Source organism: Cetorhinus maximus, chromosome 26, assembly GCF_964194155.1.
Source record: "Cetorhinus maximus chromosome 26, sCetMax3.hap1.1, whole genome shotgun sequence".
NCBI classification, from domain to species: Eukaryota; Metazoa; Chordata; class Chondrichthyes; order Lamniformes; family Cetorhinidae; genus Cetorhinus; species Cetorhinus maximus.
Window position 1 is genome coordinate 36952232 of NC_135904.1, and position 72089 is coordinate 37024320.

At 45.5% G+C, this 72089-nt stretch overlaps 1 protein-coding gene across 2 annotated transcripts; it reads right to left on the reverse strand.

Moving 5' to 3' along the window:
• Positions 1 to 15271: 15271 nt before the first annotated feature.
• Positions 15272 to 60026, reverse strand: lins1 (lines homolog 1). 2 transcript variants are annotated; one of them, XM_078530490.1, is made up of 7 exons: positions 59958 to 60026; positions 57061 to 57506; positions 49524 to 49613; positions 43381 to 43522; positions 21738 to 22337; positions 19378 to 19570; positions 15272 to 16841 (listed from the first exon to the last, which is right to left on the reverse strand). In XM_078530490.1, exons 2-7 carry the CDS (start codon positions 57457 to 57459, stop codon positions 15962 to 15964), a joined length of 2304 nt encoding a protein of 767 aa, XP_078386616.1. In that variant the 5' UTR covers positions 57460 to 57506; positions 59958 to 60026; the 3' UTR covers positions 15272 to 15961. The 2 variants fall into 2 exon arrangements, with proteins under 2 accessions (XP_078386616.1, XP_078386617.1); XM_078530491.1 differs by lacking the exon at positions 49524 to 49613.
• Positions 60027 to 72089: the final 12063 nt, after the last annotated feature.

Consider the following 72089-nt stretch of genomic DNA (forward strand, 5'->3'; position numbering starts at 1 on the left):
TGAGGCTGGGAACATGGGATTCCTGGAGCTGAGACTGGGAACACGGGATTCCTGGAGCTGAGACTGGGAACACAGGATTCCTGGAGCTGAGACTGGGAACACGGGATTCTTGGGATTGAGAACAACGGATTTTTGGGACTGAGGCGAGGAACACGGGATTCCTGGAGCTGAGACTGGGAACACGGGATTCCTGGAGCTGAGACTGGGAACACGGGATTCCTGGAACTGAGACTGGGAACACAGGTATTTCTGGGACTGAGCCTGGGCGCACGGGATTCCCGGGACTGAATCTGGGAACACGGGATTCCTGGAGCTGAGGCTGATGGGATTCCTGGAGCTGAGACTGGGAACACGGGATTCCTGGGACTGAGACTAGGAACACGTGGTTCCTGGGACTGAGCCTGGGTACACAGGATTCCTGGGACTGAATCTGGGAACACGGGATTCCTGAAGCTGAGACTGGGAACACGGGATTCCTGAAGCTGAGACTGGGAACACGGGATTCCTGGAACTGATCTGGGATCATGGGATTCCTGGAGCTGAGACTGGGAACACGGGATTCCTGGGTCTGAGACTGGGAACACGGGATTCCTGGGTCTGAGTCTGGGAACACGGGGTTCCTGGGACTGAGACTGGGAACACGGGGTTCCTGGGACTGAGACTGGGAACACGGGGTTCCTGGGACTGAGACTGGGAACACGGGGTTCCTGGGACTGAGACTGGGAACACGGGGTTCCTGGGACTGAGACTGGGAACACGGGGTTCCTGGGACTGAGACTGGGAACACGGGGTTCCTGGGACTGAGACTGGGAACACGGGGTTCCTGGGACTGAGACTGGGAACACGTGTTTCCTGGGACTGAGCCTGGGTACACAGGATTCCTGGGACTGAATCTGGGAACACGGAATTCCTGGAGCTAAGACTGGGAACACGGGATTCCTGGAACTGATCTGGGATCATGGGATTCCTGGAGCTGAGACTGGGAATACGGGATTCCTGGGTCTGAGTCTGGGAACACGTGGTTCCTGGGACTGAGACTGGGAACACGTGGTTCCTGGGACTGAGACTGGGAACACGTGGTTCCTGGGACTGAGACTGGGAACACGGGGTTCCTGGGACTGAGACTGGGAACACGGGGTTCCTGGGACTGATCTGGGATCATGGGATTCCTGGAGCTGAGACTGGGAACACGGGATTCCTGAGACTGGGAACACAGGCATTTCTGGGACTTAGCCTGGGAACATGGGATTTTTGGGACTGAGACTGGGAACATGGGATTCGTGGGACTGAGACTGGGAACCCGGGATTCCTGGGATTGAGCCTGGGAACACAGGATTCCTGGGACTGGAAAGACAGGATTTTTGGGACTGAAACTGGAAACACAAGCATCTGAGTCGTTTCATTTTGAAGAAGTTATATTGATTCAATGTTACCTGACCGATGCTGCCAGACCTGCTGAGATTTTCCAGTTCTTTGTTTTTTTTTCAGATTTCCAGCATCTGCAGTGTTTTGCTTTTTACTCTTATCTTTGACTTTGTTGTCCTTGTCTTTGCTTATCTGTGTTGTGGCTGCTATTTCCCAATTCTTCTACTTTCACAATAGTCATTGATCCAAAAACTAAATGAAGCATTGCTTATTCCCCATTTCAACTAAAGACTCGTTTGGAACCAGTTCTAGATGTATTCTAAAAACCTCATTTATTACCTCTATAGCAAGAACATCTTTCCTCAGATTAGTAGATCAAAACTGCACACTTCTAGGTGTGGTCTCACCAAGGTCCTGTGTAATTGCAGCAAGACATCCCTGCTCCTGTACTCGAATCCTCTGGCTATGAAGGCCAACATACCATTTGCCTTATTTACCGCCTGCTGCACCTGCATGCTTACCTTCAGCGACTGGTGTACAAGGACGCCCAGGTCTCGTTGCACATTCCCCTCTCTCAATTTATAGTCATTCAGATAATAATCTGCATTCCTGTTTTTGCTACTAAAGTGGATAACCTCACATTTATCCACATTATACTGCATCTGCTATGCATTTGCCCACTCACTCAGCTTGCCCAAATCACACTGAAGCATCTCTGCATCCTCCTCACAGCTCACTCTCCCACCCAGCTTTGTGTCATCTGCAAATTTGGAGATATTACATTTAGTTCCCTCATCTTAATTATTAATATATATTGTGAATAACTGGGGTCCCAGCACCGATTCCTGCGGTACCCCACTAGTCACTGCCTGCCGTTCGGAAAAAGACCCGTTTATTCCTACTCTTTGTTTCCTGTCTGCCAACCAGTTTTCTATCCTTCTGAATACACTACCCCCAATCCCATGCGCTTTAGAACATAAGAACACAAGAACTAGGAGCAGGACTAGGCCATTCAACCCCTCGAGCCTGCCCCACCATTCAATACAATCATGGCTGATCTCATTTTGGCCTCAACTCAATTTCCCGCCCTCTCCCCATATCCTTTCAACCCGTTACTAATTAAAAATCTGTCTATCTCCTCCTTAAATTTATTCAGCGTCCCGGCATCCACTGCACTCTGAGGTAGTGAATTCCACAGATTCATGACCCTTTGAGAAAAGTAATTCCTCCTCATCTCCGATTTTAATCTACCACCCCTTAGCCTAAAACTATGGCCTCTCGTTCTAGAATGCCCCAGAAGGGGAGACATCTGCTCCATGTCTACTTTATCTATCCCCTTTAGCATCTTACATACCTCAATTAGATCTCCTCTCATCCTTCTAAACTCTAGCGAGTATAGGCCTAAACTGCTCAATCTCTCCTCGTAAGACAAGCCCCGCATCTCTGGAATCAATCTAGTGAACCTCCTCTGAACCGCCTCCAATGCAACTACATCCTTCCTCAAGTAAGGGGACCAAAACTGTGCACAGTACTCCAGGTGCGGTCTCACCAATGCCTTGTACAGTTGCAACACTTCTCTATTTTTATACTCTTCCTTCAGCAAAAAATGCCAAAATTCCATTTGCCTTCCTTATTACCTGCTGTACCTGTACACTAGCTTTCAGCGATTCATGCACGAGGACACCCAGATCCCTCTGCACTGAAGCATTCTGAAGTTTCTCTCCATTTAAATAATAAGTCGCCTTTTTATTCTTCCGACCAAAATGGATAACCTCACACTTATCCACGTTAAATTCCATCTGCCAAATTTTGGCCCATTCACCTAACCTGTCCATATCCATTTGTAAATTTCTTATTCCTTCATTGCAACTTACTTTCCCACCTATTTTGGTGTCATCTGCAAATTTAGCTATAGTACCTTCTATCCCTGAATCCAAGTCACTAATATAGATTGTAAATAGTTGGGGTCCAAGGACCGAACCCTGTGGCACCCCACTAGTTACAGCTTTCCATCCAGAAAAAGACCCATTTATCCCGACTCTCTGCTTTCTGTTGGTTGGCCAATCCTCTATCCAAGCTAATATATTACCCCTAACTCCGTGTGATCTTATCTTGTGTATTAATCTTCTTTGTGGCACCTTATCAAAGGCCTTCTGGAAGTCCAGATATACTACAACTACAGGATCTCCCTTATCCACTTTGCCTGTCACATCTTCAAAGAACTCTAGCAAATTAGTCAAACACGATTTACTCTTCATAAAAACATGCTGACTCTGATGGATTGCATTTTGACTTTCCAAATACCTCATTACTACTTCCTTAATAATGGATTCCAACAATTTTCCAACGACAGATGTTAAACTAACTGGTCTATAGTTTCCAACATTCTGCCTTCCCGCCTTATTGAATAAGGGCGTTATATTCGCATTTTTCCAATCCACTGGAACCTTTCCAGAATCCAGGGAATCTTGAAATATTATTACCAATGCATCCACTATCTCCGATGCCACTTTCTTTAAGACCCTGGGATGTGGGCCATCAGGTCCTGGGGACTTGTCACCCTTTAATCCCAATAGTTTGCTCAGTACTTTTTCTCTAGTGATGGTGATTGTTCTAAGTTCCTCCTTCTCTATACCCTCTGCTCTACCTAACACTATTGGGGTGGTACTACAGTCATCCACCGTGAAAACAGGCAAAATATTGATTAAGCATCTCTGCCATTTCTGCGTTCCCCATTATTAACTCGCCAGTCACATCCTCCAAGGGACCAACATTCACTTTAGCTACTCTCTTTCCTTTTATATACTTGTAGAAGCTTTTGCTATCAGTTTTTACATTTTGCGCTAGTTTTCTTTCATAATTTACCTTTGCTCTTTTTATTATTTTTTTAGTAACCCTTTGTTGATCTTTAAAAGTTTCTCAATCTTCCAGCCTGCCACTGACCTTTGCAATTTGGTATGCCTTAGTTTTTGCCTTTATGTTATCTTTAACTTCCTTGCTTTGCCATGGATGCTTTTTCCCCCTATCATCATCTTTCTTCCTTTTTGGAATATATTTTACTTAGGAGGAATTGAATATCTCCTTAAATATCCGCCACTGTTCATCAACTGTCCTACTTGTACTTTTCCTGCCCACTAGGGCCAAATCTGCCCTCATGCCTTTGTTTAACTCCAGAACACTAGTGTGGGACTCAAGTTTCTCGCTCTCAAACTGAACTTGAAATTCTAGCATGCTATGATCACTCTTCCCTAGGGAATCCTTTACTTTGAGATCATTAATTAATCTCATCTCATTACAGCAAAACCAAATCCAGAATAGCCTGCTCCCTGGTTGGTTCCACAACATATTGCTCCAAGAAACAATCTCTAATACACTCTATGAACTCTCCCTTGAGGCTACCCTTGCCAATTTGATTAGTCCAGTCTACGTGCATATTAAAATCACCCATGATTATTGCCGTGCCTTTCTTACATGCTCCCAGGATTTCCTGGTTTATACTGTGCCCTACTGTTGAACTACTGTTTGGGGACCTATAGATTACTCCCACCAAGGACTCCTTTCCCCTGCTATTTCTTATTTCTACCCAGACTGACTCTACGTCTTGATCTCTAGTGCCTATATAATTCCTCACTATAGCACTGATCTCTTCCTTTACTAACAAAGCTACACCAACTCCTTTTCCTTTCTGCCTATCCTTCCGAAACACTGAGTACCCTTGGATATTCAACTCCCAGACCTGTTCTCCCTGTAACTACGTCCCAGTAATCGCCACCAGCACATACCTATTTATCTCTAGTTGCGCTGTTAACTCATTTGTTTTATTCCGAATGCTATGCACATTCAGATACAAAGACTTTAAGTTTGCTCTATTGTCAATTTTCCCTACTCTCATATGATACTTTGGTGCAATATGGCGTTCACGCACTCTGTCCCTTCCTTTCACTTTTTGGTAACAATCAGCCTCGTCACTAACCTGCACTCTTACCCTCTCCTTAAACTTTGATTTTTTATATTTCTGTGTAACTGAACGCTCCCCCCCACTATTTAGTTTAAAGCCCGATCTACAACCCTAGTTATGGGATTCACCAGGACACTGGTCCCAGCCTGATTTAAGTGGAGCCCGTCCGAACGGAATAGCTCCCTCTTTCCCCAGTACTGGTGCCAATGTCCCATTAATTCAAACCCATTTCTCTCAAACCAATCTTCCTCTTTAATCTTATTGACCCTGTGCCAATTAGCTGGTGGTTCAGGTAGTAATCCGGAGATTATTACCTTTTTAGTTCTGCTTTTTAATTTAGCTCCTAGCTGCTCGTATTCCCTCAGCAAAACCTCTTTCCTCATTCTAGCTGTGTCGTTGGTACCTACACGGACGACGACAACTGGATCTTTCCCCTCCCACTCCAAGTTCCTCTGCAGCCCAGATGAAATATCCTTGACCCTGGCACCAGGTAGGCAACACAGCCTTCGGGACTCTTGATCTTGGCTACAGAAAACAATATCTATTCCCCTGTGCTATCCCCGATTACAACTACATTTCTCTTTTCTCCCCCCACTTGAATGGCTCCCTGTGCCACGGTGCTATGGTCAGTTTGCTCATCCTCCCTCCATTCCCCGCTCTCGTCCACATAGGGATAAGAATCTCGAACCTATTGGATAACGGCAAGGGCTGAGGCTCCAGCAGTGCTACTTCCTGGATCCCTCTACCTGCCTCACTCATAGTCACACCCTCCTGTCTCTGACCACTGGCCGAATTTAAGGTGGTTAATCTAAGAGGTGCGACTGTCTTCTGAAACACAGCGTCCACATAACTCTCCCCCTCCCTGATGTGTTGCAGTGTCCGAAGCTCAGAGTCTAGCTCATCAACTCTGAGCCGGAGTTCCTCGAGCAACCAACATTTGCTACAGATGTGGTCACTAGGAACCACAATTGGGTCCATCAGCTCCCACATCATGCAGCTTCAACACATAGCCAGGCCCTGCATCTCAATTTTATTTAATTAGTTTTTCAATTTGTTTTTAAATTTCCTACTGGTCTTTATCAATCTGTAAAATATTTCTCCTATTTACCTTTAATCTGAAAGCAAGTTAGAATAGAGATTCAAAATATACTTTTAAAAAATCAACTGGAACTCGCTGTCTCTGCTGAGTTGAAGCTGAAGTGTTAGGCCTCTGATCCTGGGCTCCAGTAGTCACCTTTAATCTGAAATCAACTTAGAATTGGTTGTTCAAGCTAGCAGTTACTTAGCAACCAATGAATTTACAGTTTTCCTGTGATGTCACTCTGCGTTTTTTTTTGTAAAAATATACTTTATTCATAAAAAATCTTCAATCACATTCAAAACCATTTCAAAAACAACATTACAAGGGTACAATCCAGGTTAAACTTTTACAAAATGTATCACCAGGTGCATCAGTACAAACAATATTACAATCATTTACAGCCTTTCATTTTGATCTGTACAGCCCGAGGGGCTCTAAACAGTTCCCAGTCTCTCGGTGCGCTGTGGTAGAAAGGTCTTAGACAGCGACCCTTCCCCATTGCGCCTTTGCGGCAGCTGCCCCAAGCTTTAGTGCGTCCCTCAGCACGTAGTCCTGGACTTTGGATTGTGCCAGTCCGCAACAATCGGTCGGGGACAACTCTTTGTGCTGGAAGACCAACAAGTTTCGGGCAGACCAAAGCGCGTCTTTCACCGAGTTGATGATCCTCCAGCTGCAGTCGATGTTTGTCTCGGTGTGTGTCCCTGGGAACAGCCCGTAGAGCACAGAGTCCTGTGTCACAGAACTGCTCGGGATGAACCTCGACAGCAACCACTGCATCTCTCTCCAGACTTTCTTTGCAAAGGCACAATCCACAAGGAGGTGAACAACGGTCTCTTCCCCACCACAGCCACCTCGAGGGCAACGTGCAGAGGGGGTGAGACTCCTGGCGTGTAGGAAGGATCTGACGGGGAGGGCCTTTCTCACCACCAGCCAAGCTACGTCTTGGTGCTTGTTGGAAAGTTCTGGCGATGAGGCATTCTGCCAAATGACTTTGACAGTCTGCTCGGGGAACCATCCCACAGGGTCCACCCTCTCCTTTTCCCTCAGGGCCTCTAGGACGTTACGTGCTGACCACTGCCTGATGGACTTGTGGTCAAAGGTGTTTTTCTGCATAAATTTTTCCACCAGGGACAGGTGGTACGGCACGGTCCAACTACTTGGAGCGTTCCGCGGCAGCGTGGCCAGACCCATCCTTCGCAACACCGGGGACAGGTAGAACCTCAGCACGTAGTGACACTTGGTGTTTGCGTACTGAGGGTCTACGCACCGCTTGATGCAGCCACACACAAAGGTGGCCATCAGTATGAGGGCGATGTTGGGCACGTTTTTTCCCCCTTTATCTAGAGGCTTGTACATCGCGTCCCTGCAGACACGATCCATTTTCGACCTCCAGATAAAGCGGAAGATGGCTCGAGTGATCGCCATCGCGCAGGAGTGTGGAATGGGCCAGACCTGCGCCACGTACAGCAACAGCGAGAGTACCTCACACCTGATGACCAGGTTCTTACCCGCAATGGAGAGGGAGCGTCGCTCCCACATGCCCAGTTTCCTTTTCACCATAGCCACTCGCTCCTTCCAGTTTCTAACGCATGCCCCGGTCCCTCCGAACCATATCCCCAGCAGCTTCAGGCCGTCAGCCCTGACAGTGAAGGGGACAAAGGATCGGTCAGCCCAGTTCCCAAAGAACATGGCCTCGCTCTTCCCACGATTTACCTTGGCTCCCGAGGCCAGTTCGAACTGGTCGCAGACGTGCATCAGTCTGCGCACCGACAGCGGATCCGAGCAGAAAACGGCGACGTCGTCCATGTACAGGGAGGCTTTTACCTGAGTGCCTCCACTGCCTGGGATCGTCACTCCTCTTATGCCCGGATCCTTCCTGATAGACTCGGCAAAGGGTTCTATGCAGCACACGAAAAGGACAGGCGAGAGAGGACAGCCCTGCCTGACTCCAGATTTAATCGGAAAGCTATCTGTTTCCCACCCATTGATTGAGACTGCGCTACTGATGTTAGTGTAGAGCAGTTGGATCCAATTTCGAATTCCCTCCCCAAAGCCCATTTTGGAGAGCACATCCCCCATGTAGGTGTGCGATATTCTGTCAAAGGCCTTCTCCTGATCCAAGCTGATGAGGCAGGTATCCACACCCCTGTCCTGTACATAGGCAATCGTATCCCTGAGCAGCGCCAGGCTGTCAGAGATCTTCCTGCCTGGCACAGAGCAGGTCTGGTCAGGGTGAATCACCAATTCCAGAGCGGATTTGACCCGGTTGGCGATGACCTTGGACAGAATCTTATAGTCCACATTCAACAGTGAAATGGGTCGCCAATTTCTAATTTCCTCCCTTTCCCCCTTGTGCTTGTAGATGAGGGTGATGATGCCTTTCCTCATGGATTCTGACATGCTGCCGGCCAGGAGCATACTCTCGTACACTTCTAGCAGGTCTGGGCCGATCAAGTCCCACAGAGCCGAATACAACTCCGCCGGCAGGCCGTCGCTTCCGGGGGTTTTACTCTTCTCGAAGGACTCGAGGGCCTTAGTCAGTTCGTCAGGAGTTAGCGGTTTGTCTAGGCTCTCCCGCGTACTGTGGTCTAAGACCTCCGTGATAGAGGACAGGAAGGACTGGGAGGCCGTGCTGTCCGTGGGCTTCACGTCATACAGTCCGGCATAAAAGGATTTGCTGATCCTCAGAATGTCGGACCGTGATGACTTTACTGAGCCGTCTTCTTCCTTCAGGCTGCTGATCACAGAGCGTTCTCTGTGTACCTTTTGGAAGAAGAAACGTGAGCACGTCTCATCCTGCTCCACGGAGCGGACTCTGGAACGGAAGATGATCTTGGAGGCCTCCGAGGCAAAGTGCGAGGCTTGCTGGCCCTTCACCTCTTGGAGCTCCTCCTTGACATCGACCCCCATCGACTGCAGCCGGAGCAGATTCTGCATCTTTTCCTGGAGTCGGGACATTTCCCTCTGTTCCTTTCTAGCTTTCTGGGTGCCTTTGCGGATGAAAAACCTCTTGATGCTTCCCTTGATCACTTCCCACCAGTGTGTCAGGGACTCAAAGAGGGGTTTCACGGTTCTCCAACCTTTGTAATCCCTCTTGAGCTCCTCAATGTTCTCTGGGGTCAGCAGTTGCACATTTAGCTTCCATGCCCCCCTGCCCACCCTCAGGTCTTCCTCCAAGTGGCAGTCCGCCAGTAGGAGGCAGTGGTCAGAGAAGAACACCGGCTTGACCTCGGTGGATCTGACTGTGAATGCACGGGACACAAACAGGAAGTCTATCCTGGAACGAATGGACCCGTCTGGCCGCGACCAGGTGTATCTACGCTGCGCTCCGTCTGCAGGGTTGCTGAAGACGTCGTGCAGCTTGGCATCCTTAACTGTTTCCATCAGGGATCTGGACGTAGCGTCCAATCTGCTTCCGGCCCTGCCGGATCGTCCAGCCGCATCGATGATGCAGTTGAAGTCCCCGCCCAGAATGACCGGCCTGGAGGTCGCCAGCAGCAGTGGGAGCTGCTGAAAAACCTCCAGCCGCTCAGCCCCTTGTGCCGGGCCATACACGTTAATTAACCGGAGTGGAGCGTTCTTGTACATTACGTCTGCTACGAGGAGTCGCCCGCCCACCACCTCCTTGACCTCGGAGACGGTGAAGTTGCCTCCCCGCAGCAGAATACCCAGGCCGGAGGAACGAGAGTCGTTTCCGCCCGACCAGATCGATGGCCCGTGGGACCACCATCGTGACCATTGCCTGTAGGAGCTGAGGTGCGGTATCGCACACTCCTGCAGAAACAACAGGTCAGCTTTGACCTTGGCTAGGTAGTCCAAGGTCGCAACACATCGCGTAGTAGATTTAATGCTACGCACATTTATGGATACAATCTTTAAACCCATTTTAAAGCATTTATTCTCCTACCAAACCCACTGTCTCTGAGAGTCCCAGACCTTTAGTCTGCTCCTTCATACCCGTAGTGAGCTCAAATTCCTTCACTTTGGATGGGCTGAGGTAGATCTCCTTGGCCGTGTTCTGCTCCGGTGGCATCTGGAGGTTCACGTAGAGAGCGGGTTTTGAGATGACCTTTGCTGGAGAAGCTTCTCCAAAACTCACCCCCTCTGGGGTGTTGCTGTTCCCGGCTTCCTGGAGCTGGGGTGCGATGATTGCCTCACTGCTCCCAGATTCCAGGGGCTGTGGTGCACTGGCCTCCTCAGGTTGCAGGCAAAGTTGGGGTGCGCTGGTCTCCTTGTTGTCTCCAATTTTCTGGAGCTCGGGTGTCTCGTCCTCCAACGCCCTGGAGCTTTGCCGCCTCTTCTGTCGGTGCCGCTCTGGCACTTCATCATCCGAAGAGCTGCTGCCCTTGTCATCCGTGTCGGATGGGAGACGCCTCTTGCCGCTTCTCTGGGAAGCGCCTTTGCTTCTTCTTCGCTCCCTCTTACTTTTCTTGTTCTTCACCGTCCGCCACTCCCCCTGCTGCTTTTCCACTGCTGCCTCCTCCTCCATTGATTCCTGAGGACTGGGAGGTTCAGGGGGTAGTGCTGTTGATTGGCTCTCTGTTGCCTCAATCTCTTTCTCCACCTTGTCTCTCTCTGTGTCCTCCTTTGTCCCGTTGAGCTCCCTGGGGGCCTTGGTGGTTGGAGTGACACGGAACCTTTCTTCTGCTTCCCCCTGGTCGGCTTTGGCTGCCTGTGCGTAAGTACGGCAGCGTTTGGGGCAGGTCCTGTAGAGGTGACTTGCCTCGCCACACAGGTTGCAGCACTTGGCCTGTTTGCAGTCTTTTGTCTGGTGCCCTTCCTGTTTGCAGATCTTGCAGAGGGAGGCGCTGCAGTTGGCCGCCACATGACCAGCCTTGCCGCATGAGCGACAATGCTTGGGTTGCCCAGCGTAGACCAGGTAGCCCCGGTTTCCCCCGATAGCGAAACTGGAGGGAGGGTGGAAAATGGCTCCCTTACCATCGGTCTTTAGCGTGACCTTAAACAGGCGTTTGCCTGTCCAGATCCCCAAGTCGTCTCGAATCTCGGTGCCGCTCCCCACCTTATCGAAGTACCTGGTGAGGAAGGTGACCACGTCGGCGACAGGGACGAAGGGGTTGTACACATGCACCATCACCTCACGTTCCCGTTGCAACGGCAGAGAAAAGTGCGGCTCCGCCGTCAGGATCTTCATCTCCGGCAGGTCTCTCTTCTCCTCGAACACCCTCAGGAGCCGGACGCAGTCTGCCACTCGCTTGAACGTCACGTCGAAATAACCACCTTTGCGGGAGTCGTGCAGGGTGAAGATCTCCGTAGCTTGGAAGCCGCACGCCTTCAACAGGATCCTCCTGGTGAAGAAGCCCCGATCCATAGGTGATCCTCCTTCATCGCTGTGGTTCACCGTGACTCGGACGGTGATAGGTAACCCACGGTATGGATTTGGATTGCGATTGGTTATCGCCCTTCCATCCCGACCTTGCCTTGGCAGGACCATGGTGTCGCCCCTGCAACACTACACTTGATCTTAGCCAAAAGGCCGAGATTTCACTCGGCGACAGTGACTGCAGAGGACACTCTTCCCAGACTGCTTCCCAGCGATGGTGACTGCAGAGGGCACTCTTCCCAGACTGCTTCACAGTGACAGTGACTGCAAAGGGGACTCTTCCCAGATGCTTCACAGTGACAGTGACTGCAAAGGGGACTCTTCCCAGACTGCTTCACAGTGACAGTGACTGCAAAGGGGACTCTTCCCAGACATGCTAATCTCTTATGTGGGACTTTGTCGAAAGCCTTCTGAAAGTCCAAATAAACCACATCCTCTGGCACCCCCTCATCAACTCTACTAATTACATTCTCAAAAAATTCCAGTAGATTTTTCAAGCATGATTTTCCTTTTGTAAATCCATGCTGACTCTGTCTGATTCTGCCACTGTTTTCCAAGTGCTCAGCTATTAAATCTTTTATAATGGATTCTATAATTTTCCCCACTACCGATGTCAGGCTGACTGGTCCATAATTCCGTTTTCTCTCTACCTCCCTTTTTAAATAATGGGGTTACATTAGCTACCCTCCAATCAGTAGGAGCTGTTCCAGAGTCTACAGAATCTCGGAAGATGACCACCAACGCATTCACTATTTCTCGGGCCACTTCCTTAAGTACTCTGGGATGTAGATTATCGGGCCCCGGGGATTTATTGGCCTTCAATCCCATCAATTTCCCCAACACCATTTCCCTACTAATACTGATTTCTTTCAGTTCCTCCCTCTCTCTAAATCCTGTACTCCCCAACATTTCTGGTATGTTATTTGTGTCCTCCTTTGTGAAGACAGAACCAAAGTATGTACTTAGTTGGTCAACCATTTCTTTGTTCCCCATTATAAATTCCCCTGTTTCTGACTGTAAGGCATTTGAAGACATTTGTCTTCACCAATCTTTTTCTCTTCACATACCTATAGAAACTTTTACAATCAGTTTTCATGCTCCCCGCAAGCTTACTCTCGTACTCTATTTTCCCCTTCTTAATCAATCCCTTGGTCCTCCTTTGCTGAATTCTAAACTGCTCCCAGTCCTCAGGTCTGTTGTTTTTTCTGGCCAATTTGTATGCCTCTTCCTTGGATCAAATACTATCTCTAATTTCCCTTGTAAGCCATGGTTTGGCCACCTTTCCTGTTTTACTTTTGCGCCAGACAGGAATAAACAATTGTTGAAGTTCACCCATGCGCTCTTTGAATGTTTGCCATTGCCTATCCCTTTAAGTAACGTTTCTCAATCCATCATAGCCAACTCGTGCCTCATACCATTGTAGTTTCCTTTATTAAAATTCAGGACCCTAGTCTCAGAATCAACTACGTCACTCTCCATCTTGATGAAGAATTCTATCATATTATGGTCGTTCACCCCCAAGGGGCCTCGCACAGCTAGATTGCCAATTATTCCTTTCTCATTACACAATACCCAGTCGAGGATGGCCTGTTCTCTAGTTGGTTCCCCAATGTATTGGTCCAGAAAACCATCCCATATACACTCCAGAAATTCCTCCTCTATGGTATTGTTATTAATTTGATTTGCCCAATCTATATCCAGATTAAAGTCACCCATAATTACAGATGTTCCTTTATTGCATGCGTTTCTAATTTCCTGTTTAATGCCATTCCCAACATCACCACTAGTTTGGGGGTCTATATACAACCCCCGCTAACGTTTTTTGTCCCTTAGTGTTTCTCAGCTTCACCTATACAGATTCCACATTGTTGGAGCTAATATCTTTCCTCACTATTGTGTTAATTTCCTCTTTAACCAGCAATGCAACTCCATCGCCTTTTCCTTTTTGTCTGTCCTTCCTAAATACTGAATATCCCTGGATGTTCAGTTCCCATCCCTGGTCACCCTGCAGCCACGTCTCCATAATCCCGACTATATCATACCTGTTTACATCTATTTACGCGGTTAATTCATCCACTTTATTGCGAATGCTCCTCGCGTTAAGGCACAAAGTCTTAAGGCTTGTCTTTTTAACATTACTTGTCCCGTTCCCACTATTTTTCACTGAGGCCCTGTTTGATTCTTGCCCTTGATTTCTCTGCCTATCACTTTTCTTATTCTTTCTGTCTTTTGTTCTTATCCTTGATTTCCCCCTCCTCTGACTCCTTGCATAGGTTCCCATTCCCCTGTTATTTTAGTTTAAACCCTCCCCAACCACTCTAGCAAATAATCCCCCCAAGGACATCAGTCCCGGTCCTGCCCAGGTGTAACCCGTCCAGTTTGTACTGGTCCCATCTCCCGCAGAACCGGTCCCAATTGTTGCTGTTCCATTTACATTTTATGGATAATGAGACATTTAGGTTCAGATGAAGGTGGTACAGCTATCTCTTCTTCTAGAAATCTCTACAGTGCCCAACAAATGCAAATACTTTCCTCCTGCTCCAGCTCTGCATTAATCTTCCTTGGGGTCCTGTTTTCCAACTACATTAACTCCTTCTGCACCATCTCAAATGTGCTTCTATCTATATCATTACTCCTAGCTTGGACCCAGACTTTCAGTTGCTCTCACACCCGTTTCACCACGTGCTCAGCCTGGGACCAATAATACAGAAAATCATTACAAATAGGCCATGAATTAAACCACGTCACAAAATGGTCCAGTGCAACCAACACTAAATCAGAGAATAACTGCTGACGTTCGGTCATTCTCGGTGATTTGCTTTGTAACACGGGCTGACGAGGATTCTTGTGCTGTAGTTTTAAAAATTAATTCTCAGGATGTCAGCATCGCTGGCTGGGCCAACATTTATTGCCCATCCTTAGTTGCCCTTGAGAAGGTGGTGATGAGCTGCCTTCTTGAACCGCTGCAGTCCATGTGGTGTAGGTACATCCACTGTGTTGTTAGGAAGGGGGTTCCAGGATTTTGACCCAGCGACAGTGAAGGAACAGCGATATATTTCCAAGTCAGGATGATGAGTGACTTGGAGGGGATCTCCCAGGTGGTAGTGTTTCCATCTATCTGCTGCTCTTGTCCTTCTAGTGGTCGTGAGTTTGGAAAGTGCTGTCGAAGGAACCTTGGTGAATTCCTGCAGTGCATCTTGTAGATGGTACACACTGCTGCTGCTGTGCGTTGATGGCGGAGGGAGTAAATTTGGTGCCTATCAAGCAGGCTGCTTTGTCCTGGATGGTGTCAAGCTTCTTGTGAATTGTGGGAGCTGCACTCATTCAGGTAAGTGGGGAGTTAGGTGGTGAGTTACTTGTCACAGGATTCCTAGCCTCTGACCTACTCTTGTAGCCACAGTATTTGTATGGCTAGTCCAGTTGGTCAACGGTATTTAGCAAGTTTCTGGCCTCAATATCATTAGTTCCTTCTCTGATTTGCCTTTCAGTGTCACTAGGTCATTTCACACATTGCAGAAACAGGCCAAACAGTTCATCTCAATGTTTAATCTCCATGTGAGCAAATAATTTGAATCACAGCCACTATTCCCATCTCCCTTTATCCTTTCCTTCATCCAACTAGCCAGTCTAATATTGAATTTTGACATAGTTTCTGCCTCGACCACCAACTCTGTAAGTGAATTCCACAACCTCCTGACAGCGCAAAGTTTCTCCTGCTCTCTGTTCTAAATCACTGATTTTATCTTATATCTATGGGCCCTCATTCCTGACCCCTCAAATATTGTAACAGTTTGCTTCTATCTGCCTTGTTGTCCTGTCATCCGTGTTGTTCTAATAAGAAGACCCCAGTTTTTTCCAATTTCCATTCCTTTGTGATTTTTAAAAAATTCAACCAAATCCTAAAATGTTAGGATATAAATTATAACCATCCGTAACTTGCTCTGTGCCTCAGCCTCACTGTGACTCAGGTAGTTCACGGACTCGGTGTAATCTCTCTAATATTGATATATATACAAGTTTCAATTTGAAGAGATGTAGAATAAATTAAAGTATCTAATTTCACATCTTGTTTTTCATTCTGTTCATTGCAAACTTCATATTTTACCAAAGAAGTTAACTAACTTTTATTTACAAGAATGAATCATAAATCAATATAATAGAATTTTTGGAGAAACTCATTGTCTGAATTGTCAAAGGATCTATTCTTCACTGCCAGTTATGCAGGGTTTGAACTATCTTTTCTGCTGCGTGTTTCAATGTCTAACAGCAGTTTTAGCAGTGCCGTTGCATTATATGGAAAAAGACTTCTTCCCTGCAAACGGCTAATGGTTTTTCTCAATTCAGTCAAACACCTCATTGATTTCTTAAACATTCCTTCAAAGGACATTTTTGTGTCCTTTTCACAACTGTGTGAATTTGCATCTCTTGGGCCTTTTACAACGTTGATGCTTCCTATTTTTTCTGGAACATGGTTCACTGTTTCACCAGGTATTCCTGTGTTATTCATCTCTTCATTAGCCTGACTACCTTCCAGGCTGACGGTATTCAGGTAGGGAGCTTCCATTCCGTCACTATCTGAGTCCTCCGAGCTCTCGTAATCCACTAGGCTTTGGGGCTGCCCAAGTGGCCAAGGCCTATTACTGCTCACCAGAAGTGCAGAGTTGCTGCAGCTCACAGTGATTTCACTGTTTCTCAGCTCCCCCTTGGGTGCAAGGTGTGGTGCTGTGCGACTTACAACTGCTTCTTTTGAGCCTTCGGTGACAGTTTGATTGTTGGTCCTGTCTCGCTCTACACTAGCGGTGAGATTGAGATCATCACAGATATCATTACTTGCAGGTGAACAAAATGATTCAGCAGCAGCATCAAACTGAACACAAATGCAGTAGAAGGGGTGCCAGTCCTCTTGAAGAAGTCGCAGATATCTCACTAAATACTCCAGGAAGCAGGTTTCAGTGGAAATCAGGAAATCCAGCAGCACACAATGATCAAATGCTAAATTCTGTAGCATCAGGAGAAAGATACAATGGGGATTGAAGCAATGTTCATGTGTCCCAAGAGAGATGTTTGTCTTTCCCTGAGAGTAGCTATCCAACGATCTGTAGAGACAGATGAAATGATTATAAATATCCTGCAAATGAAATACAGCAATTCAAACTCACCAGTTCAAATCTCACGATATTCAAAACTCTCAATATTGCAAACAGTAGTGGACAGAGCTGATTGAAATCCCGGACTGGCTCATGGGATGGCTGAATAGATAAATGGGGGTCACACTACAAATCAGGAGTGTTCCAGATTCCAGCATGAGTTAGCCGATGAAATGGAATAGCAATACATTAATGAAATAGACTTCCACACACTCAGAGCCTGGAACAGGAAAACTCAGAGTACACTGCTGCCCAGTGACCCTGACTGGAGAGCAGAGTACACTGTTGCCCAGTGACCCTGACTGGAGAGCAGAGTACACTGCTGCCCAGTGACCCTGACTGGAGAGCAGAGTACACTGCTGCCCAGTGACCCTGACTGGAGAGCAGAGTACACTGCTGCCCAGTGACCCTGACTGGAGAGCAGAGTACACTGCTGCCCAGTGACCCTGACTGGAGAGCAGTCTCTCCGGTTGGGAGAGCAACCACATGCGGACAGGAGCTGAGAAGAGGATTTAATTTGATTATGATGCCTCTTGCAGTTATATCGTGGCACAGACTCACTGTCGGGGCTCACACAGGAATTGACAACCGTGTGACTTGTTGGGGTGGGGAGAGGGAGCCAGGAAGTGAGCAAGAGTTCGGGTTTCACAGATGCAAAGGTTCAGGGAGTAATGGTTCTAAAAGTGTGGTTTGTGGATCACCAGTGTTCCCGAGGGTCCTCCAGGTGGTCCATGGGCTGATCCATAATGCAAGTCACTGAAGCTGTTAGTTGGTGAGAAAAGTTTTACAAACTTTTGCCTGCATGTACGTTGAACGTTTCCTGGACTCACCGACATAGCGTGAAGCACCTGCTGCCATTCACAAAACATACAACTATCAGATTGGATATTCAAAACTTGTGGGGCTGAAAACAATAAGAAGAACCTGCTGAATGTGCAGCCTGACATGAGACCGAAACTGTCCAGCTTGGAACCAGACATCATCTCACTGGTGTCTCATCAAAAGAAGTTCCACTCTTCCCATTAATTCTGATGATTTTTTTGCTTTGATTATGTGGCTCAGTGTCATATTTGTTTTATAATGCTCCTCTGAAGCATCTTGGGTTGTTTCATTGCATTAAAAGCACTGTATAAGCATAAGTTGTTGTATTATTTGAGTGAAGAATTTTTTCCTCATCTCAATCCTAAATGGCTGACCCCTGATTCTGTGACTGTGACCATGTTCCAGATCAGTGCTTTGCTCTGACAAATGAAAGTGGGTGTGTAGGACCTGTAGGTGACCCATGGGGTCTTTCACCCTGCCTAAGTGACCTGCAGACAAAATAGTTTGAGAAGCACTGATCTAGATCACAGGGTCATAGTCTTAGAATAAGGAGTCAACCATTTAGGATTGAGAGAAGGAAACATTTCTTCACTCAAATAACACAACAACTTAGATCTGAATAGTGCCTTTAACACAATGAAACATTCCAAGACGCATCACTGGGGCATTATAAAACAAACATGGCACCAAGCCACATCGTCGTTGGCTGTCCCTCTATTCGAGGATGATGCCTACTCAGGTTCACGAGTTTCTGCCATGGGTTTTCATGACCGAGCCACATAAGGAACTATTTGGTTAATTGACCAAAAGCTTGGTCGAAGAGGTAGGTTTTAAGAAGTGTCTTAAAGGAGAAAAGCGAGATAGAGACAGACAGAGAGATGTAGGGAGGGAATTCCAGAGCTTGGGGTCTAGGCAACTGAAGGCATGGCCACCAATGGTGCAGCAATTATGATTGGGAATGCATAAGAGGCCAGAATTAGAGGAGCACGGAGATCTCAGAGAGTTGTGGGGTTGGAGGAGATTACAGAGATAGGGAGGGGTAGGTCATGGAGGCATTTGAAGACAAAGATGAGAATTTTAAAATCAAGAGGTTGCCTGGTTGGGAGCCAATGAACGTCAGCAAGCACAGGGGTGATGGGGGAACGAGTCTTGCTGCAAGTCAAGTCATGGGCAACAGAGTTTTGGATGGCCTCAACTTTTACAGCAGAGATGTGGGAGACTATCCATGAGTGCATTGGAATAGTCAAGTCCAATGGTAACAAAGGCAAGGATAAGGGTTTCAGCAGGGTTGTGAATCTTTGGAATTCTCTACCTCAAAAAGCTGCTGAAGCTCAGTCATTGAGGTCAATAAATTATTGGGAACTAAGGGAATTAATGGATATTGAGATAGAATGGGAGGAGGAGTTGAGTTAGAAGGTCAGCGATGATCTTGTTCAATGACAGAGCAGGCTCGAAGGACCAATTGGCCTACTTCTGCTCCTATTTCTTAAATGGTCTTAAAAGCAAAACCTCTGGACAAGAATCAACACTACAGAAGAGCTGGAACTAAGTTAAATAAATATATTTCATAACTGCAGATTTGCTACCAAGGGGAATATTAAATTGTAGACTCAGTTTGCATCACGTTTAAACAACCTGATCAAAATACAAAAGAGCTACCAACCTGTAGGAACGTTTATAGATGTTTAACAGCGCTCTGGCAGCCTCCACCATATCATCATCCTGCTCCCCGAAAACCAATGAAACCAAGGTGCATGGATGTGAGAGCAGCTGGGAACGTACAGGGCACTGGAAATGCATCCTCAGAAACGTCATCAGTTGGGACATCCAAGACTGGAGCTCAGCTCTCAGGCAGCCTAAATACATTGTGTAAAGTCAGTACCACCTCAAGGTCTGCTCTTACAGTCAGCTCTTAAATACATTAGAGAAACCTGTAAACATTAAATGTAGAATGATAAGGTGATAAGTAAGAGTTACGGAATGACAGGATAAGAAATTCCACATTCCTGAGGCGAAAGAGTAGAAGTGGATGTAGTTTCAACACAATGAAACTGTGCTCCTGTGTGGCTTGTAGGTCAGTCTACAATCTGTCAGTTTAGATGCCAGCCTTGCTTCAGTACAGAATCGCTTAGCCTCTCTGTTCATTAATACCCTCTGCATCTTTCCATTGATTGTCACTCCTTGTTCTTCCTTCCAAAATGAATTACCACACACTTTTCCACAATAAACTGCTTCATCTACCGCTTGCACTTTCCACTTGGTCTATGTCTTCCTGAAGTCTTTTACTGTCCTCCTGTTGTTTGCAAAATACTCTTATGTTTAGTTTCAAATTTCAATATCCTGCTCATGACGCCCAAATCTAAATCATCTAAATGCAGAGAGAAATCGTAGACCCAACATTGGCTCTTGAGGTACATCAGCTCCAACCCTTCACGAATCCAACCAACAATCCCAACCCTTTGTTAATGCCATATCAACTTCCTGTCCCTGCCACAGTAGCCCTCTCACAACTCCAGAACCAATGATCTCTTTTTAACTTTCATTACTTCTCTTTGCTGTAGCTAATGAAGACTCTGCTCTTTTATATTTCCCTTTTTATTCTTCTGAGGCTGAAAATACATCCAACAGGTGTATTCCTTCCTTCATCTTCATGGTGCTGAAATCAAGACCCATAGCACCAGACACTAATTCACCTCAAAATGTCTAACCTCCATTAGTCTCTCTCTGGCCTCATATAATCTCTAGATCTTTAAAAGCAAAGCCTGGAATCGCCTAATCATCACTCCTTGATTTACCTCATTGTCTCTTTGACTTTTTGCAAGCTTGGTGGTGCCATGTAAAATGCATTTCAGCAAGCTGATATTCCAATTAAAAATATCTGTCCTATTCAGTGAAATTTCTGTACTCAGTTCAGGGACTGTTCGCATTTAGTGGTGCAGTCACTGTTAGCAATGAATAAGTAATGTCTCAGGAACTACTGGAGTTTCTACCATCTCTGCACAGTCATTACGTGTAGATCGGACAGGCCAACAATTTTAATTGGGTACAGCTAAACAATTTATATTTTGTTAGTAATTTCAATATAAAAAATGCCCCAAAGAACTTTGGAAATAGAAAGGAGCAAATGCTGAGACTTTGAAAGAGGCTTAAAAGAACTGACCAACGGTTTGTTCAAAGGGATGTTTTTTGACAAGAGTTTTAAAGGTGTGAGGTAACAACAACTTGCATGTATAAAGCACCTTTAATGTTGGAAAAAAATCACTTCTTAGTAGCATCATCAAATCATATTCAATGCCAAGCCACACAAGAATATATTAAGAGAGGTACTTGGTCAAAGAAATAGGTTTTAACAAGCACCTTAAAGGAGGAGAGAGAAGTAGACTGGTGAACATAAGAAAAAGGAGGAATAGACCATACAGCCCCTCAAGCCTTCTGAACATTCAGTAAGTTCATGGTTGATCATCTACCTCATCTCACTTTCCTGTCAGGGGAGAGGTTTTGTGGGGGGGTGGCGGAGGGCGGCGGCAGTGGGGAGAATATGAGCTTAAGGCCCAGACAGCTGAAGGCATGGCTGCCAACGAGGTAGCGATGAAAACTGGGGTTGTGCAAGAGTCCAGAATTGGAGGAGTGCAGAGAGCTTGAAGAGTTGAAGGAGGTTGCAAAGATCGAGGGATTTGAAAATAAGGATGACAAGTGGCTGGAAGAATGGCACTTGAGCAGGGGAATACGAGGTCATTTTAAGTTTATGAATTTTGATTTAGAGCACTGATAGGCTATTGATTAGTGGCAGCTGAACATTCACTGGTTAGCAGTGCCAAGTGCTAGTAGATTGCTCAAGTATTATTTTCATCAGTAAAATTGTTTAAGGTGATCTTGAAGACTCCCATATCGTCTAGAAACTATAATTTTCTATCTCTACTTATTCTGTGGATATGTCAGACATCAACACAGTAGATAATTGTAAACAACCTTTACTACTTTAAGTTTTCATGTCAGGTAAAGAATAAAATGTTAAATTATTACCTTTTTCTTTGACTGCAAAGGTCATGTTTTGCACCTTAATTTCCATGGCTTTGATTAGAATTAGACTTACAGCCCTTAACGTCACCAGATCTGGTCCACAGTTCAAATCTTCAACACCAAATATCTCACTACCTCCAAAGAAAGATGGCTTGGGACTCACAGGAACTTGCCTTAACCAACCTGACACCAAAGCTTGTAACACTGCATTAGATACAGCCAGTAAATCATGGTGCATGTGGTTATCTTGCTGAGATATTGCACAACTGGAATCGGCATCATCTTCACCAGCTTGACAAAGGATACATTGTTTGAGCAGCAAAAGGAGCCTTTTTTTAACCAAATAATGAGCAGAGGAAATTACACAGTGCAGTATTTGTGAGGCACGCAGGTATAATATCCTCAGACAAGAGAAATTTAATTTCAGCTGGATTCTAACAGCAGCAAAAACTTCAAGCAAATCTATGAATGGAAGTTGGTTCTCAGTATCGGGTCTTGTTGTGGCTCCGCTTGTTCTGCAGTCACCAGAATACGAGGCAAACGTGACAGAGTAAAAACCATCGAATACAGAGTCCAACGGAATGAGGAGCTTCTGTATGGTCACTGCAAAATGGAAACATTTCCAAAGTTAAGTTAACTGAAGACGGTGAATGGTCATTGAGCACAATCATTCAAGTGTAAGAGAGCGGAGGCACACAGTTAGGTAGAACATACAAGCATATGAATTAGGAGCAAGAATCTGCCATTTGGCCCCTCAAACCCGCTCTGCCATTTAATAAAATAATAGCTGATTTAATTGTAACCTGAACTCCACATTCCTGCCTACCCCCAATAGCCTTTATTAAAAGTCTGTCTACCTCTGCCTTAAAAATATTTAAAGACTCCCCTTCCACCACCTTTTGAGGATGAGTCCAAAGACTCACAATCCTCGAAGAAAAAATTTCTCACCTCTGTCTTAAATGGGCGACCCCTTATTTTTAAACATGACCCCTTGTTCTCACAACACAGTGTTGAGTACCCCAGGAAGCAGTGAATGGGAACTATTTAAGGGATAATTGGAGAGATATTTGATGGAGGTTGCAATTAAAAGGGATTCAGTTTGGGACCAGCTGGATAGACAGCTGGGTCTTTTCTGGGCTCACACATGTCACTTTTTGACAAGCTCACTATTTATGGGTGACACCACAACAAATTCTGACAACTACACATCTAAATATCACAGCAACTGTTTAATTATAACACTAGATAAATAAAAGCTCAGCCAAACAAAATCTCCTCTGCAGGAACAAGGACTGCCACAGAGGAAAGACTCAGTTTACTTATCATCTCAAGACCTTTCATTGTATATTATTTTTGGGCGACACTGGAGGTAGTAATTAGTAATCAATACAGGGTTGGGATAGGCATCAAATTTGTTATATTAGCTAAATTACATATTTAATAAATAAAATGGAAAGATTAAACAAAAACGTACAGTGGTTCCTGTGGCAACAGCAGTGACTGTAGATGAGACTGAGGTCCTGAAAGCGGAGATTACGAAGGCGGTGGAACAGGATCAGGAAGCAAATCTTCATTTTGTTAGGTAGCTGGAGTGATATATAATGTGAGCTCCGATTCACACATGCGCAGCCAGCTAGTCTTAAAAGTGAGGGCAGAGTTCATAAACTCTCAGTGCCAACTATTGAGTTTCCTTTTGTACTTGGCACTGAAGAGTGACACGTGTAATCAGTAATTAAGTATATGTGAAAACATATAACCTGTCATGTACTTCAATACAATTCCATGTCAATTTAAAGTTGTATGAAAAGTCACGAGAGTGGGTGGTGGGCGCATTTTCTGTTGCAAAGCCCTCAATCTTGCAGGTTTTTCCTGACAACCTGCAGGACATAAGGTTAAGATGCTCAAAGTGGGTGGCAAACTGTTGATGTAGGTTGAGAAATTCAATGATTCATTGATTGGAGTATTGCTGGTTCTTGCAAAAGTAAATTCAACAGCTTTGCAAACCATGGCTGTGTTGGTCATCTCAGCACTATCATGAAGAAAATCAGCTTCATCCCTTTCAATTTTCTGAAAGTCTCTACTTATCTTACAAAATGGTGGAAATGCATTGAAAGAATAGCTTTACCCGGTGATTGAAAAGGCTTCTGTTGCCATGGCACCAGGGTCTGGTAACTAAGAAACATAGTTTTCTACCTGTGCATTTAAAAGTGATGCAAAAAGGTCAATATCTGGTTTTCCATACAAATTACCCAGCTATAGGAAAACAGTCCCATCTAGCTTCCGTTCAAACTAGTCACTGAATTTCCTTGATTTATTTGATTCGAGGCACCAAGCAAATGTTTAGCAGTGACCCAAATATCTCTAGATAAGCACCATTTTCAGAAAATCTTGACTAGTTCATTATGTGCCTGTGATTTTGTTCCTCCCATATTATTTATGTATGCCACTCCAGTTGTATTGTCTGGTTGCATAGCAACATTTATACGACTGTTATGTGTACAAAAAGCTTGCAAGGCAAAGGCGGCTGCCTTCAACTCAAAGCAATTTCATTTCTTTCTGCTCGTGCTGTTTCTTCAGCATTTCATCTTCCTCCAGTGTGTGTGGTACCATTGGATAACCCCATCCTAATCCTAAGGCATTGCTTGTGATGTGTATTGTTGGTGTTCACTTATCAATGTCATTGGCTGAGGCTGACACATTGTCAACCCACCAAGCGAGCTCATCACGAGCTGCAGGGGAAAGAATCATTTTTCTGTCAAATTGCCCTTTGTTTTCTTTCAAAATCCATGCTTTTTCCTTTTTAAGCTCTGTCATGCAATGGCCCATACACCAGGAAAAGCAGCCATTAATTTGCAAGTCACAGAGGAAACAAATCATACTGATGGTGAATGTGAGGCAAACAAACGTTTTTTATATTTCATATATTTTATATTTTTTATATAACATATTTCCTCTGACTTTGCTTCAGTGAGACTACTGACTTGCATTGTAGAGGTATGAATCCTAGAATTGTAATTTTTCTACTGTGTCAAGGACTGATCTGTGCGGTTGATGACAAAAACAAGGTCAGTTAGTATTTGGGCAGTTTCTCTGACTGCATCCATTGTTCTCCTTCATTCTGGCAACAAGGTGTCATCTCTATATGCCACCAGTGTGACCTTTGCTCCTCATGATTGCAAATGGTGGTTTTAACAACTTTGTGAAAACATGTGGTACTGAGCTCAGTCTACTTGGTAATACTTTAAACTGCCATTGTGTCCCTTTCCATCTGAACTTTAGATATTTCCTATGTTGTCTTGCAATTGGTACCATATAGCATGCATCTTTGAGGTCTATTGAGGCCATAAAACAGCCCCTGGTGAGAAATTGCACAGCAATGTCTAAAGTGTACATTTTGAAATGTGGTATATATGTTTGTTCAGGATAATAGATCCAGGATTGTGTGATATCCACCATCGTTTCTCTGTTGAGCAAAAATATTTAAAACATAGTCTCCATGCTCGGGTTTAGTCTTTTCAATCATGCCGTTGTATTGAAGTCTCAACAACAACTTTAATTTCTTCACTGTTCAATTTGTATGGTTGAGGTATAAAAACTTGCTTGGCTGGGCATAAAAAAAACAAATTCTAATTCGTACCCAGAACAATGTTCAAAATGGTTTGGCCCAATGTTATCATTGCCTAAGCATCTTTATAGCTGCTAAATCGACTTCCAATATGCTCAATTTCAGTTGAGACACGAAAATAAAGCTTCACACTTTCACTCACTTGAGATGCATTAGTACCGGCTGTTGAGGTTGAAAGGTTTCCTAATTCTGGCTTAGCTGGCGCCTGTCTGACAGCTGATGGGTGGTGGGCAGTTTCCTATGTTGTGTCTCAGTCTTTGTCCCGGTTAATGCCTGTTCTGCAGATAAGGTGGGTGGTTGAGGTGATGATTGACCCCAAAATAACGCTGAGGTACTTTCCTCTTGGATGGTAACCATCCTGCATCCTGGTATTTCTGACGAGGAAAAAGCCTGCTTGCACTGCCTGCCATAGGAATGCGATATGGGTTATAGCACATTCTCAACTGAGCGCAGCTTCTCATCACACCTGCTATCTTTTGTTCCTCATCTATTTCTTTCACAGTCTTATGGAGATCATCTCTGAACAACCACTGTGTTGTCTTTACACTCGGTTTGTATGGATGTGTGTATCTCAAGTTGAGATCAGGCTTTATTAGGTCTTCACTGAGCTGATTCAGCTCGAGACTAGCGTTGGCTTGCAAAGAAATAGCATCCTGTTGAGAGCACCGTCATTTGTAGATTTAAAGAGCACTGTGATCCCCTTCACTCGGGGCTTTTGGCACCTCTGAAGTTTCATGTCCAAACTGCAAACTGAGTGATTCAGATTTTCCCAGATCAAGGGATTCACCTTTGAGACTATCAAATTGTAGTTACCTGGCTTGAGGTACTTCTGGCATATTTCTGACATGTATTTCTCCTCAGGGGGACTTGTTCAAAAAAATAATTCACCTTTTCCAGATGTTCATCACTCAGCAGGTCCCCTCCTTGGGCAGAGGAGGGGGAGTGGAGGACACAAATCTGGATGCAAAACCAATCGATTGTTTTTCACGCTGGTTTGTACTTTTGTCACAAACAGCCAATTAGGTTCCCATGGATGGTCCATCTTTCATCAGCAGAGCACTAGATCTAGATCTATAAGTATCAGTGGTTCATACTCATCATCAGTGCTCCCATGAAGCTGTTCAGCATGGAGATCAAAGGGGATTGAGTCAGAAAATTGGTCATAATCAGCTAAGTCTTCATATAGGCAAGCTTGAGTGTGGTGACTTCTTCTCGTCTGATGTGACCGATTAGCACCACTTGCACTGCCACACCTACCACTGCTGGCACTGTTATTGGCACACAGAGCTTCAACTATAGTTTTCAGCTGCTTGCTTCCCTGTTCTGACACCAGGAACATCGCTTCCAAACATTCCACAGGAGAGTCAATAGTCCATTTGTCTCATAGACTTCTTGGGTCCAGCAGCATTGGCTTTAGTCTTCTTGCCTGACTTCGCGAAGCAGGCTGCTGCAGTCTTATTCTTCGGGGGCTGGTGCTTTGCACTACTCAGTGAGTTATTAGCTGGTGCCGTGAGGTTGGCCTTGCTCTGATTCAGTCAGAAAAACATCACTAAAACCCTTGGGCTCTGCTTTTTGATTTTCTTTCATATTCTTCTCGTTTCTCAAAACACAATATCCAAAACATTTTGCTAACTGCAATGTTTTCCTCAGAGATTTGAATAAATTCTCTTACATCTTTGTGTTTAGCACAATAAGGTTTGCAACATGGTGAACAAAATGACTGTGCATGTGCAAACGGAATCTCACATTATTTTGAACGAACACCATTATGAAATAAAATGGCCATGTATATTATTATATACAAACATTATATTGGCGCATTGACTATAACCCTTAGACCGCTGAGAATTCCAGGGAAATAATCACCTCTGGGCTGCCAATTTTCTCATACTGTTGAATTGTGATAAATATTAATATTACAGTAAAGAAACTACTTGAATGTGAGAAGTGTTTGTTTTTTAGCTCCAAGATTAAATCTAAACTACAAAAAATAACCACTGAAATCTCTAAGATTTAAACACTAATTCTTCTTATTTTGTCTCCTCTTTCTCCAGATTCCCTATCTCTTTTAACTAGTTTTTAAACCTGTTTTTACCCAATCTCTCCACTTTAATTTTCTTCCTTTAAAAATCATACTTTATCTGTTTTCTTCTTCCAGGATCATAAACCTCATTATTCAGATCAGAGAAACTTGACTGACCCAACTTAGGTTTGAATATGACTGCATTGTGTCAATCCAGGTCAATCCATGGAGTGCAAAATGAGTCAAAGCAGCAGACAGCCCTGACCAACTAACACTGACGAGCAGTCGTCAGAGCTCAGCTGCACCTAGATAAGCAATATTATGCCGGGTGCTGTGAGGGTTAATGCAGAATTTGTCTTATGGCATGTGAATAATAAAAACAAAGACAGGTCTTCAGACAATTAGGTAATTTTCCAACACGAGCATTTAAATTACAGACAATGAGATCAGGAAACTGAGATTTGATCTGATCTGTGCCGAGCTAGCTCATCTCTACAATTGACATAAGAGAATAAAATGACGCACGGCTGCTGTTCACTGTATCTAGTGACCTCTCCTGGGAAGTGTGTGTGGATGCATGTTCCACAAGTACAGGATTGGTCGCTGCCATTTCCCCTCTCTCTCTCTCTCTCGCCTATCAATAGTCAGCAGCCAGTGACTTGGTAGACATAAGAACGGTTCACTTGTGAATGATTTAAAGGATCACTGGCACATGGTCCTTTATGTTAATTCTATAAATTAAGGTTATGTGTCTAAAGTTGTGGGCCAATCATTGGATAATAACCTATGCACACTGTTAACTTAATTTGTTTATTAGTTCTTTTGTTTATTTGGTATCCTCAAAGGAGTATAAAGAGACACTTTGCCTGTAATTGTTGTAGCCTTCAAGAGTCAGTGTTCCACATTTATGCAGGTTATGCGAGGTTGTAGCCTCTTTTTTCATTTTTTGAGGGGGCTGCTCCTGATATTTGGCAACCTGTTCAGAGAACCAGATCAGAGGCTCTTCCTGGGCCTGGCTAAGGTGGGCACTAACAGGTCTGGGCAGTGGGTGGTTGAGGGGAGTCTTTCGACTCGACGGTCTGCCACTTTTCCGTGGTTATTATCCATGCCCGGGTGTCCCTGGTGTCTGCTGGTACACGCTTGAGGACTTCTGCCAATAGTGGGCATCGCCAGCCTCCAAAATACTATTTTGATAAGTTTCAATTGAAATTTTTGCTTTTAGTTACAATGCATCTTTAAGGGGCAGTTAATTTATTGATTTACTCAAGAGTACAAGAATGGTTCACTTGTGAATGATTTAATGGAGCACTGGCACATGGTTCTATATGTTAACTGCATAAATTAAGTATATGTGTCTACAGGTGCGGGCCACTCATTGGATAATAACCTGTGCACACTTAATTTGCTTATTAGTTCATTTGTTTATTTGGTATCCTCGAAAGAATATAAAGAGACACTTTGCCTTTCTGTGGCCTTAAGGAGTCCCTGTTCCACGTCTACCTAGGTTGTGGCTCCGTTCCAACTTTTTGAGGGGGCTGCCCTTAAGTTTTGTTTGCACTTCAGCCCCACGCTCCTGATCTTTGGCCTTCTGGTATGGAGGGAGGCGGGCAGGTGTAAGCCTGCTCCTGGGCCTGGCCAAGGTGTCCATTAACAGGTCCAGGCAGCAGAAGGTTAAGAGGGTTGTTTGTCCTGACTGTCTGTTCCTCTTCCGTGATTACATCCGCACAGGGGTGTCCTTGGAGAGGGAGCACACGGTATCCAGAGTATGCTTGAGGCCTTCCACAAGCAGTGGGTGCTGCAGGGACTGGAATGCATCATCTCCCCCCCAAAATTGTATTTGAATTTAAATTTGATGAATTTCCTTCAAAGGTTTGTTTTTAGTGCCACTTTAAAGGGATGCCAATTAGTTAGTTTATTTAATACTCAAATGAGTACAGTACAAAGAGAGACTTATAGAATCCGAGTGCCTCAATCTACTCGGTCTACTTGTCAGAAGGTCCAGGTTTCAAGACCTGCTCCAGGCTTGGGTGCAGCATTCATCTGGATTGAGTTTTTCTCAAAAGAGTATAAAGAAAATTCCCCACCTGCCAAGGTTGGATTTGAACTCATACCTCCATAACTTCTCGGTTACTAGTTCAGTAACACAGCCACTAGGCTACAGTAACCAGTGCCAAAATCAGCTAAGGCACGAATCGTAGTTTGTAATGTCTCAGTTTGTGAATAAATATAAAGAGACACTTGGCAGGCTTGAGGTTGCCAGATGGTGGATGTCCAGCTCGCAGCCAAAGCCATCCAGAGCTTTACAAACGTGGTGCTCAGCCCCGACTGCACTTGTGTGGAAACAGCTCAGGCGTGTGGAGCACTCCCGTCCAAACTGACCCCCAATTGGATGGAATTTCTCACTGGCCTGGGGTCCTGAAACCTCAGACCCACAATCTGAGCCGTCACACTGAAATCCCCTCCATGCCATTCCACTCTGCTCCACTTCCCTGCCCATGACAGCTGTCTGGACATGCTGTGCGTTCCATCCTGCTGTCATGAGGTGGAGGGGAGGTTCCCAGTGGAGGGCTCTCTATTGCGGGAATCCTTCCTTTCTCCGCTGGGGATTTGGAATGGAGGGTGCTGTGTGCAGCAGCCTGGCAAAGGTGGCTATAAACAGGTCCAGGCAGCCGGCAGTTGAGGGGGATCATTCAACTTAACTGTTTGCCGCTATTTTGTCATTATGTCCGCACCCTAGTGTCCCTGAAGAGGGAGCATGCAGTGTCCACCTCGAGGCCTTCTGTGACTGGTGGGTACTGCAGGGGCTGGAGTGCATCATGAGCCTCAGCATTGACATTTTAATTTGGTAAGTTTCCTTTAAAGTGTTTTGCTGTCACAGTAAAGTTATAGTGCCCCTTTAAAAGGGGTTGATCAACTGACTATTTGATTTGATTTTCAAAAGAGTATAAAGAAACACTAAATTTCTGTTAAAGTTTCTGTTTTAGTTACAATAACATGGAAGTACCCCTTTAACAGGGGTTGTTAATTTGAAATAAAAAGAGAAAATGCTGGCAAAACTCAGGAGGTCTGGCAGCATCTGTGGAGAGAGAAACAAAGTTAATGTTTTGAGTCCCTACGACTCTTCTTCAGAGCTAAAGAGGCAGGTCCCCATTTGTACACGAGTGCAGCATTCATCTGGATTGAGTTTTTCTCAAAAGAGTATAAAGAAAATTCACCACCTCCCATGGTGGGATTTGAACTCATAGCTCCATAACTGCTGGGTTACTAGCTCAGTAACATAGCCACTAGGCTACAGTAACTAGTGCCAAAATCAGCAATGGCACGAATTGTAGTTTGTAATGTCTCACTTTGTGAATGAATATAAAGAGACACTTGGCCCTCTTGGTCCACTCTTTAGCTCTGAAGAAGAGTCATACGGACTCGAAATGTTAATTCCGTTTCTCTCGCCACTGATGCTGCCAGACCTGTTGAGCTTCACTAGCATTTTCTGTTTTTATTTCTGATTTCCAGCATCCGCATTATTTTGCTTTTATCTTGGGATTGTTAATTTGTTTATTTCATTGGTTTACTGATGAAACAAGAATATCAAGAGATACTTATTGATGCTGGTGGTGGTTGTAGAGTTGTAGAGGCTGGCATCAAACATCCAGCCTGCCAGGTGAAATTTGGCGGACTAGTGGCCGGCAAGGGGAGGGGGAGCCGCCTTTTCAGGCCACCCTGTGCCCATCGGAGTCTCCCCCCCCCAACCACCGTGAGATATTCTACCAACCCCCACCGTTGTGTTTCCCGACCCCCTGCTAGCCTGGGCCCATCTCTCAATCAAGGCTCCACTTGTCTGCAGTCCCAGCAGTGGCCTCACTGCTCCCAGCGGTGCTGCTGGGACAAGACAGCTGCCAGCCATTTGATTGGCCAGCAGTTCCAGGAGACCGAACTTCCTCCTGATGGGGGCGCAAGACCTGCCTTGAGTCATTTAGATGCCCAGCAGCCATTAAGTGGCTCCAGTGCAAGCCAGGCAAGCACAGATGGAGACCTGCTCCAAGGATAAAATTCAGCCCATGGTGAGTGGGGGCTGAGATGATGCTGCTTATCAGAGGGAGCCACACAGAGACAAAGGTTACATCAGCTTTAAAGAAAGATCCACCCTGAGAAAAAGCTGTGATGGCTTGACATGATTGGGGATACTGCGATGGATAGAATTATCCAAAAGGAAGCATTACCCTAACAAACATAAGGTGGCAAATATCTTGTTTCCAGCTGAACATCAGCTGCTGAGAGAAGGCGGACAATTTTTTGGTGAACAGGTTTCTTGAAGCATACTTAAGATTTAAGATGAAAAAGGATATTGGAGTCAGTGCTTCATGAAGATCAGGACAATGACAATAGCTGTGAGGCGATGTCATAGTGGTACTGTCGCTGGACTAGTAATCCAGAGACCCAGGGTAATTTGAATCCAATAAAAATCTGGAATTAAAAGTCTGGCGATTGAACCATTGTTGATTGTTGTAAAAACCCCATCTGGTTCACTTCCCTTTAGGGAAGGAAATCGGCTGTCCTTACCTGGCCTACACTTGACCCACAGCAATGTGGTTGACTCTTAAAAGCCCTCTGAAATGGGCAAGTTGTAACAAACCTCTACAAAGTCACAAAAAAGGAATGAAATCGGACCTAGGCACCGGAAACGATCTCAGCCCTGTGTACCCTGCAAAGCCCTCCTTCTGGGGGCTAGTGCCAAAATTGGGAGAGCTGTCTCACAGTCAAGTCAAGCAACAGCCTGATATAGTCATCCTCACGGAATTATGCCTTACAGACAATGTCCCAGACATCACCATCACCATCCCTGGGTATGTCCTGTCTCACCGGCAAGACAGGTCCAACAGAGATAGCAGCACAGTGGTATACAGTCCTCAACATCGACTCCGGACCCCATGAAGTCTTATGGCAGCAGGTCAAACACGGGCAAGGAAACCTCCTGCTGATTACCATGTACCGTCCTCCTCAGCTGATGAATCAGTGCTCCTCCATGTTGAATACCACTTGGAGGTGTACAGAATGTACTCTGGATGGGGGACTTCAATGCGCATCACCAAGAGTGGCTTGGTAGCACCACCACTGACCGAGCCCTAAATGACATAGCTGCTAGACTGGGTCTGCAGCAGGTGGTGAGGAAACCAACAAGAGGGAAAAACATACTTGACCTCACCAACCTGCCTTCTGCAGATCCATCTGTCCAAGACAGTAGGGGTGACCACCGCATAGTCATTGTGGAAATCACACATTGTCCCGCCTTCACCTTGATACCTTCCATCGTGTTGTGTGGCACTACCACAGTGCTAAACGGGATAGATTTCAAACAGATCTAGCAACTCAAGGCTGGGCATGAGGTGCTGTGGGCCATCAGCAGCAGGATTGTACTCGAACACAATCTGTAACCTCATGGACTGACATATTCCCCATTCTACCATTACCATCAAGCCAGGGGATCAACCCTGGTTCAATGAAGTGTGGAGGAGGGCATGCCAGGAGCAGCACCAGGCATACCTAAAAATGAGGTGTCAACCTGGTGAAGCTACAACATAGGACTACCTGCGTGCAAAACAGCATAAGCAGCAAGTGATAGACAGGGCTAAGCGATCCCACAACCAACAGATCTGATCTAAGCTCTGCAGTCCTGCCACATCCAGTTGTGATTGGTGGTGGACAATTAAACAACTCACTGGAAGAGGAGGCTCCACAAACATCCCCAACCTCAATGATGGAGGAGCCCAGCACACCAGTGCAAAAGATAAGGCTGAAGTACTTGCTACAATCTTCAGCCAGAAGTGCCGAGTGTATGATCCATTTCGGCATCCTCCAGAGGTCCCCAGCATCTTTAATGCCAGTCTTCAGCCAATTCGATTCACTCCACGTGATATCAAGAAATGGCTGAAGGCACTGGATACTGCAAAGGCTATGGGCCCTGAAAATATTCCGGCAACAGTACTGAAGACTTGTGCTCCAGAACTTGCCGCACCCCTAGCCAAGCTGTTCCAGTACAGCTACAGCACTGGCATCTACCCGGCTCTGTGGAAAATTGCCCAGATATGCCCTGTGCACAAAAAGCAGGACAAATCGAACTCGACCAATTACCGCCCCATCAGTCTACTCTCAACCATCAGTAAAATAATGGAAGGAGTCATCAACAGTGCTATCAAGTGGCACTTGTTCAACATTAACCTGCTCACTGACACCCAATTTGGGTGTTGCCAGGGCCATTCAGCTCCTGACCTCATTACAGCCTTGGTTCAAACATGGACAAAAGAGCTGAACTCCTGAGATGAGGTGAGTGTGGCTGTCCTTGAAATCAAGTGCACATTTGACTGAGTGTGGCATCAAGGAACCCTAGCAAAACTGGAGTCAATGGGAATCAGAGGAAAAACTCTTCACTGGTTGGAGTCATACCTAGCACAAAGGAAGATGGCTGAGGTTGTTGGAGGTCAGTCATCTCAGCTCCAGGACATCACCACAGGAGTTCTTCAGGGTAGTGTCCTCGACCCAACCATCTTCAGCTGCTTCAACACTGACCTTCCTTCCAACATAAGGTCAGAAGTGGGGATGTTCACTGATGAATTGCACAACGTTCAGCACCATTCGCGACTACTCAGATACTGAAGTAGTCCATGTACAAATGCATCAACACCTGGACAATATCCAGGCTTGGGCTGACAAGTAGCAAGTTGGGTAAGTTGTTTATTTTTCCACTTTAAAGCGACATTACAGATGTAAGAGTCTCAGTATTTGTTTTTAAGAAAAACTAAAGAGTTTTCTACTTGACTTAAATTTAAGGAAATAGTCTTTTAATTAAAAACAAACAAAAAGTATGGTGAGGGAGCTCAGTCCCGTGTGTTGTACGGCCTGCAGCATGTGGGAATTCTTAGACACTCTTTGCAGTCTGGATGACCACATGTGCAGAAAGTGCCACCAGCTTCACCAGCGTGAGAAACAGGTCTTGGAGCTCGAGCATCAGCTGGAGATGCAGCGGCGCATCCGCGAGGCTGAGTGTTACATGGGTAGCACATTTTTAAATGTGGTCACTCCGCAGCTTAAGGAAGTGCAGTCAGAGAGGGAATGGGTGACCACTAGTCAGGAGAAGGGAGGCAGGCGGGTAGTCAGGAAAACCCCAGAGTGCATCTCACTCAAGAACAGTTTTCCTGTGTTGGAAAATGGTAAGGGTGAAGGTTCCTCTGGAGCATGCAGACAGAGCCACATTCATGGCACTGTGGGTAGCTCAGCTGCACAAGGAGGGAGGATTAAGAGTGCAAGAGCAATAGTGGTAGGAAACTCAATAGTGAGGGGTGCAGACAGGCACTTCTGTGGCCATAGACGTGACTCCAGGATGGTGTGTTGCCTCCCTGGTGCCAGGGTCAAGGATGTCACAGAACAGCTGCAGGGCATTCTGAAGGGGGAGGGCGAACAGTCAGAGGTCGTGGTTCACATTGCTACCAACAACATAGGTAGAAAGAGGGATGAGGTCCTGCAACAAGAATTTAGGGAACTAGGTAGCAGATTAAAAAGATGGGCCTCAAAGATTGTAATCTCTGGATTACTCCCTGTGCCATGTGCTAGTGAGTATAGGAATAGGAGGATGGAAAGGATGAATAATGAAAGAGGATGATTCTTTTCCAAGAATCCTTAGATTCTGAAAAAGTCCCAGAGGATTAGAAAACTGCCAATGTAACACCCTTACTCAAAAAGGGAGGGAGACAAAAAATAGGTAACTATAGGCCAGTTAGCTTAACATCTGTCATTGGGAAAATGTTACAGTCTTGTAAAGGATGTAACAGCAGAGCATTTAAAAATGTATAATATAATCAAGCAGACTCAGCATACCTTCATGAAAGGGAAATCATGCCTGCTAAATTTATTAAGATTCTTTGAGGAGGTAACAAGCAGGATAGATAAAGGGGAACCAGTAGATGGAATATTTGGATTTCCAAAAGGCAAGGTACCACACATAAGGCTACTTAGTAAGATAAGAGCCCATGGTGTTGGGGGTAATATATTAGCATAGATAGAGGACTGGCTAGCTAATAAAAAACAGAGAGTTGGGATCTAGGAGGCATTTTCAGGGTGGCAACCTGTAACCAGTGGAGTGCCACAGGGATCAGTGCTGGGGCCACAATTATTTACAATATATATTAATGACTTGAATGAGGGGAATGAGTGTACTATTGCCAGGTTTGCGGATGGCACAAAAATAGGTGAGATGACACAAAGAGTCTACAGAGGGTATACACAGGTTAAGTGAGTGGGCAAAAAAGTGGCAGATGGAATATAATGTGGGAAAATGTGAGGTTATGCATTTTGGCAGGAAGAATAGAGGAGCTGAATATTACTTAAATGGAGAAAGACTGAAGAAAGCTGCAGCACAGAAGAGTTTGGGAGTCTTCGTGCATGAATCACAGAAAGCTAGCATACAAGTTCAGCTGGTAATAGGGAAGGCAAATAGAATGTTGGACTTTATTTCAAAGGGAATGGAGTGTAAAAATAGGAAAGTCTTGCTAAAACTTACAAGGCACTAGTTAGACCACACCAAGAATACTGTGAACAGTTTTGGCCCCCTTATCTAAGGAAAGATATACTGACATTGGAGGCAGTCCAGAGAAGGTTCACTAGGTTGATCCGGGGGATGGAGGGGTTTTCTTATGAGGAGAGGTTGAATAAGTTAGGTCTGTACTCATTGGAGTTTAGAAGAATGGGAGGTGACCTTATTGAAACACATAAGATTCTTCGGGGGCTTGACAGGGTAGATGCTGAGAGGTTGTTTCCCCTTGTGAGAGAGAGTCTAGGACCAGAGGGCATAATCTCAGAGTAAGGGGATGCCCATTTAAAACAGAGATGAGGAGGAATTTCTTCTCTCAGAGGGTAGTCAATCTATGGAATTCTTTACTGCAGAGGGTTGTAGGGGCTGGGTCATTAAGTATATTGAAGGCTGAGATAGACAGATTTTTAATCAGTAAGGGAATCAAGGGGTATGGAGAACAGGCAGGAAAGTGGAGTTGAGGATTATTAGATCAGCCATGATCTCATTGAATGGCGGATCAGACTGGACTCCTACGTCTTATGGAATGCATGGCTAAAGAGATGGTGCAGGAGGGAGGGCTTTACTTTCCTGGATCACTGGGTCTGTTTCTGGCGAAGGTGGACGTACAAGTACGGACGGGTTGCATCTGAACCGGAACGGGACAAACATCCTTGCGGGGAGGTTGGTGCGGAGGGGGGGGTTTAAACTAATTTGGCAGGGGAATGGGATATAGAGTGGAGGTACAGGAGGGGGTGATGCACAGCCAAATATAGAAGAGAAACTAAGTCAGTCTGGAAGGCAGAGCAAATATAGACCTGTCAAGGCACAAAGGAATAATGCAAGGCTGGATTACATCTATTTTAACGCAAGGAGTCTTACAAGTGAGGCAGATGAATTGAGGGCGTTAACACATGGGAATATGATATTGTTGCTATCACAGAGACATGGTTGAGGGAAGGGCAGGACTAGCAGCTCGATATTCCAGGGTACAGAATCTTCAGGTGTGACAGGGACGGCTGTAAAAGAGGAGGTGGCATTGCACTATTGATCAAGGAGTCAATTACTGCAGTAAAGAGGGATGATATCTTAGAAGGTTCTTCAAATGAGGCCATATGGGTAGAACTTAAAAAGAAAAAAGGGGCCAATCACTTTGCTGGGAGTGTACAATAGGGCTCCAAACAGTCAGGGGGAGATAGAGGAACAGATGTGTAGACAAATCTCAGAGAAGTGTAAAAATAATAGGGTAATAATAGTAGGGGATTTCAACTTCCCCAATATTAACTGGGATAGTCTTAGTGTGAAAGGCTTAGAGGGAGCAGAATTCTTAAAGTGCATCCAGGAGAGCTTTTTGACTCAGCAAGTAGAATGTCCTACAAGAGTAGGGATGGTACTTGACCTAATCTTAGGGTGTGAAGCCGGGCAAGTGGCAGAAGTGTCAGTGGGGGGATCATTTTGGGGATAGTGACCATAACTCTGTAAGATTGAAGGTAGTTATGGAAAAGGGCAAAGATGGACCGGAAATAAAGATTCTGAACTGGGGGAAGGCCGACTTCAATATGACAAGACAGGATCTGGCCAAAGTCGACTGGGAGCAGCTACTTGTAGGAAAGTCTACAGCAGACCAGTGGGAGTCATTCAAAAAGGGAATAGTAAGAGTTCAGGGCCAACATGTTCCCGTAAAGGTGAAGGGTAGGACCAACAAGTCCAGGGAACGCTGGATGTCAAGGGATATAGAGGATTGGATAAGGAAAAAATGGTGTATGGCAGATACAGAGGGCTGAAAACAGAAGCCCTAGAGGAGTATAGAAAGTGTAGAGGGGTACTTAAAAATATAATTAGGAGAGCGAAGAGGGGGCATGAAAAAGCACTGGCAGGCAAGGTAAAGGAAAATCCCAAGGCATTTTATAAATATATTAAGGGCAAGAGGATAACCAGGGAAAGAGTAGGGCCCATTAGGGACCAAAGTGGCAATCTGTGCGAGGAGCCAGAGGATGTAGGTGAATTTTAAATGATTACTTTTCATCTGTGTTCACTATGGAGAAGGGTGAAGTAGATGTAGAAATCAGGGAGGAGGACTGTGATATACTTGAACAAATTAACATTGAAAGGGAGGAGGTATCAGTGGTTTTAGTGGGCTTAAAAGTGGATAATCCCCAGGCCCAGATGAGATGTATACCAGGCTGCTATGTGAGGCAAGGGAGGAGATTGCAGGGGCTTTGACACTAATTTTCAAATCCTCTCTGGCCACAGGAGAGGTGCCATTGGACTGCAAATGTGGTACCATTATTCATGAAGGGTAGTACAGATAAACCAGGTAATTACAGGCCAGTGAGGCCAACATCAGTGGCAGGGAAACTATTGGAAAAATATTCTGAGGGACAGGATTAATCTCCACTTGGAGAGGCAGGGATTAATCAGGGATAGTTAGCATGGCTTTGTCGGGGAGTGGGGAGATCATGTCTAACAAATTTGATTGAATTTTTCGAGGAGGTGCCTAGTTGTGTAGATGAGGGTAGTGTAGTTGATGTTCTACATGGACTTCAGTAAGGCTTTTGACAAGGTCCCGCATGGGAGAATGGTCAAGAAGGTAAGAGCCCATGGGATCCAGGGCAATTTGGTAAATTGGATCCAAAATTGGCTTAGTGGCATGAGGCAGAGGTGATGGTCGAAGGTTGTTTTTGTGATTGGAAGCCTGTGATGAGTGGTGTACCGCAGGGATCAGCGCTGGGACCCTTGCTGTTTGCAGTGCACATTAATGATTTTGACGTGAATATAGGAGGTATGATCAGTAAATTCGCAGATGACATGAAAATTGGTGGTGTTGTAAATACTAAGGAGGAAAGCCTTAGATTACAGGACAATATAGATAGGCTGGTAAGATGGGCAGAGCAGTGACAAATGGAATTTAATCCTGAGAAGTGTGAGGTGATGCATTTTGGGAGGACCAACACAGCAAGGGAATACACAATGAATGGTAGGACCCTAGGAAGTACAGAGGATCAGCGGGACCTTGATGTACATGTCCTTAGATCCCTGAAGGTAGCACCACAGGTAGATACGGTGGTTAAGAAGGCATGTGGGATACTTGTCTTTATTAGCTGAGGCATAGAATACAACAGTAGGGAGGTTATGTTGGAGCTGTATAAAATGCTATTTAGGCCACAGCTGGAATATGTGTGCAGTTCTGGTCTCCACACTATAGGAAGGATGTGATTGCACTGGAGACGGTGCAGAGGAGATTCACCAGGATGTTGTCCGGGCTGGAGCATTTCAGCTATGAAGAGAGCCTGGATAGGCTGGGGTTGTTTTCCTTAGAGCAGAGAAGGCTGAGGGGGGACCTGATAGAGGTATACAAAATTATGAGGGGCATAGATAGGAGAGAAAGGAAGAAACTTCTCCCCTTAGCACAGATGTCAATAACCAGGGGGCATAGATTTAAGGTAAGGGGCAGGAGGTTTAGAGGGAATTCGAAGAAAAAAATTTTCAGCCAGAGGGTGATTGGGTTATGGAACACATTGCCTGAGGGGGTGGTAGACGCAGGAACCCTCACAACACTTGAGGAGGATTTAGATGAGCAGTTGAAACACCATAGCATACAGGGCTACAGGCCAAGTGCTGGAAAATGGGATTAGAATAAATAGGTGCTTGATGGCCGGCACAGACATGATAGGCCGAAGGGCCTGTTTCTGTGCTACATAACTCTATGACTCTATTTTTGTGAACTTTGCATTTCAGAGATTTTACTATGGAGTGTCTCAGTATGTGGAATTGCATGTCCTCTGGTGGTGCTATTGGGTTTGAGGCAGTCAGCCCTCATGCCACCTGTTTTTGCTGAAACACACTATTCCCCCAATATTACAGATCATTCAGATTCTTTAAATTCTTCAACTGGCAGTTCCAACTCATTATCTCATGAGCTGGAGAAAAATGAGACATCTCAATATTTACCTTAGAAAACATCCCAATGAGACGTCAAAGCAAAAGACACAAAAGCCCACTACAAAAACCTTATTGAATTCTTTGTTTTGCATGTATTCTGTGGATTTTTTGGCCAAATGTTTCTCCCCCACCCAATCTGCTGGGCTGTGATTCTACTGCCTGCATCTAGACAGTGACCGCTGGTGGATAGGACTAGTGGGTATATCAGCTGAACCTTGCTGGTCTGTATGATTCAGTTGCTTCTCCAACACGGTGAAAAAATTGGGAGGGGAAACCATTTTGTCCTCTGAGTGAAGCCAACATAATATATAAAAAGTTTAAATAGCTCAAAAATCAATGAATTCCCTTGCTACAAATATGATGCCACAGGCTCAGGGAGACTAGAAACAAAGGCCAGGAATTTCCTTGAATCTACTCACCCTCTGCCACTGTAACCCTGCCAGCAGTGTGATGGAAACCCTACAACATAAATGGGGCTTCTGCTGCACTTCCCATTAAGTTAGTGCAGCAGAACATGAACAGCTCCAAGAAAGTCTCCAGCCAAAATCCACAGTGCTGACTGCCATCAAGTCAGTAAATAGAAGAAAGTACCCACTGGACTGGAAATAAAAGTAATACAGTGGTATTCATTTTCAAGAAAGATAATAAGGCAAACATGGGTAACTACAGATCACTGGTTTCATATCAGTGACTAGTACAATAATGGACTGAGTTATAGGGAACAGCTTAGTAGTGGCACAAAATAACCAGTCCTGCCTCACCAACCAGTGATGTCTTTGAGGAAGCAGCATCTCAAATATAATCAACATGGCTTCTATAAAGCTGTTGATAAAAGGTCCCCATGAAAGGCTGCTACACCATTTCATGTCGTGGTTGTTAGGTAAAACTTAGGAGGAGGATGAAAAATTAGCTGAGAGAGAGTAGCAGGTAGTAGTTAGGAGAATGATGCCGGCCTGGGGAGATGTCCTGGAGTTCCAGGGATCACTGCTTTTGATCTCCAAAAAGAGAACAAAAGTAACTCGGTCAAATTTGTAATACTGAACCAATAGAGGGACAATAGAATCCGAAGAACCCACTAACAAATTAGGAAAGCATTTTGATGCTGTTTGCAAGTCTGCAGAGCTATGCAGGTCAATTATGTTAAATGGACCATGATGAAGATGGGGAGAGGGGAAATGTTAGTAGATGGCAGAGAGGAGGGAGAGGGAAATTGGGAAAAGATGGAAGGGCTAGGGATGGGGAAAGGGCAGCAAAGAGGGTAGGGGGTGGGTTCTCAGTCTGCAGGGGTGTGGGTGGCTTCATAATCTTGTTCTTCTGTCAGGTATGGATTTAATTCCAGCTGGTTCTGGGGTGTGGAGAACTAACACTGGGTCTATGGACTACAAAGGGTAGTGAGTCTTTGGAACTCCTTTCCTCAAAAGGCAGTGAAAGCAGAATCTTTGAATGTTTTCAAGGCAGGGGTAGGTAGATTCTTGATAAACAAGGAGGTGAAAGGTTATCAGGGGTAGGCAGGAAGGAGGTTACATTCAGATCAGCCATCAGCTTATTGAATGGCAGAGCAGGCTCTCCTGCTACTCCTGCTCCTAACTCATGTGTTCGTAGATCACTGTTAGTGGTAGGTATTAGGCAAAAAAGCGACCACCTTATTCCGGGTGGAGTTTAAGCAAATGGGAAAATGTCAATTGGGTAGCATATGTAAAGTTTGTGAATTGTTGGTTATATTGACCTTAATAGATGCTTACTATTATAGGTTGATTGTTCTTTAGATTTTGAGATACAATGGGAAATAATTGTGACAGCCACAAAGAATAACATTTCTTATTTCTGATGATAGACTATCCACCAAAATTCATTACAAGCCCACTGACTCCCACAGCTACCTCGACTACAGCTCCTCACACCCTGCTTCCTGTAAGGACTCCATCCCATTCTCTCAGTTCCTTCGCCTCCGTCGCATCTGTTTTGATGATGCCACTTTCAAAAACAGTTCCTCTGACATGCCTTCCTTCTTCCTTAACTGAGGTTTTCCACCCATGGTGGTTGACAGGGCCGCAAACATGTCCGGCCCATCTCCCGCGCATTCGCCCTCACACCTTCCTTACCCTTCCAGAACCACGATAGGGTCCCCCTTGACTTCACTTATCACCCCACCAGCCTCCGCATTCAAAGGATCATCCTCCACCATTTCCGCCAACTCCAGCATGATGCCACCACCAAACTCATCTTCCCTTCACCCCCCACCCCACCACCCCCGTGTCGGTATTCCGCAGGGATCGTTCCCTTCGGGACACCCTGGTCCACTCCTCCATCACCCTCAAACCCCTCCCACGGCACCTTCCCATGCAACCGCAGAAGGTGCAAAACCTGCCCCTTTACTTCCCCTCTCCTCACCTTCCAAGGGCCCAAACACTCCTTTCAAATGAAGCAGCATTTCATTTGCACTTCCCTCAATTTAGTCTACTGCATTCGCTGCTCCCAATGCGGTTTCCTCTACATTGGAGACACCAAATGCAGACTAGGTGGACCGCTTTGCAGAACACCTTTGGTCTGTCCGCAAGCATGACCCAGACCTCCCTGTTGCTTGCCATTTCAACACTCCACCCTGCTCTCATGCCCACATGTCCATCCTTGGTCTGCTGCAATGTTCCAGTGAAGCTCAATGCAAACTGGAGGAACAGCACCTCATCTTCCGATCAGGCACTTTACAGCCTTCCGGACTCAACATTGAGTTCAACAACTTCAGATCATGAACTCTTTCTCCTCCATCCTCACCCCCTTTTTGATCCCCTTTTTTCAAATAATTATATATTTTTATATATATATATTTTTCTTTTCCCACCTTTTTCCATTATTTTTAAATTTATTTCCATCCATTGTTTTATCTCTACCTTTTAGCCTATTTCGATCCCTTCCCCCCCACCCCACCCCCACTAGGGCTATCTGTACCTTGCTCATCCTACTTTCTACCCTTAATGTCACCATTAGCACATCCATTAGACAATATCACTACCATCAACACCCCTTTGTCCTTTTGTCTATGACATCTTTGGCAATCTCTCCTTTGCCTCCACCTATCACCGGCCCTCTATTCAGCTCCACCTGTCCCACCCCCTTTAAACAGCTTATATTTCACCACATTTCTACCCCTCTTAAGTTCTGATGAAGAGTCATACAGACTTGCAACGTTAACTCTGTCTTCCCCTCCACAGATGCTGTCAGACCTGCTGAGTTTTTCCAGCAATTTTTGTTTTTGAATCAATAAAGCAAACCAACTATGAGGTTGTATTGCCAGATCAGTGGAGTACAAGTCTAAGGCCATCATACTGAAGTTGGACAGTGCAATAGTCAGAGTGCAGAGGCACTATCTAAAGTGTGGGCGGGGTGATCACAATGATCATTTTTCCCACCCTTCCTTTAATATGTGCACAATGAAGTTTAAAAATACACAATTCATTACAGCTTTATCTTGGATATTACCACAAGGAAAGGATACACTAACCTGTCTTGTTCAGGGATTTTCCCTTTAAAACTTCTTTAATCACAAATGTAATTGTTTGCAGCCATTCAGCTGCTTTACTGCTTCCAGAGTCTTCTGATAGAGTGTACAAACAGCTGTTCATCCAGCTTTCAATGGACAGATTCTAAAAACAAGTGACAACAGAACCCATTGTTAAAAGTTACTAACAAAACTGTACCGCACTGATGATAGGTCACTGACCTGAAACATTAATTCACATTCTCTCTCTACGCAGATGCTGTCTAACCTGATGAGTTCTTTCCAGCACTATCTGTTTTTATTCCTGTTAAGGAGATGACCGTTAAAAAATCTAGCTTGAACTGAAACCTAGCTTGCATTTAGCAAATATTACTAATTTGTTTCCACCTTCAAATCCCTTAACTGTAGTCAGACATATAACAAGGGATGATTGGGCAATCTAAAATAATTTCATGATCCTTAAAAACACAAAACATTAGGTCAAAAACTTGAGCATTAGCTGAAAGATATAGGAGATATGTGAATACTGATGTAAACAGTATGATAGATTTGGAGGAGGAATCTGTGGGGGCAAATGAAGACAGGCGCTGGGAATCTGTAAGCATTTTGGAGATAGATGACATTAGTACACAATTTTAATTCCAATCCAGCAAATTCCACAAGAATTCCACAAGACATGGCTTAGACAAAGTTTGCAACCTGAGGTGGCGTTTCGCTGCTAACATGACCCACCCATCCTCCTAATTCCCTTTTACTATTTATATGCTAGTAGGAGACTTTTGGATGCCTTTTATGTTAGACGCCAGTCGTTGTTAGCTGCCAGTCGCTTCTCATGCTCTCTCTTTGCCTCATTTTCTTTTTAATTCCCCCTCTGAAATTTCTATATTCAGCCCGATTCTCACTTGTAGTATCAACCTGACATCTGTCTTACATCCCCTTTCTCTACACATTTTATTCTCTTTCTCCTTCGTCATCCAGGAAGCTCTGGTGCCAACTGCTCTACCTACCCCACCTTGTGAGAGCATCTCTTGGCTGCTTGAATCATTTCTTTCAAGGCAGTCCATTGTTCATGTATCATTTTGACTGCCAATCTTTGATTCCAATTTATCCTGGACAATTCCATTCTCATCCCACTGAAACTGGTCCTCTTCCAATTTAGTACTTTGACCCTGGATTGCTCCTTGGCCTTTTTCATAAATAACCCAAACCTTATGATACTATGATCATTGTTCCATAAACATTCCCCTAGTGACACTTGACCCACCTCATTCCCCAGAACCAGATCCAGCAATGCATCCATCCTCGTTGGGCCAGAAACATACTAATCAATCATTTTTTTCTGAATGCACTTCAGAAACACTTCCCCCTCTCTGTCTTTTATACTATTAGTATCCCAGTTGTTATGATCCTTGGCCAGAGCCTGGGACGTGGGGGAGATCCGGTTAGGGACCAATAAACTTTATTTGCTATAAACAAAACCTAAGACTCAAGACACTTTGTAAGTGAATAAAGCCACAAGATTCCACGAGTTTGAAACAAACAAAAATAAACTTTACTGTACAAGTTCAGAAAGATAAAACAATTTACAATATCTTATACTCCCAACATTCCAACAAAACAGCTTCCATGGATTTCTCAATAACCCACTCAGATGTTTGTCCCATTGTGAGCCAACCAATCTCACTGAAACTTCGTCTTCTCTTGAGGGTTTCCAATCTCCACATCTGAAGATCTCACCTTAGAATTCTCTTCAAAAGTCACTCCCACTTGGACGTCTTCAACGATGACCCGCCTTGCAGGGTTTCAATCTAGTCTTCCAGGATTCTTTTCCCCTGGATCTCCGAGCACACTCAAGCTTCACTTTCCACGCACAATCTCAGATCTTTGGCTATGCCAAGTGGAACACCACTGCTCCAAAGGGGCACCTTTGCCCCACCCATCAGCTGCCTTCTCGGATCTTCAGGGCTCCTCTTGTGCCCACTTCACTCAAAGTCTGGTCCCTGCAGCTCTTTCGTGAGCTGGGAGCCTATTACTCTGTTTCTTTCTTTAACTTCACTGAAGGGACACGTTTCCATCCCCTGGCTTTGTCCCTTACCTAGGACTTCTTTTTGGAACCTCTCCCTGTTCCCCTCCTTGATTTGGGACCTCTCCCCATCCCCCTCTCTGAGACACAAACACAACTATGGCGCTCCATGTCAGGTCATTTGATCAGCATTTTCACACCATTTTGTTTCTTTTCTTCTGCGCAGACACGCAGGGCCGTTCGCCAGCCTGAGGAGTGCAAAAACCCAAACCGTGCATGTGCAGCCTTTTCCCAGCTGGCACATGCACAGAAGGCCTGAGGTTTGTCGGGAACCGACATTCCCAATCTACAAACTAAAGGGAAGCATTTGAGTTTCATCACACAGTCTATTTTAGGATAAAGTCTCCCATTATCACAACTCTATAGGTTTTTCATCTTTATGTAATTTCCTTGCAAAGTTGCTCCTCTATATATTTCCCACTATTTGATGACCTATAGAATACACCCAGTGGTATAATGGCACCTTAAATGTTTCTTAATTCTAATGAAATAGCTTCAGTCCTGGAACCCTCCAGAACAGCCTCTCTCTCCAGCACTGTAAATTTTCCCCCTAACCAATACTGCCACTTTTCATCCTTTGTATGCTACCCTATCTTTCCTGAACACCTTGTATTCAGGAATATTTGGTGCCCAGTCTCTCTTGAAAGTTACTATTGAATCTGTTTCCACCACTTTTCCAGGTAGTGCATTTCTGATGATAAGAACGTAAGAGACAGGAGCAGAAGTAGGCCTGCTGGGACCTCGAGCCTGCTCCACTTGTCAAACTGATCATGACTGATATCCTACTCAACTCCACTTTTCTGACCTATCGCCATAACCCTTGTTTCCCATAGAGTCCAAAAGACCATTGATCTCAGTCTTGAATATATTCAATGACTGAGCGTCCACAGCCTTTTAAAATAGAGAATTCCAAAGAGCTGTGTCCCTGAGTGAAGACATTTCTCATCTCAGTACTAAATGAGCAACCCTTTGACACTAGTTCTAGACACTCCAGCTAGGGGAAAACAGCTAAGGATCTACACTGTGAAGTCCTCTAAGGATTTTATGTTTCTCAGTGAGATAACTTCCCATTCTTCTGAATTCCAAAGCGTACAGGTGCATTCTATTCCAGTTCTTCTCATAGGCCAACCCTCATATCCCAGGAATCAATTTAAGGAAAGGAGACCAAAACTGTATACAGTACTCTATACAGTAGCCCTATACAATTGCAGGAAGATATCCTTCCTCAAACTCCCACCACCTTGCAATAAAGGCAAACATAACATTTGCTTTCCCAATGGCTGCCGTCTTTGCATGTTTACTTTGTGTTCCATGTATAAGGACACTCAAATCCCACTGAACAGCAACATTTAATAGTTTCTCACCATTTAAAAAATATTGTTTTTCTATTCTTTATACCAAAGTGAATAACCCCACACTTCCCTACATCATACTCCATCTGCCACCTTCTTGTCCACACATACAACCTATATTCCATATTCCTTTTCCGTCTCTTCGCATCCTCCTCACAGCTTATTTTTCCACATAATTTTGTATCATCTTACGTTACACTCAGTCCCCTCATCCAAGTCATTGATAACTCAGACACAAGCATTGATCCTTGTGATCAAAAATGATCTACTTATTCCTACTCTCTATGCTGGTATACATTACTCCAAACCCCACGAGCCCAATCTTGTGTAACCACTTCATGTCAAGTGCCTTCTGAAAATCCAGATGTACTACATCCAATGGTTTCCTCTTATCTACCCTGCTAGTTCCATCCTCAAAAAACTCTTAATAGATTCATCAAACATGATTTCCCTTTCATAAATCCCTGCTAACTGTGTCTAATCATATTGTGATTTGCTAAGCCTCCTGTTATCACATCCCTAAGATGGACTCAAGTATTTTCGCTACTATAATTGTCAGTCCAACTGTCTGTTGTTAGTTAGGCTCACAAATTTTCTTTTGTTAATTATCTGAAATCTGTGCACTCTGGTTACTGACCTTTCCTACCAGTTGAAACTGTTTCTTCCTATCTACTTATGGGGAGAATTTTCTCCCCGTCGGGGGGTGGGGGGTGTAGGGCGGGAGTGGCTACGCGCCGCCATTTTACGTGACGTGCACTCGGAAGCGCTAAGCGCTCCCTGTGCGGGCGGGGGGGAGTAGGCTGAGTTGGGCCTGCGTTCCTTTGCGCATGAAAGAGTGCAGAAATCTCCCTGAGGCACAGAGCTACCTCAGGGAGATTAGTTTGTTAAAAACTTTAATAAAGAAAAAGAAAATTTTTCAGACATGTCCCCTCTTGTGAAGGTGTCACATGAGCTGGGACATGTCTATGAATTTTAATAAAATGTTTTATTCAATTTATCGACACTTCATGAAACCTCATCCTGCTTGTGGGTGAGGTTCCATGATAAATGCGAAGGCCGCCTGGGCTCTTCTCCTGCCCGACAACCTTAAGGTTGGACGGGCAGCTCCGGTAAGTATTTCAATTGATATTTAAATGGCCTTAATAGGCCTTTGACAGTTCGGTGGGCGTGCAGCCAACTCCGGTGTGTGCCCGCCGAACTGAAAATCAGAATAACGCGCGGTGACGTCGGGACACACACCTGACGTCACTGCGTGTCATCTTCAGCGTCGGTGAGTGGGGCCCACCCCCACTTGCCGACCTGAAGATTCTGGCCATCAAAACATCTCGATTTTAAATGATGGGATTTTGTTGTGCAAACTACAAAATGGATTAAAAATTGGATTGGACTACTGACATGTAATTACATTTAGAAATTGGATCCTTCGTTCCCAATGTGGTTGATTAAAGGTCAAAAGCCACTGCATGATCCATTACAGATGAGGGATTACAGAAAGCACATAGTTCCATGATTAATAACTGACCCCGTAAACATTCTAATTCACTAATCATCTCACTTGCAACCTCCTTTATCACTGGCAGTTCTGTACTTTGTACAAAACAATTTTTACCCAATTAGCATTCCCCCCTCCACCCCCCACGCCACCAACAGCTGAAAACTGCCATCTGAGCATTGACATTATGTAAAGTACTGATTCATGCGAGCCATTAACCTTTATAAAACCATCCAACCTGCTTGTGAAAGTTTTTTTAGTGCAGTCATAATGAGCACTTGATTGTGTTTCATATTGATCTAGGGATTGCTTAAAGGAGAAGTGGCAGCCAATTATTTAATTATTTCAGTGTTCCCTAATTCAATATTAAACAATGAAGCATTAATTACATAATTATACTTATCAGATGAATGCATACAAACAGAATGAAGCACAACTACTGAAGTTTCAAGGAGTAGTTTACTTCTTTAATATAATTTTAGAAATCTGGGTTTTTGATTCATTAACTAATTCCCGTGTATTCAGAATTAATCACGGAAAATGGAGTTGTGCAACTACAGTGGCCCATTTTGCATAGCCAGACTGAAAAAACCTGTAGCATTGATGCAAGCCTTTTATAGTTATTACTACCAGACCTCCTGTAGCATTGTTCATGGTAAGTCAGAAGTTATGCTGCATCATGTAACAGATAATGTGCTATTCTGTGAAGATGTAGGTGTGTTTAACATGGACCCTTTCTTTCACACCCGCTTAATGAGTTTAATTGCTGTTGATGGAAGTTTGCAGTTGTTTGTAAATTTTTGTCTACTGGTCAGAAAGATGGCTGTCTTTCTTTCTTTATAAAACACTGAAATGTGATGGAAGTCTAGGAATGTCTCCAAAGGCTATTGAATAAACTCAGCCTTAAGGTCAGGACTTCACAGCATCTGATAACGCTGAATATAACCTGAAGATCCAAGTTAACAGCCACTGGTATCAGCTAAATGTCTTGATGGTTTTTGGTCTCAGTAGGGACCCTCTTCTTGTGGGCAGAAGCCACAAGTGTGCAATAGAACCACAAGTGCACAAGCATTGCAAATAGTGCTTTTTCAGAAACCTACCTCAGACAACAGAGCCAACAATGTTTGCCTATACGCAATGCCATGTAATCAACACAACATTTGAATCTAATAGTAAAATGCTTCTATTATTACAAACTGTACCCTCAGTTCACACTCACCATCACCAAAATCTGAACTAGGATCAGTGATGCAACGCATTTCACAGCCAAGTGAGACAACAGCTTGTCTGGGCAGCCAAACAGTGGAACCTAGGGATGGAATACATTATACGTCACTCAATTTCAAGAGTGCAGCAATTAATAGAAAATAAAGCTGTTATTGCTCTTTCTATATGACAAGGCTGTGGAATAATTTAGGAAGGTATTGAGGTCTTATAGTCATAATTTCAGGAGCTAGGGAGTAAGTTTAAAAAATAGGACCTTGAGGATTGTATAATCTCTGGATTACTCCCGGTGCCCTGCAACAGTGAGAGTAGAAAAAGGAAGATAGGGAGGATCAATGTGTGGCTTGAGGCATGGTACAGGAGTGGGGGTGGGCTTCAGATTCTTGAGTTCTTGAGGCATTGGGACCAGGTCTGGGGCAAGAGGCACTAATTCAAAGGGACAGCTTGCACCTCAACAGGATAGGACAGGGAGGTTCACTAGTGTGGTTGGGGAAAGTTTAAACTAAATTGGCAGGGGGACTAAGAAGTTCTATGAGGAATATAAAGACAGGTTTAGAGTGCATTCACGTAAATGCACAAAATGTGGTGAATAAGTGCAAAATACAAATGTAAACAGCCACGTGGGAATATGATGTAATGGTAATAATGGAATGGTGAGAACTGGATGCCTAATATTCACAGATTCAAAGTGTTCAGAATGCACAGGGAATATAAAAAAATGGTGGGGTGAAAGTTCTGATTAGGGAAGACATGGTGTTGAAAAGAGAGGAGACAAGGAGAGAATCCAGCTGGTTGGAGATGAGAAGCAAAAAGAGTATGACTCTATAGACCACCAAGGGACAGAGGAGCAAATCTGCAGGGAAATCACAGGGATGTGCAAGAACCATAGTGCGGCGAAACTGAGGGACTTTAATGACCCAAATATCGATTTCAATAATGTTCGAGTAAAGGGAAAAGGAAAGGGAGGAATTTCAGAAATGTGCCCAGAGAACTTCCTTGATCAGTACATACTCAGCCCAACTGAAAAGGAGGCATTGCTGGATCTGGAACTGGGGAAGCATTTTGGTAAGAGTGATCATCATGTCATAAGGCTTAGATAAGTAACGGAACAGAACAAGAAACAATTCAAAGTAGAACTTGCAAATTGGAAGAGGGCTAACCCTTGACCAGCCATCTAAATAACCATTGACCAGAAACTGAACTGGACCAGCCACATAAATACTGTGGCTACCAGATGAGTCAGAGGCTGGGAATTCTACAGTGAGTAACTCACCTCCTGACTCCCCAAAACCTGTCTACTAGACTCAAGTCAGGAGTGTGATGGAATACTCTCCACTTGCCTGGATGAGTGCAGCTCCAACAACACTCAAAAAGCTTGACGCCATCCAATAAACAGCCCACTTGATCATCACCCCATCCACCACCTTCAACATTCACTCCCTCCATCAACGAGATATAGTGGCAGGAGTGTGTACCATCTACAACAGGCTTGTCCAATACACTACCTGGCCTGCAGACGCAGTGTTCAAAATGTCACTAAGTAAATTTGAAGATTCTTCAAAGAACTGCCCCAACCAATCACAATCCGCTTCTCTCCTGCATTTGCTGTTGCTAGGAACACTAGTGAGCCAATCAGCAGCAAATGTGGGACAGAACCAGACTCTGATTGGTAGAGCAGCTTTCTTCAGCCTAAGGAATGAAAATATGGTGCGATGGGAGTGATGAGTGTGCTAGGGAGGAAGGGAGGTGAGGGGGTGCGCGCGAGCAGGAGAGAGGGGGCGTACATGCGAGCGAGGAGAGGGGGCAAATGTGCGAGGAGAGGGAGCGCGTGCGGGCGAGAAAGGACACGAGAGAAGTGACAAACGCTCATGCAAGAGAGAGGGCGCCCGCCCCCGAGCCGGGGGGGGGAGAGGGGGCGCCCGAGTCGGGGGGAGATGGGGCGCGCGCCAGTGGGGGAGAGGGCTGCTGGTGAGCTGCCTTCTTGAACTGCTGCAGTCCATGCGGTGTATGTACACCCACAGTGCTGCTAGGGAGGGAGTTTCAGGATTTTGACCCAGTGACAGTAAAGGAACGGCAGATATATTTCCAAGTGTGTGGCTTGGAGGGGAAATTCCAGGTGGTGGTGTTCCCGTCTATCTGCTCCCCTTGTCCTTCTAGATGGTAGTGGTCATGGGTTTGGAAGGTGCTGTCTCAGGAGCCTTGGTGAATTCCTGCAGTGCATCTTGTAGATGGTACATGCTGCTGCTACTGTGCGTCGGTGGTGGAGGGACAGAATGTTTGTGGATGGGGTGCCAATCAAGTGGGCTGCTTTGTCCTGGACGGTGTCAAGCTTCATGAGGCAAGTGGAGAGTATTCCACCACACTCCTGACTTGTGCCTTGTAGATGGTGGACAGGGTTTGGGGAGTCAGGAGGTGAGTTACTCGGTGCAGAATTCCCAGCCTCTGACCTGCTCTTGTATCCACAGTATTTATATGGCTAGTCCAGTCCAGTTTCTGGTCAATGGTAACCCTCAGGGTGTTAATAGTGGGGGATTCAGTGATGGTAATGCCATTGAACATCAAGGGGCGTTTGTTGGATTCTCTCTCGCTGGAGGTGGTCATTGCCTGACACTTGTGCGGCTGGAATGTTACTTGCCACTTGTCAGCCCAAGCCTGGATATTGTCCAAGTCTTGCTGCATTTGGACATGGATTGCTTCAGTATCTGAGGAGTCATGAACGGTGCTGAATATTGTACAATCATCAGCGAACATCCCCACTTCTGCCCTTATGGTGATGAAGCAGCTGAAGATGGTTGGGCCGAGGACATTACCCTGAAGAACTCCTGCAGTGATGTCCTGGTGCTGAGATGACTGACCTCCAACAACCACAACCGTCTTCCTTTGTGCTAGGTATGACTCCAACCAGCAGAGAGTTTTCCCCCTGATTCCCACTGACTCCAGTTTTGCTAGGGGTCTTTGATGCCACACTTGGTCAAATGTGATTTTGATGTCAAGTGCAGGTCTCTCAATTCACCTCAAGAGTTCAGCTCTTTTGTACATGTTTGAACCAAGGCTGTAATGAGGTCAGAAGCTGAGTGGCCCTGGCGGAATCCAAACTGAGCATCAGTGAGCAGGTTATTGCTAAGCAAGTGCCGCTTAATAGCACTGTTGATGACCTCTTCCATTACTGTAGTGATGATCAAGAGTCGACTGATGAGGCGGTAATTGGCTGAGTTGGATTTGTCCTGCTTTTTGTGTACAGGACATACCCGGGCAATTTTCCACATAGCCGGGTAGATGGTAGTGTTGTAGCTGTACCAGAACAGCTTGGCTAGGGGTGCGGCAAGTTCTGGAACATACATCTTCCGTACTATTGCTAGAATATTGTCAGGGTCCATAGCCTTTGCAGTATCCAGTGCCTTCAGCCGTTTCTTGATATCACATGGAGTGAATCGAATTGGCTGAAGACTGGCATCTGTGATGCTAGGGACCTCCGGAGGAGGCCGAGATGGATCATGCACTCAGCACCTCTGGCAGATTGTAGCAAATGCTTCAGCCTTATCTTTTGCACTGATGTGCTGGGCCCCTCCATCATTGAAGATGGGGATATTTGTGGAGCCTCCTCCTCCAGTGAGTTGTTTAATTGTCCACCACCATTCACAACTAGATGCGACAGGAATGCAGAGCTAAGATCTGATCCGTTGGTTGTAGGATCACATAGTTCTGTCTATCACTTGCTGATTATGCTGTTTGGCACGCAAGTAGTCCTTTGTTGTAGCTTCACCAGGTTGACACCTTATTTTTAGGTATGCCTGGTGCTGCTCCTGGCTTGCCCTCCTGCACCCTTCATTGAACCAGGGTTGATCCCCTGGCTTGATAGTAACGGTAGAGTGTGGGATATGCTGGGCCATAAAGTTACAGATTGTGTTCGAGTACAATTCTGCTGCTGCTGATGCCCCACAGCGCCTCATGGAGGCCCAGTCTTCAGCTGCTAGATCTGTTCGAAATCTATCCCGTTTAGCACAGTGGTAGTGCCACACAACACGATGGAGGTTATCCTCAATGTGAAGGCAGGACTTCATCTCCACAACAACTGTGCAGTGGTCACTCCTACCGATACTGTCATGGACAGATGCACCTGCGGCAGGCAGGTTGGTGATGATGAGGTCAAATATGGTTTTCCCTCTTTTTGGTTCCCTCACCACCTGCTGCAGACCCAGTCTAGCAGCTACGTCATTTAGGACTTGGCCAGCTCGGTTAGTAGTAGTGCTACCGAGCCACTCTTGGTGATGGACATTGAAGTCCTCCCACCCAGAGTGCATTGTGCACCCTTTCCACCCTCAGTCCTTCTCCAAGTGATGTTCAACATGGAGGAGCACTGATTCATCAGCTGAGGGAGGGCGGTATGTGGTAATCAGCAGGAGGTTTCCTTGCCCATGTTTGACCTGAGGCCATGATATTTCATGGGCTCTGGAATCGATGCTGAGGACTCCCAGGGCAACTCCCTCCCGACTGTTTCCCACTGTCAAGGGACAAGAGACAGACAATGGTGAGAGCTAACAGCAAAAGGCAGGAAGTGGGAAGGAGGAGGGCAGAAAGTAGGCAGAAAATGATCGGATGTGAGAAACGCCACAGAATAGAATAGAATAGAAAACTGAAGAGATGAAAGAAGAGAAGGGGAGAGGAAAAGGAAATGGCAAGGGAGGCAAGTGAAAAAAGTGAGAGACACAAAAAGAGGTAGAGAAGATAATGTGATGGAGAAAGGGTCAACGGCTGAAAGGAAAAGGAACAGAACAAAAGGAGAGCAAGAAGTGACCAGGTAAAGAGAATGGAAGTGGTTAGGGACATTTGGGTGCCAAAGTGAGAAACTCAGTAAATGAACAGAAGGGAGGAACAGGACATGCTGTTTTTAAAAATATTGTCAAGCATTTTTTGGAGCCGTGTCAGCGTTTCCAAGTTTTGTACATTGGTTTCACCATGGGCGAGGGGGATGGATCACTGCCAGAAAAAAAGCATGTTGAAACTGCACTGCCAACCAGGGTCATCGGGATTTAATTTTAATGAAATGCTTTAGATATAATACCCATGAATTTTTCATATTTTATTTTCTTTACCAATCTTTTCCGCAGTATTGATTGGTAAGCTTAGCTCCAAACATCCATTTTCCAGATGGCAGGTCTTAACAATTAGTGGGAGCGAAAAGAATCTCAATTTTTGGCCAGGGAAGCTTGCCCTTAATGTTGGCATGGCTATATGCATGCTAACAACTCAAATTGTTATCAATCACAATTTCAATGTTGGGGCAGTTTCCCAGAGAAAGAAGTCACACACTGAAGAAAAATATGTGGACACGCTTACATAAAGAGATAGAAAGTGGCTGAAAGATATCTGGAAGTGATGGAAACTCAATATGGGCATTACATTCTTTGCAGTGGAGCAAACAGAATGCTGAACTACAATACCACAAGGTGCAGGGCAAAACTTCTGCGGCCTCTATCCTGTTCCCATTGAATGCACTCAATAACTTCACATTATACAGCGTTTCTCACCCTCTCCAACTCATGGGTTTGGTAGCTGTCACCACAATCTGACTGAAGAAGGAATTTGAATAATGAAGAGAGAAGTTAAGGTGACTAAGCAAGTCCCTGATTCTATAGCAAAAGCAACAGGGGCAGATAGAGGCACAGTAACTGCAAAAGGGGAGTTTAGAGAGACTATGCAGAAGAAAAAGGTGTGGTAACATAGTCATTACGTTACTGCACCAGTTATTCAGAGACTAATGATCCAAAGACATGAGTTCAAATCCCACTAAATCTGGAATAAAAAGCCGCTTCAGGAATGCTGACCATGAAACTACCATATTGTCATAAAAATCCATCTGGTACACTAATGTCCTTTAAGGAGGGGAAATCTTCTGTCCTCAGCTGGTCTAGCCTGTGTGTGGCTTCAGGCCTCTGGCAAAACTTGGTAATGTAGTAAGCATTGAAAAGGATAGTAGCAGACTTCAGGAAGTCATAAACCTAGAAATGGTAAGATTTGTGGCAGATTAAATTCAACACAGAGAAGTGTGAAGTGATATATTTTGGTAGGAAAAATGAGAAAAGGCAATATGAAGTAAATGATACAATGTGGGAACAGAGAGACTTGGGCTGTGTACACACTAATCTTTGAAGGTGATAATAATATAGAAGGCTGTCAAAAAAACATAAAGGAACTCTGGCTTTATTAATAAATATAATGGCTTTATTAGAAGAAGCCAAGGCAGAGGTTTACTAGAATGGTACCAGGGATGAGGGACTTGAGTTATGTGGGAGAGCAGATGGAAAACTTCAGAGCACAGCAGGGTAAGGGTTGAAAGATAATGGAGTGTGACATGAGGAGAAGTTTGTGCTTGAGTGTGTGCAAGGATATCAGGAAACAGGAAATCATTCAGGGAGAACCAAGTCCATAAAGACATCTGAAAACAAGGGTGAGAAATTGAAACCGAATGATGAAAATGGGTGATGAGAGCGTGGCACTTAGTAAGGTTGAGTTTTTGCCAAGTAGTTGATGGAGAGGGGTTAAATCAAGCCACAAGATGATGAGTACATAGATTAGAGTTTCAGTGGGAAAGGAGTGGAAAATGCTACAGATGCGGAAGGACATATTTTTGGTAAAAGAATGGATCTTGATGGTCAGGCAAAAGGAAGCTGAGGTTGGGGTCTAGCAAGGTATCAAAGTTTCACACTTCAAATCTTGAGCTATAACTCAGTAAATTAAATGGATTCAAGGCTAAAAAATAGTTACATACACAGAGCTTAGATGGCAAAGTGAGTGACAGCCCACAGCACAGTGAATCTATTGTCAGTTACACTTCACACAAATGACTCACAGGTCAGTGGTGTACTAACCCCAGCCGAAAGCAATTCGCTCCACAACGTACTCAGAAACAATATATGAAAATAACTAAACATAATCTTCCAAATAATGATAACACAGTACATAATCACGCTTGGGAGTACAGTGCACAGTTACATCTCCGTATTGCAAAAGGACATAGAAACACTGGAAAAGGTACAAAAAAGATGTACAAGAATGATACAAGAACCAAACAGGTACAATTATGAGGAAAGAGTGATCAGACTGGGGTTCTTGCCTTTAAGATGGTAAGTCTGAGAGGTGACCTGATAGAGCTCTTTAATATTATGAAGGGATTTAATAGGATAGATGTAAGACTGATGTTTCCACTTGCGGGGGAAACCAGAACTAAGGGCCATAAATATAAATAGTTATTAATAAATGCAATAGAGAATTCAGGAGGAACTTCTTTACTCAGAGTGGTGAGAATGTGGAACTCATTACCACAGGAAGTTGAGACAAATAATAAATGTATTTAAAGAGAAGCTAGATAAACACATGATAAAGAAAGGAATAGGATTATGCCGATAGGGTAGAGGAGCAGCAGGTTTGTGCAGAGCATAAACACTGGCATTGATTAGTTGGGCTGAATGGCCTGTTTTCATGTCATAAAACATAAAAGAACGATTCTTATCAGACTACCCAGTCACGCTCACCAGTTTAGATGAAATGTCCATATCTTCTAATAAAACTCTTGTCGCCTTCATGTAGGATTCTCTGACATCTTGATTCAGTATTTCAGAATGTAATTTAGAACCCATCATCTGAATCAAGGATATCTGAAGCAACAGGATATCATTCTGACTGCCATTTGTGGTTGAGTGGCTATCATGTAGCATGCCATGACTATCCACAGTCAATATGCTCCCATGGAAATGAAAAGCTTGGCTACTTGGTTCAGTGAATTCATTGGTTTCCAGAGGAATGTTTGAATCTTCCATGCACACGTTGGGAGAAAGCAAAGCTGCCAATTCCTGACTGTCCTTGCTTGGCCTCTCTCCTGCCAACAACTCCTTGTAGAATTGATGAAGACATGGCAAGTATTTTCCCATCATTCTGTATCATTGGACGCCCATTGCCACCAATAGGATTCAAGTTGGAACTAAGAAGTGGGAAGAGAGAAAACAGAGTAATTATGGGGTACATAACATTTAACTGGGAAAATGGCTGAAGTTTCACAAGGATCAGCACTTAGACTTGTTACTTCTGATTTACAGTTCGTAACCTGGATATCCAAATATTAAAGGTTCTCAAATAGGCAGAGTAGAGACAAGAAAATGCAACAAAAGAATTATGTCTGGATTCAGATCATTCATGCAATACAGCTGAAAGATGGCAAATAAAATTTAACACCGCCCAATGTGTTGTTGATTTATTGAAACATATACATGATAAGAATTCATGAATGGAATTTAATTAACAAAGAGAGACTGAGAAAGGAACAAGACAGTGCCAGCAGTCTCATCATTTTCAGAGTCTATGCAACGTGGTGAGAGGACAAAAATGTCAGGACAGATAAAATAGTAACTTGAACAACAGAAGTGTCAGGAGGTTGTTAAGGTACTGGTCAGATCATCTTATACTATGGGCAATTCTAATCATTAAGTCCAGAAAAGCATGGGCAACAGAGAAAAACAAAACTGATTCGAACTGCAAAAGAAGTGAAATGCAAGGAAAGATTTAACAAGTTCCAGTTCAGGGATATAAAATATTAGTTTAAAATGAACTCAGGTTACTGCAAATTAAACCAGCGACATCAGAGAAGACAAGTCAGGGAAAAGTAAATATAAAACGTTATAAGGGAGATCTTCTATACTAAGAGTGTTAAATATTAGTTTTCCAGGTTGGGCAGTAGAAAGATACTGGAGAGGGAGGGGGGTCGGGGGCAGGAGAGGGAGGGAGGGGGGTCGGGGGCAGGAGAGGGAGGGAGGGGGGTCGGGGGCAGGAGAGGGAGGGAGGGGGGTCGGGGGCAGGAGAGGGAGGGAGGGGGGTCGGGGGCAGGAGAGGGAGGGAGGGGGGTCGGGGGCAGGAGAGGGAGGGAGGGGGGTCGGGGGCAGGAGAGGGAGGGCGGTCGGGGGGCAGGAGAGGGAGGAGGGTCGGGGGGCAGGAGAGGGAGGGGGGTCGGGGGGCAGGAGAGGGAGGGGGGTCGGGGGGCAGGAGAGGGAGGGGGGTCGGGGGGCAGGAGAGGGAGGGGGGTCGGGGGGCAGGAGAGGGAGGGGGGTCGGGGGGCAGGAGAGGGAGGGGGGTCGGGGGGCAGGAGAGGGAGGGGGGTCGGGGGGCAGGAGAGGGAGGGGGGTCGGGGGGCAGGAGAGGGAGGGGGGTCGGGGGGCAGGAGAGGGAGGGGGGTCGGGGGGCAGGAGAGGGAGGGGGGTCGGGGGGCAGGAGAGGGAGGGGGGGTCGGGGGGCAGGAGAGGGAGGGGGGTCGGGGGGCAGGAGAGGGAGGGGGGTCGGGGGGCAGGAGAGGGAGGGGGGTCGGGGGGCAGGAGAGGGAGGGGGGTCGGGGGGCAGGAGAGGGAGGGGGGTCGGGGGGCAGGAGAGGGAGGGGGGTCGGGGGGCAGGAGAGGGAGGGGGGTCGGGGGGCAGGAGAGGGAGGGGGGTCGGGGGGCAGGAGAGGGAGGGGGGTCGGGGGCAGGAGAGGGAGGGGGGTCGGGGGCAGGAGAGGGAGGGGGGTCGGGGGGCAGGAGAGGGAGGGGGGTCGGGGGGCAGGAGAGGGAGGGGGGTCGGGGGGCAGGAGAGGGAGGGGGGTCGGGGGGCAGGAGAGGGAGGGGGGTCGGGGGGCAGGAGAGGGAGGGGGGTCGGGGGGCAGGAGAGGGAGGGGGGTCGGGGGGCAGGAGAGGGAGGGGGGTCGGGGGGCAGGAGAGGGAGGGGGGTCGGGGGGCAGGAGAGGGAGGGGGGTCGGGGGGCAGGAGAGGGAGGGGGGTCGGGGGGCAGGAGAGGGAGGGGGGTCGGGGGGCAGGAGAGGGAGGGGGGTCGGGGGGCAGGAGAGGGAGGGGGGTCGGGGGGCAGGAGAGGGAGGGGGGTCGGGGGGCAGGAGAGGGAGGGGGGTCGGGGGGCAGGAGAGGGAGGGGGGTCGGGGGGCAGGAGAGGGAGGGGGGTCGGGGGGCAGGAGAGGGAGGGGGGTCGGGGGGCAGGAGAGGGAGGGGGGTCGGGGGGCAGGAGAGGGAGGGAGGGGGGTCGGGGGGCAGGAGGGGGGTCGGGGGGCAGGAGGGGGGTCGGGGGGCAGGAGGGGGGTCGGGGGGCAGGAGAGGGAGGGGGATTGGGGGGAGGGCATTGGGGGAGGGGGATCGGGGGCAGGAGGGGGATCGGGATGGGGGGCGGGAGAGGGATGGCGGGGGGGGGACAGGGGGAGTTTTACTGAGCCCCTTTCCCATCCTGATACAAATTAAACCAACATAAGGAATGTTAACATTAACAGTTAATGAGAGCCGGATAAAGCTGGCCCCGAGCCGCCAGGCTGCTCCTGCTCCCGGGACACCCGGCCCTCACCCCCCCGCCGGGCCCGACCTCCCCCCGGGTCCGGGCCGGGATCGATCCCCCTCCCGCGGTGACAAACCTGAGCAGCCGCCAACTCCGCACAGGAACCATATCAATGTGCGCAGGCGCACAATGCGGCATCTCAAATGCATCAAGCGCGAAGCGCAAGTGGGAGGGGCCAGTGGAGGGATCAGGGGACGTGGGCGGGGCCAGTGCGAGGGGTGGATCAGAAGGTGTGAGTAGGGCCAGTACGAGGGGAGGGATCAGAGGATGTGGGCGGGGCCAGTGCGAGGGGTGGGATCAGAGGGAGTGGGCGGGGCCAGTGCGAGGGGTGGGATCAGAGGGAATGAGCGGGGCCAGTGCGAGGGGAGGGATCAAAGGGCGGGGCCAGTGCGAGGGGTGGGATCAGGGGCGGGGCCAGTGCGAGGGGAGGGATCAGAGGACGTGGGCGGGGCCAGTGCGAGGTGAGGGATCAAGGGCGTGGGCGGGGCCAGTTCGAGGGGAGGGATCAGGGGCGGGGCCAATGCGTGGGGCGGGCCAGTGCGAGGGGAGGGATCAGAGGGCGTGGGCGGAGCCAGAGGGAGAAGTGTGTTGTTGCATGTTCAGCTTCATTCCAGGCTGAAGACGGATGTATATCAGTTGAAAACTTGCTCCGGCGTTCATTTACTCTGGGCAACCTGTGTTCACAACGACCACATAAATGTTCAAATACTTTACTCTGAGTAAGATTTTCTCAAGAGTTACATTTTGAAGTTGTAACTTCATGCGTTTTAATGACGCTTGCATGAAGTGAATAAACTTGTACAAAAGTTAAATACTGCAGATGCTGGAAATCTGAAATACTCAGCAGATCTTGCAGCGTCTTTGGAGAAACAAAGTTAACGTTTCATGTCTGTGACATTCATCAGTACCTATATGCCTGTTATTTCTTGTAGGGCTTTTTCCGGAAATACCAACAGCAAATTTAAATGTGAACTGTGGCTAAACTCCCGCCTCTGAGTCAGAAGGTTTTTGGTTGTAGTCTAACTCCAGGGGCTTGAGCAAAAAATCTAAACTGATACTCCAGTGCGCTATTGAGGGAGTGCTGCACTGTTAGAGGTGCTGTCTTTCAGATGAGGCGCAAAACCGAGGCTGCCCTCTCAGATGGATGTGAAAGCTCCCATGGGCACTATTTTGTGGAACAGCAGTGGAGATCTTCCGGCTGAATATTTATCCGCCAAAGAGATTGTATGGTCATCATATTGATGCTTGTGGGGTTGTGTTGTGCATAAATTGGCTGCAGTGTTTCCTACATTACACCATTAACTATGCTTCAAAGCTATTTCATGGGCTGGGATATCTCAAGGTTGTAAAAGGCTGTATAAATACATGTCTTTCTTTCTTTAAACTTCTTCCAGGAAAATGTTCTGCATGCTAATCCAAATTAAAATGAATTTTTGATCTGCCAGGAACATTGCTTTAGTTCCTGCAAAGATAATATTCTTTAAAGGGGGTCAGGGTGATTGCTGTGGGAACAGTCCATGGGAGGTTTGCTTGGCAAAATGGTGCTACTGGGAACCGGGAAATGCTAAGTAGGCCCAAAGAGGAATCAGATCCCTTTACCTTACAGACAGGAACTGGCGGGACTTAATCAAAAGTAAATATATACATGTAGATTGGTATAGCCTAGATAATAACACGCAGGTATGATTGAAAATGTTAGGATGATTCTTTTTTAATTTATTTGTGGGATGTGGGCATCACTGGCTAGGTCAGAATTTATTGCCCATCCCTAATTGCCCTTGAAGAGATAATAGTGAGCTGCCTTCTTCAACCACTGCAGTCCATGTGGTGTGGGTACACCCACAGCGCTGTTAGAAGGGAGTTCCTGGATTTTGACCCAGCGACAGTGAAGGAACAGCGATATATTTCCAAGTCAGGACGATGAGCGGCTTGGAGGGGATCTTCCAGGTGGTGGTGTTCCCATATATCTGCGGCTCTTGTCCTTTGACATTGTAGCAGTCGTGGATTTGGAAGGTGCTGTCTAAGGAGCCTTGGTGAGTTCCTGCAGTGCATCTTGCAGATGGTACACACTGCTGCCACTGTGCATCAGTGGTAGAGAGAGTGAATGTTTGTGGATGGAGTGCCAATCAAGTGGGCTGCTTTGTCCTGGATGGTGGTCAAGCTTCTTGAATGTGGTTTCAGCGGCACTCATCACAGAATCACACAGTGCAGGAGAGGCCCTTCATCCCATCGAGTCTGCAACAACACGTGAGAAACGCCTGATCTACCTACCTAATCCCATTTACCAGCACTTGGCCCATAGCCTTGAATGTTATGACGTGCCAAGTACTCATCCAGGTACTTGTTAAAGGATGTGAGGCAACCCACCTCCACCACCCTCCCAGGCAGTGCATTCCAGACCGTCACCACCTGGTGGGTATAAAAGTTTTTCCTCACATCCCTCCTAAACCTCCTGCCCCTCATCTTGAACTTATGTCCCATTGTGACTGACTCTTCAACTAAGGGGACCAGCTGCTCCCTATCCACCCTGTCCATGCCCCTCATAATCTTGTACACCTCAAACAGGTCGCCCCTCAGTCTTCTCTGCTCCAATGAAAACAACCCAAATCTACCCAACCTCTCTTCATAACTTAAATGTTTCATCCCAAGCAACATCCTCTGCACCCCCTCCAGTGCAATCACATCCTTCCTATAATGTGGTGACCAGAACTGCACACAGTACTCCAGCTGTGGCCTCACCAAGGTTCTATACAACTCCATCATGACCTCCCTACTTTTGTAATCTATGCCTCAATTGATAAAGGCAAGTGTCCCATATGCCTTTTTCACCACCCCACTAACATGCCCCTCCGCCTCAGAGATCTATGGACACACACGCCAAGGTCCCTTCATTCCTCATAACTTCCTAGTGTCATGCCGTTCATTGAATACTTCCTTGTCCAATTACTCCTTCCAAAGTGTATCACCTCACACTTTTCAGGGTTAAATTCCATCTGCCACTTATCTGCCCATTTGACCATTCCGTCTATATCTTCCTGGCAAGTGAAGAGTATTCCATCACACTCCTGATATGTGGCTTGTAGATGGTGGACAGGCTTTGAGGAGCCAGGAAGTGAGTAACTTGCTGCAGTGTTCCTAGTCTCTGACCTGCTATCGTAGCCACAGTATTTATAATTAATATGTCTGACTAAACAGGTTATTATATATACTCAAGACTTTTGGTACCTCAAGGATCACTGCTTGCATCTCAGCTATTTACAATCTACCAGTGTATCAATGGCCAATTGCAATGCATCCAGCTTTGCTGATGATACAAAGTTATGTGGGGAAGTAAGCTGTGAGGAAAAACAAAGAGGCTCCAAAAGGATATAGGCAGGCTAAGTGAGTGGGCAAGAACCCTGACAGTTGGAATATAATGTGGAGAGATGTGAAGACATTCATTTTGGTTGGAAAAATAGTAAGTCAAGAACTTTTTTGAATGTTGAGAGATTGGGAGATGTTAGTATTCAGAGGACCCTGGGTATCCCTGTACGTGAATCACAAAGTTTACATGCAAGTACAGCAAGCAATTCGGACAGTAAATGGTATGTTAGCCTTCATTACAAATGAATTGGGGCATAAGGGTCAAGAAGTCTTACGGCAATTGTATAGAGGCTGAAAGTGACATCACACTTGGAGTGTTGTGTAGTTTTGGTCTCCTTACCTAAGGAATGATATACTTGCAGGGAGTGCAATGGAGAGTCACTAGGTTGATTCCTGGGAAAGAGGGGATTCTCCTCTAAGGAGATGTTGAGTAGTCTAGGCCTGTATTGTTTGCAATAAAAGCAAAATATTGCAGATCCTGGAAATCTGAAATAAAAACAAAAATCACTGAGTCAGCAGGTCTGGCAGCATCTGTGGAGAGAGAAACAGAAATACTATTTCAAGTCCAATATGACTCTTCTTCAGATTCTTCTGGGTTCTGCTAAGTTTTCCCAGCATTTTTTGTCTATATTGTCTGGAGTTTGGGAGAATGGGATGTGATCTCATTGAAAAATATAAATATTTATGAGGCTTAACAGGGTAGATGCTGGGGGATGTTTCCCCTTACTGGGGAGTCTAGAACTAGGGATCACAGTCTCAGAATAAAAAGTCAGTCATTTAGGACTAAAATGTGGAAAGATTCTTTCACCTTTAGAATTCTCTACTGTGGAGAGTAGTGGATACTCAATCATTGAGTATATTCAAATTAGGGATTGATGTATTTTTCGGTACTAAGGGAACCAAGGGATATGTGGATAGTGCGGGAACATGCAGCTGAGGTAGAAGATCAGCAATGACTTTTTATTGAAGGAAATACGATGGACCAAATTCCCATTCTTGACCCTATTTCTTACATTGTGATGTTTTATAACAATATTTTATTGTTACATCTTTCATATCAATAGTCACAGTGAATTGAAAGGTTATTGGTTTACAACAAAAAGCAAGGGTATAGTCATCTGCATGTTTACCATAATCACAAATTTGTTGTCCCATTACAAAATTGACCTTTCCTGGAATTCCCGTGAAATTTTCTTTCACAAGTTTGAAGTTGTAAAAATGCTTGCTGCTAAGAAAAGCTATGGGACATGTACTGTGAGGGGTGAGGAGGGTGTTAAGAGGTTTCAAGGTGATTTAGACAAGTTGAGTGACTGGGCAAATACATGACAGATGCAGTTTAACATGGCTAAGTGTGAAGTTATCCACTTCGGTAGGAAAAACAGAATAGCAGAGCATTATTTAAATGGTGACAGATTGGGAAATGTTGATGTTCAAAGGGATCAGCTCCTTGTACACCAGTCACTGAAAGCAAGCATGCAGGAGCAGCAAGCAGCTAAGAAGGCAAATGGTACGTTGGCCTTCATTACAAGAGGACTTCAGTACAGGAGCAAGGATGTCTTACTACACCTATACAGGGCCTTGTTGAGACCACACCTGGAGTATTGTGCGCAGTTTTGGTCTCCTTACCCAAGAAAGGATATACTTGCCATAGAGGGAGTGCAGCAGAGGTTCACCAGACTGATTCCTGGGATGGCAGGATTGTCGTATGAGGAGAGATTGGGTTGACTAGACCTGTATTCACTGGAATTTAGAAGAATGAAAGGGGATCTCATTGAATTCTGACAGGGCTGGACAGACTGGATGCAGGGATGATGTTTCCTCTGGCTGGGGAGTCTAGAACAAGGGGTCACTGTCTCAGGATACGGGGTAGGCTGTTTAGGACTGAGATGAGGAGAAACATCTTCATTCAGAAGGTGGTGAACATGTGGAATTTTCTACCACAGAAGGCTGTGGAGGCCAAGTCACTAAATATATTTAAGAAGGAAATACATAGATTCCTAGACTCTAAAGGCTCCAAGGGGTACAGGGAGAGAGCGGGAGTATGGCTTTGAGAGAGAGAATCAGCCATGATCATATTGAATGGCAGAGCAGGCTCAAAGGGCAGAATGACCTACTCCTGCTCCTATTTCCTATGTTTCTATGAAAAGTCTTGCAACCAATGTGCACCATTTGTCACACATACTTTCAGAACATTGCTACTTTTATTGTCACACAATTTGTTGAGTAAAACGGCAGCAAATCAACGTTTCACTTAAGGTGTACATGGTCTCTTCTGTTATTGATTTAGTTCTGTCGGCATCACAGACTAACGTCTGTATTCCACCAACATTTATGCAGATAATGCTAGTTAAACCAGGCATGACCTGCTAATGTCCTGGTAATGGAAACTTATAAATGAAAATAATTTAAAGAAGATTCTTGAAGATTTCCAATGATATGCTGTGACTATTTCCTTCGGCAGCTTGATCCATTGTGGGATAGTCCTTGTGAAGATTGTTGATACACTGTTTTGGAAACAGCCATGCAATAATCTGAAATGCGTTGTAATAGACAGGCTTCTCTCAACGGCAAATTCAAGAGAAGGCGGGGCTGAACATCAAACCCCAATGGCAAAAGTATGAATGGCTGGGGAGAGGTGGGAAAAAGTACAGTTGTGATTAGAGGAACAGCAAGGACGGAATAGAGGAAAATTTGTAATTGGAAGAGCAGTGAGGGCTGGAGAAGAGGGAATTTTCCACATTCTTAAGCCACTGCAATCCATGTAGTGTCAGTACACCCATAGTACTGTTAGGAAGGGAGTTCAATAATTTTGACCCAGGAACAGTGAAGGCGATATGTTTCCAGGTCAGGATGGTATGTGATTTAGAGGGGAACTTGCCAGGAGAGATATTCCCCTGCAGCTGCTGCCCCTGTTCTTCCAGCTTGTAGAAATCGTGGGTTTGGACAGTGTTGTTGAAGGAGTGTCGGTGAGTTACTGCATCTGGTAGATGGTACACACTGCTTTTTGAGTGTTGTGGGAGTTGCACTCATCCAGGCAAGTGGGAAGTATTCCATCATACACCTGACCTGTGCCTGGTAAAATAGGCTTCAGGAAATCAGGAGGTGATATACTCGCCACAGAATTCCCAGCTTCTGACCTGCTCGTGTAACCACAGTATTATATGGCTGGTCTAGTTCAGTTTATGGTCAATGGTAATCCTCAGGATGTTGATACTGGGGGAATTCAGTGATGTCAAAGAGAGGTGGTTAGATTCTCCCTTGTTGGAGATGGTCATTGCCTGCACTTGTGTGGCACGAATGTTACTTATCACTTATCATCCAAGACTGAACGTTGTCCAGGTCTTGCTGCATGAGGACAGGTACTGCTTCAGTATCTGAGAAGTTGCAAATGGAACTGGACATTGTTGATAAGGCACCAAGACCAGATGAGATGCATCCAAGGGTATTAAGCGAAGTGAGAGTGGAAATTATGGATGCAGAGGCCATAATTTTCCAATCTTCCTTAAACCCAGGGGCAGTGTCAGAGGACTGGAGGATTGTAAATGCTACACTCTTGGTCAAAAAAAGGTGTAAAGATAAGCCCAGCAACTACAGGCCAATCAGTTTAACTTCGCTGGTGGGAAAGTTTCTAGAAATGATGATGTGGGACAAAATTAACACATAGTCGCTCGGGCAAATGTAGGTTAATTAAGGAAAGCCAGCATGGATTAATTGAGGGAAAATCATGCTGAACTAACTTTCTTGAGTTTTTTGGTGAGGTAACAGAGAGGGTTAATATGGGTAATTCTGTTGATGTGGTCTACATGGACTTCCAAAAGATATTTTTAAAAGTGCCATACAATAGTTTTGTTAACAAAATTAGAGCTCAGAATAAAAGGAACAGTAGCAACATGGATCTGCACTGAGTGATACTGTGTCTGGTGAGTGAGGGAGTTTTAAGGGTTAATTTCTTTCTAATGTCTAGTTTTTTCTTTAATTTAGCAATCAACTAAAAATTACTCTTTAAGTTAAGAGAAGTTAAGTTTATTCCAGCCTTAAACAGGGATATACAATCTCTCTGAGAGAAGCTGCAGCTAGTTAATTAGGTAGCTAGCTTAAACTGGTTTTCAGAGTTTGGCCCATTTGTTTTTCAAAAATTATAAAAACAGGGGGTCCTCAGTGCTGCTTGGTCTGCACTGAAAGCACTGCTTTGAATGCAGAGTGTCAAGCTGGGAGTTGGTGGGTGGGTGGGTGAGTTCAATGAAGAGAGGAGCTATAAATTAATTAAGAAAAATAAATTTATTTAATTAACACAATACAGATGACAGAATGGGTAATGTGTCAAGGCTGCAGCATGTGGGTACTCCTGGATGCCACTGCAGTGTCTGTGGCTTGAGGAGCCTTGGGGCAGAGTTAATGAGCTGGAGGCTGAGCTGCAGACATTGTAACTCATCAGGCAGGGGGAAAGTTACATGGGCACTTTGTTCCAGAAGTCAGTCACATCCCTTAGGTTAGTGTCATCTGATTTGGTCAGTGGTCAGTAGGATGTGATTGTGACACAGGCAGGTAAGGGGATTGATAAGATGGAAGTGGAGGAGCCTCAGCCCTTGCAACTGACCAACAAGTTTGAGGTTCTTGCAGTTTGTATGAACAAGAGCGAGGGCTGCAGTGTGGATGCGCAGGCTGACCATGGCACCATGGTACAGGAAACCATTCAAGTTGGGGGAAATAAAAGGAATGTAGTGGTAGTATGGGACAGTAAAGTTAGGTGGATAGACACTGTTCTCTTCAACCGAGAGCGAGAATCCAGAAGGCTGTGTTGTCTTCCCGGTGCCAAGGTTCAGAATATCTGCTCAGGGCTGGAAAGGAACTTGAAGTGGGGAGGGGTGGATCCAGTCGTCGTGGTCCATGTAGCTATTAATGACAATAGGTAGCACTAGGAAAGAGGTTCTGCATAGAGGAGCTAGACACTAATTAAAAAACAGAACCTGAAAGGTAGTAATCTCTGGATTATTACCTGACCCATGTGTAAATTCGCATAGGGTAAATAATATTTATGGAGGGAGGTGGTGGCATAGTGGTATTGTCACTGGACTACCCAGGGTAATTCTCTGGGGACCTGAGTTCAAATCCCACCAAAGCAACTGGTGAAATTTGAATTCAATAAAAATCTGGAACTAATCTGAAAATCATGAAACCATTGTCGATTGTTGTAAAAACTCATCTGGTTCACTAATGCCCTTTATGGAAGGAAATCTTCAGTCCTTACCTGGTCTGGCCCACGTGACTCCTGATGGACAGCAATGTGGTTGACTCTTAAATGCTCTCTGAAATGGCCTAGCAAGCCACTCAGTCTCTGAAGAAGGGTCATACGGACTCAAAACGTTAACTCTGTCTCCCTCTCCACAGATGCTGCTAGACCTGCTGAGTTTTTCCAACATTTTCTGTTTTTATTGTAGCAAACCACTCAGTTTTATCAAATCGCTAAAAAGTCTAAAAGGAATGGAGCAGGGTGGACCTGCCGGCATCGACCTACGCACCAGAAACGACAACGGCAAACTCAGCCCTGTCAAGCCTGCAAAGTCCTCCTTACTAACATCTGGGGGGCTTGTGCCAAAATTGGGAGAGCTGTCTCACAGACTAGTCAAGCAACAGCCTGACATAGTCATACTCACTGAATCATACCGTACAGACAATGTCCCAGACACCACCACTATCATCATCCCTGTCTAAGTTCAGTCCCCCCAGCAGGACAGACCCAGCAGAGGTGGCAGCACAGTGGTATACAGTCAGGATGGAGTTGCCCTGGGAGTCCTCAACATCGACTCTGGACCCCATGAAGTGTCATAGCATCAGGTCAAACATGGGCAAAGAAATCTCCTGCTGATTACCACATGCTGCCTTCCCCCCCATCAGCTGATGAATCAGTACTCCTCCATGTTGAACACCACTTGGAGGAAACACTGGGGGTGGCAATGGCGCAAAATGCACTCGGGATGGGGGACCTCATTGTCCATCATCAAGAGTGGCTCGGTTGCACCACAACAAACCAAGCTGGCCAAGTCCTAAAGGGCATAGCTGCTAACCTGGGTCTGTGACAGGTGGTGAGGAAACCAAAAATAGGGAAAAACATACTTGACCTCATCCTCACCAACCTGCACGCTGCAGGTGTATCTATCCATGACAGTATCAGTAGGAGTGACCACGGCTTGCCCCATGTGGAGGCAAAGTCCCATCTTCACATTGAGGATACCTTCCTTCGTGCTAAATGGGATGGATTTTGAACAGACCTAGCAACTCAAGACTGGGCATCCATGAGGCGCTGTGGGCCATCAGCAACAGCAGAATTGTACTCAACCACAATCTGTAACCTCATGGCCCAGCATATTCCCCACTCTACCATCACCATCAAGCCAGGGGATCAACCCTAATTCAATAGAGTGCAGGAGGGTATGCCAGGAGCAGCACCAGGCATACTTAAAAATGAGGTGTTGATCTGGTAAAGCTACAACACAGGGCTACTTGTGTGTAAACAGCATAAGCAGCAAGCCATAGAGCTAAGCGATCCCACAACCAACGGATCAGATCTAAGCTCTGCAGTCCTGCCACATTCAGTTGTGAATTGTGGTGGACAATTAAACAACTCACTGGGGGAGGAAGCCCCACAAATATCCCCATCCTCAATGATGGAGGAGCCCAGCACTTCCGTGCAAAAAATAAGGCTGAAGCATTCGCAACAATCTTCAGCCAGAAGTGCCGAGTGGATGAACCATCTCTGCCTCCTCCGTAGGTCCCTAGTCAATTTGATTCACTCCATGTGAAAGCACTGGATACTGCAAAGGCTATGGGCCCTGACGATATTCCAGCAATAGTACTGAAGACTTGTGCTCCAGAACTTATCGCACCCCTAGCCAAGCTGTTCCAGTACAGCTACAACAATGGAATCTACCCAGCAATGTGGAAAATTGCCCAGGTATGTCCTGTACAAAAAAAGCAGGACCAATTCAACCCAGCCAATTACCGCCCCATCAGTATATTCTTGATCATCAGTAAAGTGTTGGAAGGGGTCATCAATAGTGCTATCAAGCAGTTCTTCTTTAGCAATAACCTGCTCACTGATGCTCAGTTTGGGTTCCGCCAGTGTCACTCAGCTTCTGACCTCATTACAGCCTTGGTTCAAACATGGACAAAAGAGCTGAACTCCTGAGGTGAGGTGAGAGTGACTGCCTTTGACATCAAGGTAGCACTTGACCAAGTGTGGCAACAAGGAGCCATAGCAAAACTAGTCAATGGGAATCAGGGAGAAAACTCTCTGTTGGTTGGAGTCATACCTAGCAAAAAGGAAGATGGTTGTGGTTGTTGGCGGCAAATCATCTCAGCTCCAGGCCATCACTGCAGGAGTTCCTCAGGGCAGTGTCATCAGCACAACCATTTTCAGTTGCTTCATCAAGGATCTTCTTTTCATCATAAGGTCAGCACCATTCGCAACTCCTCAAACACTAAAGCAGTCCATATCCAAATGCAGCAAGAGCTGGGCAACATCCAGGCTTGGGCTGACAAGTGGTAAGTAACATTCACAGCACACAAGTGCCAGGCAATGACCATCTCCAACAAGAGAGAATACAACTATTGCCCCTTAATGTTCAATGGCATTATCATCGCTGAATCCCCCACTATCAACATCCTGGGGGTTGCCATTTACCAGAAACTGAACTGGACTAGCCATATAAATACTGTGGCTACAAGAGCAGGTCAGAGGCTGGGAATCCTGCAGCAAGTAGCTCACCTCCTGACTCCCCGAAGCCTGTCCACCATCTACAAGGCAAAAGTCAGGCATGTGATGGAATACTCTCCACTTGCCTGGATGAGTGCAGCTCCAACAACACTCAAGAAATTTGACACCATCCAGGACAAAGCAGCCCGCTTGATTGGCACCCTTTCCACAAACATTCACTCCTTCCACCACTGGCAAACAGTGGCAGTATTGTGTACCATCTATAAAATGCACAGCAGAAACTTATCAAAGCTCCTTAGACAGCACCTTCCAAACCCACAACCACTACCATCTAGAAGGACAAGGGCATCAGACACATGGGAACACCACCAACTGGAAGTTCTCCTCCAAGCCGCTCACCATCCTGAATTGGAAATATATTGCCGTTCCTTCACTGTCGCTGGGTCAAAATCCTGGAACTCCCTTCCTAATAGCACTGTGGGTGTGCCTACACCACATGGACTGCAGCAGTTCAAGAAGGCAGGTCACCACCACCTTCTCAAGGGCAATTAGGGATGGGCAATAAATGCTGGCCTAGCCAGCGATGCCCAAATCCCAAAAATGAATTTTTAAAATCTGGAATAAATCATGCATTGAAATAAACTACCTGTTCACAACTTCATGAAAGTTCAGTGATTTCTAAAATGTAAACTGCCCGTGGACAAAATGTTGGCCTCAGAAGAGTTTGTAGCCCACCCAGTACAAAGAAATTTTAGAAGGAACATTGGAAATGGGCAAATAAATAATGATGGAAGTGATGAGAAAATTGTCAATATATAAATAATCACACTGCATGGCAATCATCTTATTAAAGACAATTGCTAGTTAAACAGGTGGTGGGTATTGACTATCCCATCTAAACAGAATAAAAAGATACAGCTGGAACACTTTGGGTGGAAGCTACTTGGAAGTCAGTAGGACTGAGGAGCTGTCTTGAAAATTAGCCAGCTTGAATCAAAAGACCAGCCTGGATTAATTCTTTTGCTACAATCTCTTATTGTGAGTAACATGGTAGCAAGGGATGAACTTTAAGCTTTCCTGATTGATTGCTGTAAATGAAGCTTTTTGTCTCAATCCTCTGAGGGAAAAGAA

What these genes read in the sequence shown, in the direction of transcription:
- lins1 (XM_078530490.1), bottom strand. Translation starts at nt 57,459, where the DNA reads ATGATGGGAAAATACTTGCCATGTCTTCATCAATTCTACAAGGAGTTG. An exon ending in CTTTGCAGTCAAAGAAAAAG is followed by an intron (nt 19,571 to 21,737) that starts GTAATAATTTAA and finishes CAATGTATTTAG; the next exon opens with GCTGCCTGAGAGCTGAGCTC. An exon ending in ATCTATAAACGTTCCTACAG is followed by an intron (nt 16,842 to 19,377) that starts GTTGGTAGCTCT and finishes CTGTCTCTACAG; the next exon opens with ATCGTTGGATAGCTACTCTC.